This window comes from Callospermophilus lateralis, unplaced genomic scaffold (assembly GCF_048772815.1).
Source record: "Callospermophilus lateralis isolate mCalLat2 unplaced genomic scaffold, mCalLat2.hap1 Scaffold_386, whole genome shotgun sequence".
Taxonomy (NCBI): Eukaryota; Metazoa; Chordata; class Mammalia; order Rodentia; family Sciuridae; genus Callospermophilus; species Callospermophilus lateralis.
In genome coordinates this window covers 753,917-826,005 of record NW_027514285.1, presented here as the reverse complement: position 1 = coordinate 826,005, position 72,089 = coordinate 753,917, and positions in this window count along the sequence as shown.

The following is a 72,089-nucleotide window of genomic DNA, read 5'->3' as shown; positions in this document are numbered from 1 at the left end:
AGTGTCATATCCATCCTTCTCTTGGCTATATATTTATAAGGTCCAGCCAGCTTCCTTAGATGTTTTTAAGCCCATGAAAAGTCCAAAAAAAAAAATCTGAAAGAAGAGTTTCAAGAATTTTCAACAAATACTAGTCTAGAAATGCTGACATGAAAACCAACTAAAGTTTTCAACTCCTTCTTTTTAGGAACCTTAGCTGTGCCGTGCTTTTCAAAAATGACTTGTCATAACTGATTTGTGCCCATGTTGGCAACTCTTCTGAAATTACTTTGAAAGTAGACTAATGTGAGAGTTTCTCTTTAGAGAAAATTCAAATTACTATCGTAGGAAGTGGCAGCAGGTCTGGGGATGTTGTAGCAGCTCACTGGCAGTGACCTTGCCTAGCTTGGGGCTGGCCTGCCATGGATTTTCACCCCAAACACTTGCAAGAAAAAAAAAAAGACGGAAGGGAGAGAGAGAGTTGGAAGGGAGGGAGGCAAAGTTGGAGGGATGGAGGGAGGTAGAAAAGAAGGAAGAAGAAAAGGAGAAAAACCAGGAAGGGAGGAAGAAAGCAAGGAAGGAGGAAATAGGGAGAGTACAAGGGCAGGGAAAGGACTGAGTCACTAAAACAAAAGGCCAAAAAAAAAACCAAAAAATAAAATAAAATAAAATAAAACAAAAGGCGAGCGACACAAAGACCAATATAGGCCATGAAAGCTGCTTGAACAGTTTAGACAGCTTTAGAATTTGAGTGACAACAAAATGAATGTTATGATGACTGGATGGAATCTTCCTACTAAGCCCGCCTTGGCCTGGCCTAAACCAAATCAAGGGGTGGGTGGCATGGAGAGGAATTCTCTCTGGTGGAGTGGGAGGGACCTAAACCTGTGGCACTTGAGGATGCACTGGGTAGGGAAGGGGACAAGACTCCCCTGATGGGCAGTTGAGCACAACAAGGCTCCTGGGAGCCCTTGCTCATGGCTCCCACTGCCATACGCCCACCACCCGCCATACGCTCACACCCTGAAGGGGATCGCAGTGGTCTGCTCCGTTGCCTGGTGCAGGTTGGAGTTCCTGACCAAACACCTGAGTGTCCACAGCCTGCGTTGGCCTGCCTGGGCAGGCTGTGGTTGTGGTGGCAAGAGCCAAAGCCGTCTTGGTGTGATGGAGGAGCCAAGGGCTGCCTCTCAGCCATACTAGTGAGTGGTTCTGGAAGAAGCACCAAGGGTTGTGGCAGCATTGTCCGAAGACATGAAGCCAGGCCATCTTCCTTATGGCTTTCCTTGGGAGTTGGTGATGTGTACAGCTCTTAGATTTTTGGCTGTTCTCTCACTTTTCTGGAGATGTTCTCAGTCGGTTAGTAGCAGGCTTTACGTGGGAAGAGAAAAAAAGCTGGCTCTAAATCTTGCGGGACTTATTGAAAAAAGTGTGGACTTCTTGAAAAAGTGAGCCTTGTTGAAAAAAAACATGAAGGCTTAGCCTCATCTTTAAAGGATTGCAGGTTTGAGAAGGGTTCAAGGGAAGCACAACATCTGGAGGCAACCTACGAAAAGCTGCATTGGTCCGAATCCAGCCATGGCGTTGAAATGCTCTTTCTAGAAGAAGAGCTCAAAGCACAGAAGGCTAAACATGGTCAACAGGATGAAACGATGGCGCATCTATCAAGAAGGATACGGTCCCTCCAAGGTGAATCTGAAACCCTCAGATCACAAATAGCTGAAGCTAAAACAAACTGGAGACTCTTTCAAGTGAATGAGGAAGAACTGAAGCTGGCAATCAAAGAGGTGCCTTGTTTCCAGTTGACCCAAGGAGTCAGTTCATGAGAAGAGGTCCTTTTTTTTCCTCCACCTCTCCGAGGAAACTTGTATGGGAACCTGGAGATTATTTTCCACCTGGCCCGCCACCCACTCCATTTCCAATGCGAAGTGTCTTTGCAGGGAGAGGGTTTTCCTCTCAATCTTCCCCCAAGAGCTGGAATTCAGCCCTCTACACCTGCATTCTGAAAGTACAAGTGAGTTCCCTGAAGGGTTCCTTCCACCTGCCAATGAGCCTGTTACTCAACATCCAGAACCAATCAAGAAACCTCATACTGTTGCTCTCTCTTCAAATGTAATTTGACTTTTCTCTCATTTTTAGTTTTTAAGTAACTGCTTTTACTTCAGTAATTGACTATACTTTGGCTCCAATTGAATCTCAATGAAACTATAATTCTTAAGATAGTATTTTGTAAATAAAGATGGTTTACTTAGGAAGTTTATGAGTAAATTATTCCTATTTTGTTTTATTCCAGAGTACAGCATTTAATCTGATGAAGCCACTATTACATAAACAAGAATGGGAGTTCTAGGTACTTGTAATCTAGCTGATGGAAACATATTTGAAACTCCCAACAAAGAAGTGTATTTAGTATGACTGTAGCAAATGTGAAGTGACTTTAGGCTTAATGAAAAATTGTCACTGATTTTCAGACTGGTTGGGCATATCAGCTAGTTTCTCCATATCAGAATAACTAGAACATGGGAGGACTAAAGGAGAGAACACAACTAAACATGTCACGGAAACAGGAGATCTCAACTACAAAGAAAAATGAAGACCTCTTTTTTATATTCGTTGCTGAAAACATTACATAGCTCTTGAGATATCATATTTCCTACATTAGATTCAAGTGAGCTATGAACTCCCATTTTTACCCCATATACAGGTTGCACAATCACATTGTTTACACATCCACATTTTTACAAAATGCCATATTAGTAACTGTTGTATTCTGCTACCTTTTCTATCCTCTACTATCCCCCCTCTCCTGCCCTCCCATCTTCTCTCTCTATCCCATCTGCTGTAATTGAACGTTTGGGAATTGGAAACCACACTTTAAACTCACTCTGCTCCCCTATTTCCCTTCTGTCAAATTACTCATCATCTTCTTCTATTTCTCCTCCTCCTCCTCCTCTTCCTCCTCCTCCTTATACCTTTAATTCATTCATCATACGCTCATGCATTGGTTCATTCATTCCTTTCACCTATGGTGTTGGGGATCCAACTCAAGACCTTTGAAAGTGCACAGCCAGCACTCTAGTGCTCAGCCAAAACCCCAGCACCTGTCTTTTTGATTTTATGACTCTTTATATGAAATTCAGAATTGCATTCTGCTATGGTTCACTGATATGTGGATTGACTCAGTCCTTGTTTTCTGGGAGACTTTAGGAAAATATATATGAATTATTAGGAGATTGAAATGAAAAAACAAAGAGGAAATTCCCCAATTTCTTATTCTTAGATTCCATACTCTGACTCTGCCTACCTACTATAAAAACTTTTAAACTCTTAATCCCCATTTCTATATCATTGCCAACAAGTGAACATTCACTGCCCTACAACAAACCAGAAAACTCACATTGAACAATGTTTCCCCAGTAGAGACCAAGACACAATACTTATTAAAAAAATACCCTAGTTATGATTTAGTAGTTAAAGCTTTATTTGAGTGTTAAATGTGCTCTAATTACGTGTCTGTGTGTGTGTGTGTGTGTGTGTGTGTGTGTGTGTGTGTGTGTGCTCTTGTGTAAAACATGCACTGAGGAGTAAAATAAATGCAGGATTGCAACAGCCTTCTTAAAAGTAAGAAGCAGCTTTATCACATTTGAAGCCCAGTGAAGAATCTGCCTGATACTTGACCTACAATTAATTGAAATGTGAAAAATTCAGGCCTAGAAAAACAAAGCCAACATACATAATAAATCTAATCAGTCTGTCTCACCTGTTTTCAAATCAGTCCTTTAAATAAACCTAAATTGCCAGCATAAAACATCAGTTGCTCTAAACGAGTGGACGGATGTCCCCTGCCATGGGCTGTGTAAAATACATCGAGGATCCCGCCCTGATTGGTATCTAGAATGACTTCTGCCTGAACTACTACTGGAGAATAGTTGCTGATATACTGCGGTTCTTATACCAGTAAACTGGAATGAAGGTAATTTCAGGCTGCAAAGGAATAAATTGATTTTACTAACTGGTTTTTGGAAAACACTGCCATGAAAAATTATCAATATGTTCATAAAGGCATCTACATGTCTCTCCACAGGGGTTTTACTTAATGGGGGAGGGGGTGAGGTCTGGATATAACTTAACTGTCCATTAGTAGGTAGAACAATATAATGGGAATCACAGTGCCCATACCGGTTTGAACTCAATCTAGGTAACATGGATTCATCTCTGTGTAATAGGCCTGCTTCTGAAAAACACAAAGTCGGGCTCCAAAAGCAGAACGATATTTTCAGAATACCATGTTATGTTTGTAAATAGATAGACAGATAGATATACAGAAATCAAAAATCTGAAAACGGTCTGCAAGTGCACATTTCAATAACTTACAATGTCAGTAGTGGGGGATCAATAGCAGATCAAGAAGACTGTATCTGCATGTGAAATGTTTCAATTTTCAAAGAGTTTTTTAAAGGGCAATGGACAAAAAATTCAAAGGGTTACAGTAAGTGTTGAGGAGTGACTTGGTAAAAGGAGCACAGAGGTGAGAAAGAATTAAGTAGAGTTCAATAGAACCAGGTATACTATCTGTACACATGACTTCATGAAAGGGCACACTTAAAGAAATCATAAGGCCTAAGGAGAGATCAGGATTAGGGGGGCTTGTAGGAAGAGCTGAAAAAAAAACAAAAGCATGCAATGGGCAGAAAATGTGGAATAAAAGGCCTCACAGTGGTAAACTGATCCATCTCTCCCTGGTAGTTCAACTGTATGAATAACAGAGAGGCCGGCTAAGTGGGAAAGTACTTGGAAACTCTATTCATACAGACAACAGAAAGTGCCACCAGAGTGAAAAAAGTAAACCTAGTAAGGCAGCTTAGCCCCATCCCCTTGGTGTTTTATGCCAGCTATCTTTCTTACTGTGCCTCTGTTCATCTACACTGGTACGTGTTAGGTCCAAAGGCAGTGACAAACATTGTTACATGTATTGATGAATCCTGCCAATTCCACAAAGCACAGCCATTTTACTTAGTGTTCTCAATACCTTCTTTTCGACTCTCATCTCGTTTGAAGAAACACTTTCAGAGGAAAGAAGTTCTCCCTAAGCCACATGTGTCCTTAAGTAAACTATGAATTGAGTGCTATTTCAAGGTGTTTGGGCTGATTCCTCCACATGGCCCGTAAAACCTAGAAAAGTGTCATGCACCAGCAGGCAGTACATCTTCACTGAGTCCTGTTCTTTGCACACCAGGGTCATCTTATTGTCCATTTAATGGTCAGAAAAACAGTGTTACAGTGAGTATCCTTCTTAGTAGTAGGACTAAAGTGTTTTGGACACGCATGTTCAGATACGGAAAAGGCTCAGGGAAGTCCACTTGAAAGCTGGTCATTCGATACAGGTGCTGGAGAGGAAAACAAGCGACTCTCATTTGGCAACTTTTAAACAGTGATACAGCTCTGGCCGTGTAAGTGTAAATAACAACAGGTCTAATCATGCATGGTGGCCTATGAGCTGGGAACTTGCATGCTTACAAAACCAGTGATTACTTGTGCATCTTCTCCTTCGAACCTCATATGTGACTCATCAACAAGTCAAGTGTAACTTGGGAGGAAAACAATATGTTGGGATGTCCTTTTTGTACATCAAGCCATGACTTCTTTGTCTTAACATCAACAATATAATTCATGTTCAGGAGTTACATCCATTTCAGAGTGTCATATCCATCCTTCTCTTGGCTATATATTTATAAGGTCCAGCCAGCTTCCTTAGATGTTTTTAAGCCCATGAAAAGTCCAAAAAAAAAAATCTGAAAGAAGAGTTTCAAGAATTTTCAACAAATACTAGTCTAGAAATGCTGACATGAAAACCAACTAAAGTTTTCAACTCCTTCTTTTTAGGAACCTTAGCTGTGCCGTGCTTTTCAAAAATGACTTGTCATAACTGATTTGTGCCCATGTTGGCAACTCTTCTGAAATTACTTTGAAAGTAGACTAATGTGAGAGTTTCTCTTTAGAGAAAATTCAAATTACTTGCGTAGGAAGTGGCAGCAGGTCTGGGGATGTTGTAGCAGCTCACTGGCAGTGACCTTGCCTAGCTTGGGGCTGGCCTGCCATGGATTTTCACCCCAAACACTTGCAAGAAAAAAAAAAAGACAGAAGGGAGAGAGAAAGTTGGAAGGGAGGGAGGCAAAGTTGGAGGGATGGAGGGAGGTAGAAAAGAAGGAAGAAGAAAAGGAGAAAAACCAGGAAGGGAGGAAGAAAGCAAGGAAGGAGGAAATAGGGAGAGTACAAGGGCAGGGAAAGGACTGAGTCACTAAAACAAAAGGCCAAAAAAAAAACCAAAAAGTAAAGTAAAACAAAATAAAACAAACGGCAAGCGACACAAAGACCAATATAGGCCATGAAAGCTGTTTGAACAGTTTAGACAGCTTTAGAATTTGAGTGACAACAAAATGAATGTTATGATGACTGGATGGAATCTTCCTACTAAGCCCCGCCTTGGCCTGGCCTAAACCAAATCAAGGGGTGGGTGGCATGGAGAGGAATTCTCTCTGGCTGGAGTGGGAGGGACCTAAACCTGTGGCACTTGAGGATGCACTGGGTAGGGAAGGGGACAAGACTCCCCTGATGGGCAGTTGAGCACAACAAGGCTCCTGGGAGCCCTTGATCATGGCTCCCACTGCCATACGCCCACCACCCGCCATACGCTCACACCCTGAAGGGGATCGCAGTGGTCTGCTCCGTTGCCTGGTGCAGGTTGGAGTTCCTGACCAAACACCTGAGTGTCCACAGCCTGCGTTGGCCTGCCTGGGCAGGCTGTGGTTGTGGTGGCAAGAGCCAAAGCCGTCTTGGTGTGATGGAGGAGCCAAGGGCTGCCTCTCAGCCATACTAGTGAGTGGTTCTGGAAGAAGCACCAAGGGTTGTGGCAGCATTGTCCGAAGACATGAAGCCAGGCCATCTTCCTTATGGCTTTCCTTGGGAGTTGGTGATGTGTACAGCTCTTAGATTTTTGGCTGTTCTCTCACTTTTCTGGAGATGTTCTCAGTCGGTTAGTAGCAGGCTTTACGTGGGAAGAGAAAAAAAGCTGGCTCTAAATCTTGCGGGACTTATTGAAAAAAAGTGTGGACTTCTTGAAAAAGTGAGCCTTGTTGAAAAAAAACATGAAGGCTTAGCCTCATCTTTAAAGGATTGCAGGTTTGAGAAGGGTTCAAGGGAAGCACAACATCTGGAGGCAACCTACGAAAAGCTGCATTGGTCCGAATCCAGCCATGGCGTTGAAATGCTCTTTCTAGAAGAAGAGCTCAAAGCACAGAAGGCTAAACATGGTCAACAGGATGAAACGATGGCGCATCTATCAAGAAGGATACGGTCCCTCCAAGGTGAATCTGAAACCCTCAGATCACAAATAGCTGAAGCTAAAACAAACTGGAGACTCTTTCAAGTGAATGAGGAACAACTGAAGCTGGCAATCAAAGAGGTGCCTTGTTTCCAGTTGACCCAAGGAGTCAGTTCATGAGAAGAGGTCCTTTTTTTTCCTCCACCTCTCCGAGGAAACTTGTATGGGAACCTGGAGATTATTTTCCACCTGGCCCGCCACCCACTCCATTTCCAATGCGAAGTGTCTTTGCAGGGAGAGGGTTTTCCTCTCAATCTTCCCCCAAGAGCTGGAATTCAGCCCTCTACACCTGCATTCTGAAAGTACAAGTGAGTTCCCTGAAGGGTTCCTTCCACCTGCCAATGAGCCTGTTACTCAACATCCAGAACCAATCAAGAAACCTCATACTGTTGCTCTCTCTTCAAATGTAATTTGACTTTTCTCTCATTTTTAGTTTTTAAGTAACTGCTTTTACTTCAGTAATTGACTATACTTTGGCTCCAATTGAATCTCAATGAAACTATAATTCTTAAGATAGTATTTTGTAAATAAAGATGGTTTACATAGGAAGTTTATGAGTAAATTATTCCTATTTTGTTTTATTCCAGAGTACAGCATTTAATCTGATGAAGCCACTATTACATAAACAAGAATGGGAGTTCTAGGTACTTGTAATCTAGCTGATGGAAACATATTTGAAACTCCCAACAAAGAAGTGTATTTAGTATGACTGTAGCAAATGTGAAGTGACTTTAGGCTTAATGAAAAATTGTCACTGATTTTCAGACTGGTTGGGCATATCAGCTAGTTTCTCCATATCAGAATAACTAGAGCATGGGAGGACTAAAGGAGAGAACACAACTAAACATGTCACGGAAACAGGAGATCTCAACTACAAAGAAAAATGAAGACCTCTTTTTTATATTCGTTGCTGAAAACATTACATAGCTCTTGAGATATCATATTTCCTACATTAGATTCAAGTGAGCTATGAACTCCCATTTTTACCCCATATACAGGTTGCACAATCACATTGTTTACACATCCACATTTTTACAAAATGCCATATTAGTAACTGTTGTATTCTGCTACCTTTTCTATCCTCTACTATCCCCCCTCTCCTGCCCTCCCATCTTCTCTCTCTATCCCATCTGCTGTAATTTAACGTTTGGGAATTGGAAACCACACTTTAAACTCACTCTGCTCCCCTATTTCCCTTCTGTCAAATTACTCATCATCTTCTTCTATTTCTCCTCCTCCTCCTCCTCTTCCTCCTCCTCCTTATACCTTTAATTCATTCATCATACGCTCATGCATTGGTTCATTCATTCCTTTCACCTATGGTGTTGGGGATCCAACTCAAGACCTTTGAAAGTGCACAGCCAGCACTCTAGTGCTCAGCCAAAACCCCAGCACCTGTCTTTTTGATTTTATGACTCTTTATATGAAATTCAGAATTGCATTCTGCTATGGTTCACTGATATGTGGATTGACTCAGTCCTTGTTTTCTGGGAGACTTTAGGAAAATATATATGAATTATTAGGAGATTGAAATGAAAAAACAAAGAGGAAATTCCCCAATTTCTTATTCTTAGATTCCATACTCTGACTCTGCCTACCTACTATAAAAACTTTTAAACTCTTAATCCCCATTTCTATATCATTGCCAACAAGTGAACATTCACTGCCCTACAACAAACCAGAAAACTCACATTGAACAATGTTTCCCCAGTAGAGACCAAGACACAATACTTATTAAAAAAATACCCTAGTTATGATTTAGTAGTTAAAGCTTTATTTGAGTGTTAAATGTGCTCTAATTACGTGTCTGTGTGTGTGTGTGTGTGTGTGTGTGTGTGTGTGCTCTTGTGTAAAACATGCACTGAGGAGTAAAATAAATGCAGGATTGCAACAGCCTTCTTAAAAGTAAGAAGCAGCTTTATCACATTTGAAGCCCAGTGAAGAATCTGCCTGATACTTGACCTACAATTAATTGAAATGTGAAAAATTCAGGCCTAGAAAAACAAAGCCAACATACATAATAAATCTAATCAGTCTGTCTCACCTGTTTTCAAATCAGTCCTTTAAATAAACCTAAATTGCCAGCATAAAACATCAGTTGCTCTAAACGAGTGGACGGATGTCCCCTGCCATGGGCTGTGTATAATACATGGAGGATCCCGCCCTGATTGGTATCTAGAATGACTTCTGCCTGAACTACTACTGGAGAATAGTTGCTGATATACTGCGGTTCTTATACCAGTAAACTGGAATGAAGGTAATTTCAGGCTGCAAAGGAATAAATTGATTTTACTAACTGGTTTTTGGAAAACACTGCCATGAAAAATTATCAATATGTTCATAAAGGCATCTACATGTCTCTCCACAGGGGTTTTACTTAATGGGGGAGGGGGTGAGGTCTGGATATAACTTAACTGTCCATTAGTAGGTAGAACAATATAATGGGAATCACAGTGCCCATACCGGTTTGAACTCAATCTAGGTAACATGGATTCATCTCTGTGTAATAGGCCTGCTTCTGAAAAACACAAAGTCGGGCTCCAAAAGCAGAACGATGTTTTCAGAATACCATGTTATGTTTGTAAATAGATAGACAGATAGATATACAGAAATCAAAAATCTGAAAACGGTCTGCAAGTGCACATTTCAATAACTTACAATGTCAGTAGTGGGGGATCAATAGCAGATCAAGAAGACTGTATCTGCATGCGAAATGTTTCAATTTTCAAAGAGTTTTTTAAAGGGCAATGGACAAAAAATTCAAAGGGTTACAGTAAGTGTTGAGGAGTGACTTGGTAAAAGGAGCACAGAGGTGAGAAAGAATTAAGTAGAGTTCAATAGAACCAGGTATACTATCTGTACACATGACTTCATGAAAGGGCACACTTAAAGAAATCATAAGGCCTAAGGAGAGATCAGGATTAGGGGGGCTTGTAGGAAGAGCTGAAAAAAAACAAAAGCATGCAATGGGCAGAAAATGTGGAATAAAAGGCCTCACAGTGGTAAACTGATCCATCTCTCCCTGGTAGTTCAACTGTATGAATAACAGAGAGGCCGGCTAAGTGGGAAAGTACTTGGAAACTCTATTCATACAGACAACAGAAAGTGCCACCAGAGTGAAAAAAGTAAACCTAGTAAGGCAGCTTAGCCCCATCCCCTTGGTGTTTTATGCCAGCTATCTTTCTTACTGTGCCTCTGTTCATCTACACTGGTACGTGTTAGGTCCAAAGGCAGTGACAAACATTGTTACATGTATTGATGAATCCTGCCAATTCCACAAAGCACAGCCATTTTACTTAGTGTTCTCAATACCTTCTTTTCGACTCTCATCTCGTTTGAAGAAACACTTTCAGAGGAAAGAAGTTCTCCCTAAGCCACATGTGTCCTTAAGTAAACTATGAATTGAGTGCTATTTCAAGGTGTTTGGGCTGATTCCTCCACATGGCCCGTAAAACCTAGAAAAGTGTCATGCACCAGCAGGCAGTACATCTTCACTGAGTCCTGTTCTTTGCACACCAGGGTCATCTTATTGTCCATTTAATGGTCAGAAAAACAGTGTTACAGTGAGTATCCTTCTTAGTAGTAGGACTAAAGTGTTTTGGACTCGCATGTTCAGATACGGAAAAGGCTCAGGGAAGTCCACTTGAAAGCTGGTCATTCGATACAGGTGCTGGAGAGGAAAACAAGCGACTCTCATTTGGCAACTTTTAAACTGTGATACAGCTCTGGCCGTGTAAGTGTAAATAACAACAGGTCTAATCATGCATGGTGGCCTATGAGCTGGGAACTTGCATGCTTACAAAACCAGTGATTACTTGTGCATCTTCTCCTTCGAACCTCATATGTGACTCATCAACAAGTCAAGTGTAACTTGGGAGGAAAACAATATGTTGGGATGTCCTTTTTGTACATCAAGCCATGACTTCTTTGTCTTAACATCAACAATATAATTCATGTTCAGGAGTTACATCCATTTCAGAGTGTCATATCCATCCTTCTCTTGGCTATATATTTATAAGGTCCAGCCAGCTTCCTTAGATGTTTTTAAGCCCATGTAAAGTCCAAAAAAAAAAAAATCTGAAAGAAGAGTTTCAAGAATTTTCAACAAATACTAGTCTAGAAATGCTGACATGAAAACCAACTAAAGTTTTCAACTCCTTCTTTTTAGGAACCTTAGCTGTGCCGTGCTTTTCAAAAATGACTTGTCATAACTGATTTGTGCCCATGTTGGCAACTCTTCTGAAATTACTTTGAAAGTAGACTAATGTGAGAGTTTCTCTTTAGAGAAAATTCAAATTACTTGCGTAGGAAGTGGCAGCAGGTCTGGGGATGTTGTAGCAGCTCACTGGCAGTGACCTTGCCTAGCTTGGGGCTGGCCTGCCATGGATTTTCACCCCAAACACTTGCAAGAAAAAAAAAAAAGACAGAAGGGAGAGAGAAAGTTGGAAGGGAGGGAGGCAAAGTTGGAGGGATGGAGGGAGGTAGAAAAGAAGGAAGAAGAAAAGGAGAAAAACCAGGAAGGGAGGAAGAAAGCAAGGAAGGAGGAAATAGGGAGAGTACAAGGGCAGGGAAAGGACTGAGTCACTAAAACAAAAGGCCAAAAAAAAAAACCAAAAAGTAAAGTAAAACAAAATAAAACAAACGGCAAGTGACACAAAGACCAATATAGGCCATGAAAGCTGTTTGAACAGTTTAGACAGCTTTAGAATTTGAGTGACAACAAAATGAATGTTATGATGACTGGATGGAATCTTCCTACTAAGCCCCGCCTTGGCCTGGCCTAAACCAAATCAAGGGGTGGGTGGCATGGAGAGGAATTCTCTCTGGCTGGAGTGGGAGGGACCTAAACCTGTGGCACTTGAGGATGCACTGGGTAGGGAAGGGGACAAGACTCCCCTGATGGGCAGTTGAGCACAACAAGGCTCCTGGGAGCCCTTGATCATGGCTCCCACCGCCATACGCCCACCACCCGCCATACGCTCACACCCTGAAGGGGATCGCAGTGGTCTGCTCCGTTGCCTGGTGCAGGTTGGAGTTCCTGACCAAACACCTGAGTGTCCACAGCCTGCGTTGGCCTGCCTGGGCAGGCTGTGGTTGTGGTGGCAAGAGCCAAAGCCGTCTTGGTGTGATGGAGGAGCCAAGGGCTGCCTCTCAGCCATACTAGTGAGTGGTTCTGGAAGAAGCACCAAGGGTTGTGGCAGCATTGTCCGAAGACATGAAGCCAGGCCATCTTCCTTATGGCTTTCCTTGGGAGTTGGTGATGTGTACAGCTCTTAGATTTTTGGCTGTTCTCTCACTTTTCTGGAGATGTTCTCAGTCGGTTAGTAGCAGGCTTTACGTGGGAAGAGAAAAAAAGCTGGCTCTAAATCTTGCGGGACTTATTGAAAACAAGTGTGGACTTCTTGAAAAAGTGAGCCTTGTTGAAAAAAAACATGAAGGCTTAGCCTCATCTTTAAAGGATTGCAGGTTTGAGAAGGGTTCAAGGGAAGCACAACATCTGGAGGCAACCTACGAAAAGCTGCATTGGTCCGAATCCAGCCATGGCGTTGAAATGCTCTTTCTAGAAGAAGAGCTCAAAGCACAGAAGGCTAAACATGGTCAACAGGATGAAACGATGGCGCATCTATCAAGAAGGATACGGTCCCTCCAAGGTGAATCTGAAACCCTCAGATCACAAATAGCTGAAGCTAAAACAAACTGGAGACTCTTTCAAGTGAATGAGGAACAACTGAAGCTGGCAATCAAAGAGGTGCCTTGTTTCCAGTTGACCCAAGGAGTCAGTTCATGAGAAGAGGTCCTTTTTTTTCCTCCACCTCTCCGAGGAAACTTGTATGGGAACCTGGAGATTATTTTCCACCTGGCCCGCCACCCACTCCATTTCCAATGCGAAGTGTCTTTGCAGGGAGAGGGTTTTCCTCTCAATCTTCCCCCAAGAGCTGGAATTCAGCCCTCTACACCTGCATTCTGAAAGTACAAGTGAGTTCCCTGAAGGGTTCCTTCCACCTGCCAATGAGCCTGTTACTCAACATCCAGAACCAATCAAGAAACCTCATACTGTTGCTCTCTCTTCAAATGTAATTTGACTTTTCTCTCATTTTTAGTTTTTAAGTAACTGCTTTTACTTCAGTAATTGACTATACTTTGGCTCCAATTGAATCTCAATGAAACTATAATTCTTAAGATAGTATTTTGTAAATAAAGATGGTTTACATAGGAAGTTTATGAGTAAATTATTCCTATTTTGTTTTATTCCAGAGTACAGCATTTAATCTGATGAAGCCACTATTACATAAACAAGAATGGGAGTTCTAGGTACTTGTAATCTAGCTGATGGAAACATATTTGAAACTCCCAACAAAGAAGTGTATTTAGTATGACTGTAGCAAATGTGAAGTGACTTTAGGCTTAATGAAAAATTGTCACTGATTTTCAGACTGGTTGGGCATATCAGCTAGTTTCTCCATATCTGAATAACTATGAGCATGGGAGGACTAAAGGAGAGAACACAACTAAACATGTCACGGAAACAGGAGATCTCAACTACAAAGAAAAATGAAGACCTCTTTTTTATATTCGTTGCTGAAAACATTACATAGCTCTTGAGATATCATATTTCCTACATTAGATTCAAGTGAGCTATGAACTCCCATTTTTACCCCATATACAGGTTGCACAATCACATTGTTTACACATCCACATTTTTACAAAATGCCATATTAGTAACTGTTGTATTCTGCTACCTTTTCTATCCTCTACTATCCCCCCTCTCCTGCCCTCCCATCTTCTCTCTCTATCCCATCTGCTGTAATTGAACGTTTGGGAATTGGAAACCACACTTTAAACTCACTCTGCTCCCCTATTTCCCTTCTGTCAAATTACTCATCATCTTCTTCTATTTCTCCTCCTACTCCTCCTCCTCTTCCTCCTCCTCCTTATACCTTTAATTCATTCATCATACGCTCATGCATTGGTTCATTCATTCCTTTCACCTATGGTGTTGGGGATCCAACTCAAGACCTTTGAAAGTGCACAGCCAGCACTCTAGTGCTCAGCCAAAACCCCAGCACCTGTCTTTTTGATTTTATGACTCTTTATATGAAATTCAGAATTGCATTCTGCTATGGTTCACTGATATGTGGATTGACTCAGTCCTTGTTTTCTGGGAGACTTTAGGAAAATATATATGAATTATTAGGAGATTGAAATGAAAAAACAAAGAGGAAATTAACCAATTTCTTATTCTTAGATTCCATACTCTGACTCTGCCTACCTACTATAAAAACTTTTAAACTCTTAATCCCCATTTCTATATCATTGCCAACAAGTGAACATTCACTGCCCTACAACAAACCAGAAAACTCACATTGAACAATGTTTCCCCAGTAGAGACCAAGACACAATACTTATTAAAAAAATACCCTAGTTATGTGTAAAACATGCACTGAGGAGTAAAATAAATGCAGGATTGCAACAGCCTTCTTAAAAGTAAGAAGCAGCTTTATCACATTTGAAGCCCAGTGAAGAATCTGCCTGATACTTGACCTACAATTAATTGAAATGTGAAAAATTCAGGCCTAGAAAAACAAAGCCAACATACATAATAAATCTAATCAGTCTGTCTCACCTGTTTTCAAATCAGTCCTTTAAATAAACCTAAATTGCCAGCATAAAACATCAGTTGCTCTAAACGAGTGGACGGATGTCCCCTGCCATGGGCTGTGTATAATACATGGAGGATCCCGCCCTGATTGGTATCTAGAATGACTTCTGCCTGAACTACTACTGGAGAATAGTTGCTGATATACTGCGGTTCTTATCCCAGTAAACTGGAATGAAGGTAATTTCAGGCTGCAAAGGAATAAATTGATTTTACTAACTGGTTTTTGGAAAACACTGCCATGAAAAATTATCAATATGTTCATAAAGGCATCTACATGTCTCTCCACAGGGGTTTTACTTAATGGGGGAGGGGGTGAGGTCTGGATATAACTTAACTGTCCATTAGTAGGTAGAACAATATAATGGGAATCACAGTGCCCATACCGGTTTGAACTCATCTAGGTAACATGGATTCATCTCTGTGTAATAGGCCTGCTTCTGAAAAACACAAAGTCGGGCTCCAAAAGCAGAACGATATTTTCAGAATACCATGTTATGTTTGTAAATAGATAGACAGATAGATATACAGAAATCAAAAATCTGAAAACGGTCTGCAAGTGCACATTTCAATAACTTACAATGTCAGTAGTGGGGGATCAATAGCAGATCAAGGAGACTGTATCTGCATGTGAAATGTTTCAATTTTCAAAGAGTTTTTTAAAGGGCAATGGACAAAAAATTCAAAGGGTTACAGTAAGTGTTGAGGAGTGACTTGGTAAAAGGAGCACAGAGGTGAGAAAGAATTAAGTAGAGTTCAATAGAACCAGGTATACTATCTGTACACATGACTTCATGAAAGGGCACACTTAAAGAAATCATAAGGCCTAAGGAGAGATCAGGATTAGGGGGGCTTGTAGGAAGAGCTGAAAAAAAAACAAAAGCAGGCAATGGGCAGAAAATGTGGAATAAAAGGCCTCACAGTGGTAAACTGATCCATCTCTCCCTGGTAGTTCAACTGTATGAATAACAGAGAGGCCGGCTAAGTGGGAAAGTACTTGGAAACTCTATTCATACAGACAACAGAAAGTGCCACCAGAGTGAAAAAAGTAAACCTAGTAAGGCAGCTTAGCCCCATCCCCTTGGTGTTTTATGCCAGCTATCTTTCTTACTGTGCCTCTGTTCATCTACACTGGTACGTGTTAGGTCCAAAGGCAGTGACAAACATTGTTACATGTATTGATGAATCCTGCCAATTCCACAAAGCACAGCCATTTTACTTAGTGTTCTCAATACCTTCTTTTCGACTCTCATCTCGTTTGAAGAAACACTTTCAGAGGAAAGAAGTTCTCCCTAAGCCACATGTGTCCTTAAGTAAACTATGAATTGAGTGCTATTTCAAGGTGTTTGGGCTGATTCCTCCACATGGCCCGTAAAACCTAGAAAAGTGTCATGCACCAGCAGGCAGTACATCTTCACTGAGTCTTGTTCTTTGCACACCAGGGTCATCTTATTGTCCATTTAATGGTCAGAAAAACAGTGTTACAGTGAGTATCCTTCTTAGTAGTAGGACTAAAGTGTTTTGGACTCGCATGTTCAGATACGGAAAAGGCTCAGGGAAGTCCACTTGAAAGCTGGTCATTCGATACAGGTGCTGGAGAGGAAAACAAGCGACTCTCATTTGGCAACTTTTAAACAGTGATACAGCTCTGGCCGTGTAAGTGTAAATAACAACAGGTCTAATCATGCATGGTGGCCTATGAGCTGGGAACTTGCATGCTTACAAAACCAGTGATTACTTGTGCATCTTCTCCTTCGAACCTCATATGTGACTCATCAACAAGTCAAGTGTAACTTGGGAGGAAAACAATATGTTGGGATGTCCTTTTTGTACATCAAGCCATGACTTCTTTGTCTTAACATCAACAATATAATTCATGTTCAGGAGTTACATCCATTTCAGAGTGTCATATCCATCCTTCTCTTGGCTATATATTTATAAGGTCCAGCCAGCTTCCTTAGATGTTTTTAAGCCCATGTAAAGTCCAAAAAAAAAAATCTGAAAGAAGAGTTTCAAGAATTTTCAACAAATACTAGTCTAGAAATGCTGACATGAAAACCAACTAAAGTTTTCAACTCCTTCTTTTTAGGAACCTTAGCTGTGCCGTGCTTTTCAAAAATGACTTGTCATAACTGATTTGTGCCCATGTTGGCAACTCTTCTGAAATTACTTTGAAAGTAGACTAATGTGAGAGTTTCTCTTTAGAGAAAATTCAAATTACTTGCGTAGGAAGTGGCAGCAGGTCTGGGGATGTTGTAGCAGCTCACTGGCAGTGACCTTGCCTAGCTTGGGGCTGGCCTGCCATGGATTTTCACCCCAAACACTTGCAAGAAAAAAAAAAAAGACAGAAGTAAGAGAGAAAGTTGGAAGGGAGGGAGGCAAAGTTGGAGGGATGGAGGGAGGTAGAAAAGAAGGAAGAAGAAAAGGAGAAAAACCAGGAAGGGAGGAAGAAAGCAAGGAAGGAGGAAATAGGGAGAGTACAAGGGCAGGGAAAGGACTGAGTCACTAAAACAAAAGGCCAAAAAAAAAAACCAAAAAGTAAAGTAAAACAAAATAAAACAAACGGCAAGCGACACAAAGACCAATATAGGCCATGAAAGCTGTTTGAACAGTTTAGACAGCTTTAGAATTTGAGTGACAACAAAATGAATGTTATGATGACTGGATGGAATCTTCCTACTAAGCCCCGCCTTGGCCTGGCCTAAACCAAATCAAGGGGTGGGTGGCATGGAGAGGAATTCTCTCTGGCTGGAGTGGGAGGGACCTAAACCTGTGGCACTTGAGGATGCACTGGGTAGGGAAGGGGACAAGACTCCCCTGATGGGCAGTTGAGCACAACAAGGCTCCTGGGAGCCCTTGATCATGGCTCCCACCGCCATACGCCCACCACCCGCCATACGCTCACACCCTGAAGGGGATCGCAGTGGTCTGCTCCGTTGCCTGGTGCAGGTTGGAGTTCCTGACCAAACACCTGAGTGTCCACAGCCTGCGTTGGCCTGCCTGGGCAGGCTGTGGTTGTGGTGGCAAGAGCCAAAGCCGTCTTGGTGTGATGGAGGAGCCAAGGGCTGCCTCTCAGCCATACTAGTGAGTGGTTCTGGAAGAAGCACCAAGGGTTGTGGCAGCATTGTCCGAAGACATGAAGCCAGGCCATCTTCCTTATGGCTTTCCTTGGGAGTTGGTGATGTGTACAGCTCTTAGATTTTTGGCTGTTCTCTCACTTTTCTGGAGATGTTCTCAGTCGGTTAGTAGCAGGCTTTACGTGGGAAGAGAAAAAAAGCTGGCTCTAAATCTTGCGGGACTTATTGAAAAAAAGTGTGGACTTCTTGAAAAAGTGAGCCTTGTTGAAAAAAAACATGAAGGCTTAGCCTCATCTTTAAAGGATTGCAGGTTTGAGAAGGGTTCAAGGGAAGCACAACATCTGGAGGCAACCTACGAAAAGCTGCATTGGTCCGAATCCAGCCATGGCGTTGAAATGCTCTTTCTAGAAGAAGAGCTCAAAGCACAGAAGGCTAAACATGGTCAACAGGATGAAACGATGGCGCATCTATCAAGAAGGATACGGTCCCTCCAAGGTGAATCTGAAACCCTCAGATCACAAATAGCTGAAGCTAAAACAAACTGGAGACTCTTTCAAGTGAATGAGGAAGAACTGAAGCTGGCAATCAAAGAGGTGCCTTGTTTCCAGTTGACCCAAGGAGTCAGTTCATGAGAAGAGGTCCTTTTTTTTCCTCCACCTCTCCGAGGAAACTTGTATGGGAACCTGGAGATTATTTTCCACCTGGCCCGCCACCCACTCCATTTCCAATGCGAAGTGTCTTTGCAGGGAGAGGGTTTTCCTCTCAATCTTCCCCCAAGAGCTGGAATTCAGCCCTCTACACCTGCATTCTGAAAGTACAAGTGAGTTCCCTGAAGGGTTCCTTCCACCTGCCAATGAGCCTGTTACTCAACATCCAGAACCAATCAAGAAACCTCATACTGTTGCTCTCTCTTCAAATGTAATTTGACTTTTCTCTCATTTTTAGTTTTTAAGTAACTGCTTTTACTTCAGTAATTGACTATACTTTGGCTCCAATTGAATCTCAATGAAACTATAATTCTTAAGATAGTATTTTGTAAATAAAGATGGTTTACATAGGAAGTTTATGAGTAAATTATTCCTATTTTGTTTTATTCCAGAGTACAGCATTTAATCTGATGAAGCCACTATTACATAAACAAGAATGGGAGTTCTAGGTACTTGTAATCTAGCTGATGGAAACATATTTGAAACTCCCAACAAAGAAGTGTATTTAGTATGACTGTAGCAAATGTGAAGTGACTTTAGGCTTAATGAAAAATTGTCACTGATTTTCAGACTGGTTGGGCATATCAGCTAGTTTCTCCATATCAGAATAACTAGAGCATGGGAGGACTAAAGGAGAGAACACAACTAAACATGTCACGGAAACAGGAGATCTCAACTACAAAGAAAAATGAAGACCTCTTTTTTATATTCGTTGCTGAAAACATTACATAGCTCTTGAGATATCATATTTCCTACATTAGATTCAAGTGAGCTATGAACTCCCATTTTTACCCCATATACAGGTTGCACAATCACATTGTTTACACATCCACATTTTTACAAAATGCCATATTAGTAACTGTTGTATTCTGCTACCTTTTCTATCCTCTACTATCCCCCCTCTCCTGCCCTCCCATCTTCTCTCTCTATCCCATCTGCTGTAATTGAACGTTTGGGAATTGGAAACCACACTTTAAACTCACTCTGCTCCCCTATTTCCCTTCTGTCAAATTACTCATCATCTTCTTCTATTTCTCCTCCTCCTCCTCCTCTTCCTCCTCCTCCTTATACCTTTAATTCATTCATCATACGCTCATGCATTGGTTCATTCATTCCTTTCACCTATGGTGTTGGGGATCCAACTCAAGACCTTTGAAAGTGCACAGCCAGCACTCTAGTGCTCAGCCAAAACCCCAGCACCTGTCTTTTTGATTTTATGACTCTTTATATGAAATTCAGAATTGCATTCTGCTATGGTTCACTGATATGTGGATTGACTCAGTCCTTGTTTTCTGGGAGACTTTAGGAAAATATATATGAATTATTAGGAGATTGAAATGAAAAAACAAAGAGGAAATTCCCCAATTTCTTATTCTTAGATTCCATACTCTGACTCTGCCTACCTACTATAAAAACTTTTAAACTCTTAATCCCCATTTCTATATCATTGCCAACAAGTGAACATTCACTGCCCTACAACAAACCAGAAAACTCACATTGAACAATGTTTCCCCAGTAGAGACCAAGACACAATACTTATTAAAAAAATACCCTAGTTATGATTTAGTAGTTAAAGCTTTATTTGAGTGTTAAATGTGCTCTAATTACGTGTCTGTGTGTGTGTGTGTGTGTGTGTGTGTGTGTGTGTGTGCTCTTGTGTAAAACATGCACTGAGGAGTAAAATAAATGCAGGATTGCAACAGCCTTCTTAAAAGTAAGAAGCAGCTTTATCACATTTGAAGCCCAGTGAAGAATCTGCCTGATACTTGACCTACAATTAATTGAAATGTGAAAAATTCAGGCCTAGAAAAACAAAGCCAACATACATAATAAATCTAATCAGTCTGTCTCACCTGTTTTCAAATCAGTCCTTTAAATAAACCTAAATTGCCAGCATAAAACATCAGTTGCTCTAAACGAGTGGACGGATGTCCCCTGCCATGGGCTGTGTAAAATACATCGAGGATCCCGCCCTGATTGGTATCTAGAATGACTTCTGCCTGAACTACTACTGGAGAATAGTTGCTGATATACTGCGGTTCTTATACCAGTAAACTGGAATGAAGGTAATTTCAGGCTGCAAAGGAATAAATTGATTTTACTAACTGGTTTTTGGAAAACACTGCCATGAAAAATTATCAATATGTTCATAAAGGCATCTACATGTCTCTCCACAGGGGTTTTACTTAATGGGGGAGGGGGTGAGGTCTGGATATAACTTAACTGTCCATTAGTAGGTAGAACAATATAATGGGAATCACAGTGCCCATACCGGTTTGAACTCAATCTAGGTAACATGGATTCATCTCTGTGTAATAGGCCTGCTTCTGAAAAACACAAAGTCGGGCTCCAAAAGCAGAACGATGTTTTCAGAATACCATGTTATGTTTGTAAATAGATAGACAGATAGATATACAGAAATCAAAAATCTGAAAACGGTCTGCAAGTGCATATTTCAATAACTTACAATGTCAGTAGTGGGGGATCAATAGCAGATCAAGAAGACTGTATCTGCATGCGAAATGTTTCAATTTTCAAAGAGTTTTTTAAAGGGCAATGGACAAAAAATTCAAAGGGTTACAGTAAGTGTTGAGGAGTGACTTGGTAAAAGGAGCACAGAGGTGAGAAAGAATTAAGTAGAGTTCAATAGAACCAGGTATACTATCTGTACACATGACTTCATGAAAGGGCACACTTAAAGAAATCATAAGGCCTAAGGAGAGATCAGGATTAGGGGGGCTTGTAGGAAGAGCTGAAAAAAAACAAAAGCATGCAATGGGCAGAAAATGTGGAATAAAAGGCCTCACAGTGGTAAACTGATCCATCTCTCCCTGGTAGTTCAACTGTATGAATAACAGAGAGGCCGGCTAAGTGGGAAAGTACTTGGAAACTCTATTCATACAGACAACAGAAAGTGCCACCAGAGTGAAAAAAGTAAACCTAGTAAGGCAGCTTAGCCCCATCCCCTTGGTGTTTTATGCCAGCTATCTTTCTTACTGTGCCTCTGTTCATCTACACTGGTACGTGTTAGGTCCAAAGGCAGTGACAAACATTGTTACATGTATTGATGAATCCTGCCAATTCCACAAAGCACAGCCATTTTACTTAGTGTTCTCAATACCTTCTTTTCGACTCTCATCTCGTTTGAAGAAACACTTTCAGAGGAAAGAAGTTCTCCCTAAGCCACATGTGTCCTTAAGTAAACTATGAATTGAGTGCTATTTCAAGGTGTTTGGGCTGATTCCTCCACATGGCCCGTAAAACCTAGAAAAGTGTCATGCACCAGCAGGCAGTACATCTTCACTGAGTCCTGTTCTTTGCACACCAGGGTCATCTTATTGTCCATTTAATGGTCAGAAAAACAGTGTTACAGTGAGTATCCTTCTTAGTAGTAGGACTAAAGTGTTTTGGACTCGCATGTTCAGATACGGAAAAGGCTCAGGGAAGTCCACTTGAAAGCTGGTCATTCGATACAGGTGCTGGAGAGGAAAACAAGCGACTCTCATTTGGCAACTTTTAAACAGTGATACAGCTCTGGCCGTGTAAGTGTAAATAACAACAGGTCTAATCATGCATGGTGGCCTATGAGCTGGGAACTTGCATGCTTACAAAACCAGTGATTACTTGTGCATCTTCTCCTTCGAACCTCATATGTGACTCATCAACAAGTCAAGTGTAACTTGGGAGGAAAACAATATGTTGGGATGTCCTTTTTGTACATCAAGCCATGACTTCTTTGTCTTAACATCAACAATATAATTCATGTTCAGGAGTTACATCCATTTCAGAGTGTCATATCCATCCTTCTCTTGGCTATATATTTATAAGGTCCAGCCAGCTTCCTTAGATGTTTTTAAGCCCATGTAAAGTCCAAAAAAAAAAAATCTGAAAGAAGAGTTTCAAGAATTTTCAACAAATACTAGTCTAGAAATGCTGACATGAAAACCAACTAAAGTTTTCAACTCCTTCTTTTTAGGAACCTTAGCTGTGCCGTGCTTTTCAAAAATGACTTGTCATAACTGATTTGTGCCCATGTTGGCAACTCTTCTGAAATTACTTTGAAAGTAGACTAATGTGAGAGTTTCTCTTTAGAGAAAATTCAAATTACTTGCGTAGGAAGTGGCAGCAGGTCTGGGGATGTTGTAGCAGCTCACTGGCAGTGACCTTGCCTAGCTTGGGGCTGGCCTGCCATGGATTTTCACCCCAAACACTTGCAAGAAAAAAAAAAAAAGACAGAAGGGAGAGAGAAAGTTGGAAGGGAGGGAGGCAAAGTTGGAGGGATGGAGGGAGGTAGAAAAGAAGGAAGAAGAAAAGGAGAAAAACCAGGAAGGGAGGAAGAAAGCAAGGAAGGAGGAAATAGGGAGAGTACAAGGGCAGGGAAAGGACTGAGTCACTAAAACAAAAGGCCAAAAAAAAAAAACCAAAAAGTAAAGTAAAACAAAATAAAACAAACGGCAAGTGACACAAAGACCAATATAGGCCATGAAAGCTGTTTGAACAGTTTAGACAGCTTTAGAATTTGAGTGACAACAAAATGAATGTTATGATGACTGGATGGAATCTTCCTACTAAGCCCCGCCTTGGCCTGGCCTAAACCAAATCAAGGGGTGGGTGGCATGGAGAGGAATTCTCTCTGGCTGGAGTGGGAGGGACCTAAACCTGTGGCACTTGAGGATGCACTGGGTAGGGAAGGGGACAAGACTCCCCTGATGGGCAGTTGAGCACAACAAGGCTCCTGGGAGCCCTTGATCATGGCTCCCACCGCCATACGCCCACCACCCGCCATACGCTCACACCCTGAAGGGGATCGCAGTGGTCTGCTCCGTTGCCTGGTGCAGGTTGGAGTTCCTGACCAAACACCTGAGTGTCCACAGCCTGCGTTGGCCTGCCTGGGCAGGCTGTGGTTGTGGTGGCAAGAGCCAAAGCCGTCTTGGTGTGATGGAGGAGCCAAGGGCTGCCTCTCAGCCATACTAGTGAGTGGTTCTGGAAGAAGCACCAAGGGTTGTGGCAGCATTGTCCGAAGACATGAAGCCAGGCCATCTTCCTTATGGCTTTCCTTGGGAGTTGGTGATGTGTACAGCTCTTAGATTTTTGGCTGTTCTCTCACTTTTCTGGAGATGTTCTCAGTCGGTTAGTAGCAGGCTTTACGTGGGAAGAGAAAAAAAGCTGGCTCTAAATCTTGCGGGACTTATTGAAAAAAAGTGTGGACTTCTTGAAAAAGTGAGCCTTGTTGAAAAAAAACATGAAGGCTTAGCCTCATCTTTAAAGGATTGCAGGTTTGAGAAGGGTTCAAGGGAAGCACAACATCTGGAGGCAACCTACGAAAAGCTGCATTGGTCCGAATCCAGCCATGGCGTTGAAATGCTCTTTCTAGAAGAAGAGCTCAAAGCACAGAAGGCTAAACATGGTCAACAGGATGAAACGATGGCGCATCTATCAAGAAGGATACGGTCCCTCCAAGGTGAATCTGAAACCCTCAGATCACAAATAGCTGAAGCTAAAACAAACTGGAGACTCTTTCAAGTGAATGAGGAAGAACTGAAGCTGGCAATCAAAGAGGTGCCTTGTTTCCAGTTGACCCAAGGAGTCAGTTCATGAGAAGAGGTCCTTTTTTTTCCTCCACCTCTCCGAGGAAACTTGTATGGGAACCTGGAGATTATTTTCCACCTGGCCCGCCACCCACTCCATTTCCAATGCGAAGTGTCTTTGCAGGGAGAGGGTTTTCCTCTCAATCTTCCCCCAAGAGCTGGAATTCAGCCCTCTACACCTGCATTCTGAAAGTACAAGTGAGTTCCCTGAAGGGTTCCTTCCACCTGCCAATGAGCCTGTTACTCAACATCCAGAACCAATCAAGAAACCTCATACTGTTGCTCTCTCTTCAAATGTAATTTGACTTTTCTCTCATTTTTAGTTTTTAAGTAACTGCTTTTACTTCAGTAATTGACTATACTTTGGCTCCAATTGAATCTCAATGAAACTATAATTCTTAAGATAGTATTTTGTAAATAAAGATGGTTTACTTAGGAAGTTTATGAGTAAATTATTCCTATTTTGTTTTATTCCAGAGTACAGCATTTAATCTGATGAAGCCACTATTACATAAACAAGAATGGGAGTTCTAGGTACTTGTAATCTAGCTGATGGAAACATATTTGAAACTCCCAACAAAGAAGTGTATTTAGTATGACTGTAGCAAATGTGAAGTGACTTTAGGCTTAATGAAAAATTGTCACTGATTTTCAGACTGGTTGGGCATATCAGCTAGTTTCTCCATATCAGAATAACTAGAACATGGGAGGACTAAAGGAGAGAACACAACTAAACATGTCACGGAAACAGGAGATCTCAACTACAAAGAAAAATGAAGACCTCTTTTTTATATTCGTTGCTGAAAACATTACATAGCTCTTGAGATATCATATTTCCTACATTAGATTCAAGTGAGCTATGAACTCCCATTTTTACCCCATATACAGGTTGCACAATCACATTGTTTACACATCCACATTTTTACAAAATGCCATATTAGTAACTGTTGTATTCTGCTACCTTTTCTATCCTCTACTATCCCCCCTCTCCTGCCCTCCCATCTTCTCTCTCTATCCCATCTGCTGTAATTGAACGTTTGGGAATTGGAAACCACACTTTAAACTCACTCTGCTCCCCTATTTCCCTTCTGTCAAATTACTCATCATCTTCTTCTATTTCTCCTCCTCCTCCTCCTCTTCCTCCTCCTCCTTATACCTTTAATTCATTCATCATACGCTCATGCATTGGTTCATTCATTCCTTTCACCTATGGTGTTGGGGATCCAACTCAAGACCTTTGAAAGTGCACAGCCAGCACTCTAGTGCTCAGCCAAAACCCCAGCACCTGTCTTTTTGATTTTATGACTCTTTATATGAAATTCAGAATTGCATTCTGCTATGGTTCACTGATATGTGGATTGACTCAGTCCTTGTTTTCTGGGAGACTTTAGGAAAATATATATGAATTATTAGGAGATTGAAATGAAAAAACAAAGAGGAAATTCCCCAATTTCTTATTCTTAGATTCCATACTCTGACTCTGCCTACCTACTATAAAAACTTTTAAACTCTTAATCCCCATTTCTATATCATTGCCAACAAGTGAACATTCACTGCCCTACAACAAACCAGAAAACTCACATTGAACAATGTTTCCCCAGTAGAGACCAAGACACAATACTTATTAAAAAAATACCCTAGTTATGATTTAGTAGTTAAAGCTTTATTTGAGTGTTAAATGTGCTCTAATTACGTGTTTGTGTGTGTGTGTGTGTGTGTGTGTGTGTGTGTGTGTGTGTGTGTGCTCTTGTGTAAAACATGCACTGAGGAGTAAAATAAATGCAGGATTGCAACAGCCTTCTTAAAAGTAAGAAGCAGCTTTATCACATTTGAAGCCCAGTGAAGAATCTGCCTGATACTTGACCTACAATTAATTGAAATGTGAAAAATTCAGGCCTAGAAAAACAAAGCCAACATACATAATAAATCTAATCAGTCTGTCTCACCTGTTTTCAAATCAGTCCTTTAAATAAACCTAAATTGCCAGCATAAAACATCAGTTGCTCTAAACGAGTGGACGGATGTCCCCTGCCATGGGCTGTGTAAAATACATCGAGGATCCCGCCCTGATTGGTATCTAGAATGACTTCTGCCTGAACTACTACTGGAGAATAGTTGCTGATATACTGCGGTTCTTATACCAGTAAACTGGAATGAAGGTAATTTCAGGCTGCAAAGGAATAAATTGATTTTACTAACTGGTTTTTGGAAAACACTGCCATGAAAAATTATCAATATGTTCATAAAGGCATCTACATGTATCTCCACAGGGGTTTTACTTAATGGGGGAGGGGGTGAGGTCTGGATATAACTTAACTGTCCATTAGTAGGTAGAACAATATAATGGGAATCACAGTGCCCATACCGGTTTGAACTCAATCTAGGTAACATGGATTCATCTCTGTGTAATAGGCCTGCTTCTGAAAAACACAAAGTCGGGCTCCAAAAGCAGAACGATGTTTTCAGAATACCATGTTATGTTTGTAAATAGATAGACAGATAGATATACAGAAATCAAAAATCTGAAAACGGTCTGCAAGTGCATATTTCAATAACTTACAATGTCAGTAGTGGGGGATCAATAGCAGATCAAGAAGACTGTATCTGCATGCGAAATGTTTCAATTTTCAAAGAGTTTTTTAAAGGGCAATGGACAAAAAATTCAAAGGGTTACAGTAAGTGTTGAGGAGTGACTTGGTAAAAGGAGCACAGAGGTGAGAAAGAATTAAGTAGAGTTCAATAGAACCAGGTATACTATCTGTACACATGACTTCATGAAAGGGCACACTTAAAGAAATCATAAGGCCTAAGGAGAGATCAGGATTAGGGGGGCTTGTAGGAAGAGCTGAAAAAAAACAAAAGCATGCAATGGGCAGAAAATGTGGAATAAAAGGCCTCACAGTGGTAAACTGATCCATCTCTCCCTGGTAGTTCAACTGTATGAATAACAGAGAGGCCGGCTAAGTGGGAAAGTACTTGGAAACTCTATTCATACAGACAACAGAAAGTGCCACCAGAGTGAAAAAAGTAAACCTAGTAAGGCAGCTTAGCCCCATCCCCTTGGTGTTTTATGCCAGCTATCTTTCTTACTGTGCCTCTGTTCATCTACACTGGTACGTGTTAGGTCCAAAGGCAGTGACAAACATTGTTACATGTATTGATGAATCCTGCCAATTCCACAAAGCACAGCCATTTTACTTAGTGTTCTCAATACCTTCTTTTCGACTCTCATCTCGTTTGAAGAAACACTTTCAGAGGAAAGAAGTTCTCCCTAAGCCACATGTGTCCTTAAGTAAACTATGAATTGAGTGCTATTTCAAGGTGTTTGGGCTGATTCCTCCACATGGCCCGTAAAACCTAGAAAAGTGTCATGCACCAGCAGGCAGTACATCTTCACTGAGTCCTGTTCTTTGCACACCAGGGTCATCTTATTGTCCATTTAATGGTCAGAAAAACAGTGTTACAGTGAGTATCCTTCTTAGTAGTAGGACTAAAGTGTTTTGGACTCGCATGTTCAGATACGGAGAAGGCTCAGGGAAGTCCACTTGAAAGCTGGTCATTCGATACAGGTGCTGGAGAGGAAAACAAGCGACTCTCATTTGGCAACTTTTAAACAGTGATACAGCTCTGGCCGTGTAAGTGTAAATAACAACAGGTCTAATCATGCATGGTGGCCTATGAGCTGGGAACTTGCATGCTTACAAAACCAGTGATTACTTGTGCATCTTCTCCTTCGAACCTCATATGTGACTCATCAACAAGTCAAGTGTAACTTGGGAGGAAAACAATATGTTGGGATGTCCTTTTTGTACATCAAGCCATGACTTCTTTGTCTTAACATCAACAATATAATTCATGTTCAGGAGTTACATCCATTTCAGAGTGTCATATCCATCCTTCTCTTGGCTATATATTTATAAGGTCCAGCCAGCTTCCTTAGATGTTTTTAAGCCCATGAAAAGTCCAAAAAAAAATCTGAAAGAAGAGTTTCAAGAATTTTCAACAAATACTAGTCTAGAAATGCTGACATGAAAACCAACTAAAGTTTTCAACTCCTTCTTTTTAGGAACCTTAGCTGTGCCGTGCTTTTCAAAAATGACTTGTCATAACTGATTTGTGCCCATGTTGGCAACTCTTCTGAAATTACTTTGAAAGTAGACTAATGTGAGAGTTTCTCTTTAGAGAAAATTCAAATTACTTGCGTAGGAAGTGGCAGCAGGTCTGGGGATGTTGTAGCAGCTCACTGGCAGTGACCTTGCCTAGCTTGGGGCTGGCCTGCCATGGATTTTCACCCCAAACACTTGCAAGAAAAAAAAAAAGACAGAAGGGAGAGAGAAAGTTGGAAGGGAGGGAGGCAAAGTTGGAGGGATGGAGGGAGGTAGAAAAGAAGGAAGAAGAAAAGGAGAAAAACCAGGAAGGGAGGAAGAAAGCAAGGAAGGAGGAAATAGGGAGAGTACAAGGGCAGGGAAAGGACTGAGTCACTAAAACAAAAGGCCAAAAAAAAAAACCAAAAAGTAAAGTAAAACAAAATAAAACAAACGGCAAGCAACACAAAGACCAATATAGGCCATGAAAGCTGTTTGAACAGTTTAGACAGCTTTAGAATTTGAGTGACAACAAAATGAATGTTATGATGACTGGATGGAATCTTCCTACTAAGCCCCGCCTTGGCCTGGCCTAAACCAAATCAAGGGGTGGGTGGCATGGAGAGGAATTCTCTCTGGCTGGAGTGGGAGGGACCTAAACCTGTGGCACTTGAGGATGCACTGGGTAGGGAAGGGGACAAGACTCCCCTGATGGGCAGTTGAGCACAACAAGGCTCCTGGGAGCCCTTGATCATGGCTCCCACCGCCATACGCCCACCACCCGCCATACGCTCACACCCTGAAGGGGATCGCAGTGGTCTGCTCCGTTGCCTGGTGCAGGTTGGAGTTCCTGACCAAACACCTGAGTGTCCACAGCCTGCGTTGGCCTGCCTGGGCAGGCTGTGGTTGTGGTGGCAAGAGCCAAAGCCGTCTTGGTGTGATGGAGGAGCCAAGGGCTGCCTCTCAGCCATACTAGTGAGTGGTTCTGGAAGAAGCACCAAGGGTTGTGGCAGCATTGTCCGAAGACATGAAGCCAGGCCATCTTCCTTATGGCTTTCCTTGGGAGTTGGTGATGTGTACAGCTCTTAGATTTTTGGCTGTTCTCTCACTTTTCTGGAGATGTTCTCAGTCGGTTAGTAGCAGGCTTTACGTGGGAAGAGAAAAAAAGCTGGCTCTAAATCTTGCGGGACTTATTGAAAAAAAGTGTGGACTTCTTGAAAAAGTGAGCCTTGTTGAAAAAAAACATGAAGGCTTAGCCTCATCTTTAAAGGATTGCAGGTTTGAGAAGGGTTCAAGGGAAGCACAACATCTGGAGGCAACCTACGAAAAGCTGCATTGGTCCGAATCCAGCCATGGCGTTGAAATGCTCTTTCTAGAAGAAGAGCTCAAAGCACAGAAGGCTAAACATGGTCAACAGGATGAAACGATGGCGCATCTATCAAGAAGGATACGGTCCCTCCAAGGTGAATCTGAAACCCTCAGATCACAAATAGCTGAAGCTAAAACAAACTGGAGACTCTTTCAAGTGAATGAGGAAGAACTGAAGCTGGCAATCAAAGAGGTGCCTTGTTTCCAGTTGACCCAAGGAGTCAGTTCATGAGAAGAGGTCCTTTTTTTTCCTCCACCTCTCCGAGGAAACTTGTATGGGAACCTGGAGATTATTTTCCACCTGGCCCGCCACCCACTCCATTTCCAATGCGAAGTGTCTTTGCAGGGAGAGGGTTTTCCTCTCAATCTTCCCCCAAGAGCTGGAATTCAGCCCTCTACACCTGCATTCTGAAAGTACAAGTGAGTTCCCTGAAGGGTTCCTTCCACCTGCCAATGAGCCTGTTACTCAACATCCAGAACCAATCAAGAAACCTCATACTGTTGCTCTCTCTTCAAATGTAATTTGACTTTTCTCTCATTTTTAGTTTTTAAGTAACTGCTTTTACTTCAGTAATTGACTATACTTTGGCTCCAATTGAATCTCAATGAAACTATAATTCTTAAGATAGTATTTTGTAAATAAAGATGGTTTACATAGGAAGTTTATGAGTAAATTATTCCTATTTTGTTTTATTCCAGAGTACAGCATTTAATCTGATGAAGCCACTATTACATAAACAAGAATGGGAGTTCTAGGTACTTGTAATCTAGCTGATGGAAACATATTTGAAACTCCCAACAAAGAAGTGTATTTAGTATGACTGTAGCAAATGTGAAGTGACTTTAGGCTTAATGAAAAATTGTCACTGATTTTCAGACTGGTTGGGCATATCAGCTAGTTTCTCCATATCTGAATAACTATGAGCATGGGAGGACTAAAGGAGAGAACACAACTAAACATGTCACGGAAACAGGAGATCTCAACTACAAAGAAAAATGAAGACCTCTTTTTTATATTCGTTGCTGAAAACATTACATAGCTCTTGAGATATCATATTTCCTACATTAGATTCAAGTGAGCTATGAACTCCCATTTTTACCCCATATACAGGTTGCACAATCACATTGTTTACACATCCACATTTTTACAAAATGCCATATTAGTAACTGTTGTATTCTGCTACCTTTTCTATCCTCTACTATCCCCCCTCTCCTGCCCTCCCATCTTCTCTCTCTATCCCATCTGCTGTAATTGAACGTTTGGGAATTGGAAACCACACTTTAAACTCACTCTGCTCCCCTATTTCCCTTCTGTCAAATTACTCATCATCTTCTTCTATTTCTCCTCCTCCTCCTCCTCTTCCTCCTCCTCCTTATACCTTTAATTCATTCATCATACGCTCATGCATTGGTTCATTCATTCCTTTCACCTATGGTGTTGGGGATCCAACTCAAGACCTTTGAAAGTGCACAGCCAGCACTCTAGTGCTCAGCCAAAACCCCAGCACCTGTCTTTTTGATTTTATGACTCTTTATATGAAATTCAGAATTGCATTCTGCTATGGTTCACTGATATGTGGATTGACTCAGTCCTTGTTTTCTGGGAGACTTTAGGAAAATATATATGAATTATTAGGAGATTGAAATGAAAAAACAAAGAGGAAATTCCCCAATTTCTTATTCTTAGATTCCATACTCTGACTCTGCCTACCTACTATAAAAACTTTTAAACTCTTAATCCCCATTTCTATATCATTGCCAACAAGTGAACATTCACTGCCCTACAACAAACCAGAAAACTCACATTGAACAATGTTTCCCCAGTAGAGACCAAGACACAATACTTATTAAAAAAATACCCTAGTTATGATTTAGTAGTTAAAGCTTTATTTGAGTGTTAAATGTGCTCTAATTACGTGTCTGTGTGTGTGTGTGTGTGTGTGTGTGTGTGTGTGCTCTTGTGTAAAACATGCACTGAGGAGTAAAATAAATGCAGGATTGCAACAGCCTTCTTAAAAGTAAGAAGCAGCTTTATCACATTTGAAGCCCAGTGAAGAATCTGCCTGATACTTGACCTACAATTAATTGAAATGTGAAAATTCAGGCCTAGAAAAACAAAGCCAACATACATAATAAATCTAATCAGTCTGTCTCACCTGTTTTCAAATCAGTCCTTTAAATAAACCTAAATTGCCAGCATAAAACATCAGTTGCTCTAAACGAGTGGACGGATGTCCCCTGCCATGGGCTGTGTAAAATACATCGAGGATCCCGCCCTGATTGGTATCTAGAATGACTTCTGCCTGAACTACTACTGGAGAATAGTTGCTGATATACTGCGGTTCTTATACCAGTAAACTGGAATGAAGGTAATTTCAGGCTGCAAAGGAATAAATTTGATTTTACTAACTGGTTTTTGGAAAACACTGCCATGAAAAATTATCAATATGTTCATAAAGGCATCTACATGTCTCTCCACAGGGGTTTTACTTAATGGGGGAGGGGGTGAGGTCTGGATATAACTTAACTGTCCATTAGTGGTAGAACAATATAATGGGAATCACAGTGCCCATACCGGTTTGAACTCAATCTAGGTAACATGGATTCATCTCTGTGTAATAGGCCTGCTTCTGAAAAACACAAAGTCGGGCTCCAAAAGCAGAACGATATTTTCAGAATACCATGTTATGTTTGTAAATAGATAGACAGATAGATATACAGAAATCAAAAATCTGAAAACGGTCTGCAAGTGCACATTTCAATAACTTACAATGTCAGTAGTGGGGGATCAATAGCAGATCAAGAAGACTGTATCTGCATGTGAAATGTTTCAATTTTCAAAGAGTTTTTTAAAGGGCAATGGACAAAAAATTCAAAGGGTTACAGTAAGTGTTGAGGAGTGACTTGGTAAAAGGAGCACAGAGGTGAGAAAGAATTAAGTAGAGTTCAATAGAACCAGGTATACTATCTGTACACATGACTTCATGAAAGGGCACACTTAAAGAAATCATAAGGCCTAAGGAGAGATCAGGATTAGGGGGGCTTGTAGGAAGAGCTGAAAAAAAAACAAAAGCATGCAATGGGCAGAAAATGTGGAATAAAAGGCCTCACAGTGGTAAACTGATCCATCTCTCCCTGGTAGTTCAACTGTATGAATAACAGAGAGGCCGGCTAAGTGGGAAAGTACTTGGAAACTCTATTCATACAGACAACAGAAAGTGCCACCAGAGTGAAAAAAATAAACCTAGTAAGGCAGCTTAGCCCCATCCCCTTGGTGTTTTATGCCAGCTATCTTTCTTACTGTGCCTCTGTTCATCTACACTGGTACGTGTTAGGTCCAAAGGCAGTGACAAACATTGTTACATGTATTGATGAATCCTGCCAATTCCACAAAGCACAGCCATTTTACTTAGTGTTCTCAATACCTTCTTTTCGACTCTCATCTCGTTTGAAGAAACACTTTCAGAGGAAAGAAGTTCTCCCTAAGCCACATGTGTCCTTAAGTAAACTATGAATTGAGTGCTATTTCAAGGTGTTTGGGCTGATTCCTCCACATGGCCCGTAAAACCTAGAAAAGTGTCATGCACCAGCAGGCAGTACATCTTCACTGAGTCCTGTTCTTTGCACACCAGGGTCATCTTATTGTCCATTTAATGGTCAGAAAAACAGTGTTACAGTGAGTATCCTTCTTAGTAGTAGGACTAAAGTGTTTTGGACTCGCATGTTCAGATACGGAAAAGGCTCAGGGAAGTCCACTTGAAAGCTGGTCATTCGATACAGGTGCTGGAGAGGAAAACAAGCGACTCTCATTTGGCAACTTTTAAACAGTGATACAGCTCTGGCCGTGTAAGTGTAAATAACAACAGGTCTAATCATGCATGGTGGCCTATGAGCTGGGAACTTGCATGCTTACAAAACCAGTGATTACTTGTGCATCTTCTCCTTCGAACCTCATATGTGACTCATCAACAAGTCAAGTGTAACTTGGGAGGAAAACAATATGTTGGGATGTCCTTTTTGTACATCAAGCCATGACCTCTTTGTCTTAACATCAACAATATAATTCATGTTCAGGAGTTACATCCATTTCAGAGTGTCATATCCATCCTTCTCTTGGCTATATATTTATAAGGTCCAGCCAGCTTCCTTAGATGTTTTTAAGCCCATGAAAAGTCCAAAAAAAAAAAATCTGAAAGAAGAGTTTCAAGAATTTTCAACAAATACTAGTCTAGAAATGCTGACATGAAAACCAACTAAAGTTTTCAACTCCTTCTTTTTTGGAACCTTAGCTGTGCCGTGCTTTTCAAAAATGACTTGTCATAACTGATTTGTGCCCATGTTGGCAACTCTTCTGAAATTACTTTGAAAGTAGACTAATGTGAGAGTTTCTCTTTAGAGAAAATTCAAATTACTTGCGTAGGAAGTGGCAGCAGGTCTGGGGATGTTGTAGCAGCTCACTGGCAGTGACCTTGCCTAGCTTGGGGCTGGCCTGCCATGGATTTTCACCCCAAACACTTGCAAGAAAAAAAAAAAGACGGAAGGGAGAGAGAAAGTTGGAAGGGAGGGAGGCAAAGTTGGAGGGATGGAGGGAGGTAGAAAAGAAGGAAGAAGAAAAGGAGAAAAACCAGGAAGGGAGGAAGAAAGCAAGGAAGGAGGAAATAGGGAGAGTACAAGGGCAGGGAAAGGACTGAGTCACTAAAACAAAAGGCCAAAAAAAAAACCAAAAAGTAAAGTAAAACAAAATAAAACAAACGGCAAGCAACACAAAGACCAATATAGGCCATGAAAGCTGTTTGAACAGTTTAGACAGCTTTAGAATTTGAGTGACAACAAAATGAATGTTATGATGACTGGATGGAATCTTCCTACTAAGCCCCGCCTTGGCCTGGCCAAAACCAAATCAAGGGGTGGGTGGCATGGAGAGGAATTCTCTCTGGCTGGAGTGGGAGGGACCTAAACCTGTGGCACTTGAGGATGCACTGGGTAGGGAAGGGGACAAGACTCCCCTGATGGGCAGTTGAGCACAACAAGGCTCCTGGGAGCCCTTGATCATGGCTCCCACCGCCATACGCCCACCACCCGCCATACGCTCACACCCTGAAGGGGATCGCAGTGGTCTGCTCCGTTGCCTGGTGCAGGTTGGAGTTCCTGACCAAACACCTGAGTGTCCACAGCCTGCGTTGGCCTGCCTGGGCAGGCTGTGGTTGTGGTGGCAAGAGCCAAAGCCGTCTTGGTGTGATGGAGGAGCCAAGGGCTGCCTCTCAGCCATACTAGTGAGTGGTTCTGGAAGAAGCACCAAGGGTTGTGGCAGCATTGTCCGAAGACATGAAGCCAGGCCATCTTCCTTATGGCTTTCCTTGGGAGTTGGTGATGTGTACAGCTCTTAGATTTTTGGCTGTTCTCTCACTTTTCTGGAGATGTTCTCAGTCGGTTAGTAGCAGGCTTTACGTGGGAAGAGAAAAAAAGCTGGCTCTAAATCTTGCGGGACTTATTGAAAAAAAGTGTGGACTTCTTGAAAAAGTGAGCCTTGTTGAAAAAAAACATGAAGGCTTAGCCTCATCTTTAAAGGATTGCAGGTTTGAGAAGGGTTCAAGGGAAGCACAACATCTGGAGGCAACCTACGAAAAGCTGCATTGGTCCGAATCCAGCCATGGCGTTGAAATGCTCTTTCTAGAAGAAGAGCTCAAAGCACAGAAGGCTAAACATGGTCAACAGGATGAAACAATGGCGCATCTATCAAGAAGGATACGGTCCCTCCAAGGTGAATCTGAAACCCTCAGATCACAAATAGCTGAAGCTAAAACAAACTGGAGACTCTTTCAAGTGAATGAGGAAGAACTGAAGCTGGCAATCAAAGAGGTGCCTTGTTTCCAGTTGACCCAAGGAGTCAGTTCATGAGAAGAGGTCCTTTTTTTCCTCCACCTCTCCGAGGAAACTTGTATGGGAACCTGGAGATTATTTTCCACCTGGCCCGCCACCCACTCCATTTCCAATGCGAAGTGTCTTTGCAGGGAGAGGGTTTTCCTCTCAATCTTCCCCCAAGAGCTGGAATTCAGCCCTCTACACCTGCATTCTGAAAGTACAAGTGAGTTCCCTGAAGGGTTCCTTCCACCTGCCAATGAGCCTGTTACTCAACATCCAGAACCAATCAAGAAACCTCATACTGTTGCTCTCTCTTCAAATGTAATTTGACTTTTCTCTCATTTTTAGTTTTTAAGTAACTGCTTTTACTTCAGTAATTGACTATACTTTGGCTCCAATTGAATCTCAATGAAACTATAATTCTTAAGATAGTATTTTGTAAATAAAGATGGTTTACATAGGAAGTTTATGAGTAAATTATTCCTATTTTGTTTTATTCCAGAGTACAGCATTTAATCTGATGAAGCCACTATTACATAAACAAGAATGGGAGTTCTAGGTACTTGTAATCTAGCTGATGGAAACATATTTGAAACTCCCAACAAAGAAGTGTATTTAGTATGACTGTAGCAAATGTGAAGTGACTTTAGGCTTAATGAAAAATTGTCACTGATTTTCAGACTGGTTGGGCATATCAGCTAGTTTCTCCATATCAGAATAACTAGAGCATGGGAGGACTAAAGGAGAGAACACAACTAAACATGTCACGGAAACAGGAGATCTCAACTACAAAGAAAAATGAAGACCTCTTTTTTATATTCGTTGCTGAAAACATTACATAGCTCTTGAGATATCATATTTCCTACATTAGATTCAAGTGAGCTATGAACTCCCATTTTTACCCCATATACAGGTTGCACAATCACATTGTTTACACATCCACATTTTTACAAAATGCCATATTAGTAACTGTTGTATTCTGCTACCTTTTCTATCCTCTACTATCCCCCCTCTCCTGCCCTCCCATCTTCTCTCTCTATCCCATCTGCTGTAATTTAACGTTTGGGAATTGGAAACCACACTTTAAACTCACTCTGCTCCCCTATTTCCCTTCTGTCAAATTACTCATCATCTTCTTCTATTTCTCCTCCTCCTCCTCCTCTTCCTCCTCCTCCTTATACCTTTAATTCATTCATCATACGCTCATGCATTGGTTCATTCATTCCTTTCACCTATGGTGTTGGGGATCCAACTCAAGACCTTTGAAAGTGCACAGCCAGCACTCTAGTGCTCAGCCAAAACCCCAGCACCTGTCTTTTTGATTTTATGACTCTTTATATGAAATTCAGAATTGCATTCTGCTATGGTTCACTGATATGTGGATTGACTCAGTCCTTGTTTTCTGGGAGACTTTAGGAAAATATATATGAATTATTAGGAGATTGAAATGAAAAAACAAAGAGGAAATTCCCCAATTTCTTATTCTTAGATTCCATACTCTGACTCTGTTTACCTACCATAAAAACTTTTAAACTCTTAATCCCCATTTCTATATCATTGCCAACAAGTGAACATTCACTGCCCTACAACAAACCAGAAAACTCACATTGAACAATGTTTCCCCAGTAGAGACCAAGACACAATACTTATTAAAAAAATACCCTAGTTATGATTTAGTAGTTAAAGCTTTATTTGAGTGTTAAATGTGCTCTAATTACGTGTTTGTGTGTGTGTGTGTGTGTGTGTGTGTGTGTGCTCTTGTGTAAAACATGCACTGAGGAGTAAAATAAATGCAGGATTGCAACAGCCTTCTTAAAAGTAAGAAGCAGCTTTATCACATTTGAAGCCCAGTGAAGAATCTGCCTGATACTTGACCTACAATTAATTGAAATGTGAAAAATTCAGGCCTAGAAAAACAAAGCCAACATACATAATAAATCTAATCAGTCTGTCTCACCTGTTTTCAAATCAGTCCTTTAAATAAACCTAAATTGCCAGCATAAAACATCAGTTGCTCTAAACGAGTGGACGGATGTCCCCTGCCATGGGCTGTGTATAATACATGGAGGATCCCGCCCTGATTGGTATCTAGAATGACTTCTGCCTGAACTACTACTGGAGAATAGTTGCTGATATACTGCGGTTCTTATACCAGTAAACTGGAATGAAGGTAATTTCAGGCTGCAAAGGAATAAATTGATTTTACTAACTGGTTTTTGGAAAACACTGCCATGAAAAATTATCAATATGTTCATAAAGGCATCTACATGTCTCTCCACAGGGGTTTTACTTAATGGGGGAGGGGGTGAGGTCTGGATATAACTTAACTGTCCATTAGTAGGTAGAACAATATAATGGGAATCACAGTGCCCATACCGGTTTGAACTCAATCTAGGTAAAATGGATTCATCTCTGTGTAATAGGCCTGCTTCTGAAAAACACAAAGTCGGGCTCCAAAAGCAGAATGATATTTTCAGAATACCATGTTATGTTTGTAAATAGATAGACAGATAGATATACAGAAATCAAAAATCTGAAAACGGTCTGCAAGTGCACATTTCAATAACTTACAATGTCAGTAGTGGGGGATTAATAGCAGATCAAGAAGACTGTATCTGCATGCGAAATGGTTCAATTTTCAAAGAGTTTTTTAAAGGACAATGGACAAAAAATTCAAAGGGTTACAGTAAGTGTTGAGGAGTGACTTGGTAAAAGGAGCACAGAGGTGAGAAAGAATTAATTAGAGTTCAATAGAACCAGGTATAATATCTGTACACATGACTTCATGAAAGGGGACACTTAAAGAAATCATAAGGCCTAAGGAGAGATCAGGATTAGGGGGGCTTGTAGGAAGAGCTGAAAAAAAACAAAAGCATGCAATGGGCAGAAAATGTGGAATAAAAGGCCTCACAGGTGGTAAACTGATCCATCTCTCCCTGGTAGTTCAACTGTATGAATAACAGAGAGGCCGGCTAAGTGGGAAAGTACTTGGAAACTCTATTCATACAGACAACAGAAAGTGCCACCAGAGTGAAAAAAATAAACCTAGTAAGGCAGCTTAGCCCCATCCCCTTGGTGTTTTATGCCAGCTATCTTTCTTACTGTGCCTCTGTTCATCTACACTGGTACGTGTTAGGTCCAAAGGCAGTGACAAACATTGTTACATGTATTGATGAATCCTGCCAATTCCACAAAGCACAGCCATTTTACTTAGTGTTCTCAATACCTTCTTTTCGACTCTCATCTCGTTTGAAGAAACACTTTCAGAGGAAAGAAGTTCTCCCTAAGCCACATGTGTCCTTAAGTAAACTATGAATTGAGTGCTATTTCAAGGTGTTTGGGCTGATTCCTCCACATGGCCCGTAAAACCTAGAAAAGTGTCATGCACCAGCAGGCAGTACATCTTCACTGAGTCCTGTTCTTTGCACACCAGGGTCATCTTATTGTCCATTTAATGGTCAGAAAAACAGTGTTACAGTGAGTATCCTTCTTAGTAGTAGGACTAAAGTGTTTTGGACTCGCATGTTCAGATACGGAAAAGGCTCAGGGAAGTCCACTTGAAAGCTGGTCATTCGATACAGGTGCTGGAGAGGAAAACAAGCGACTCTCATTTGGCAACTTTTAAACAGTGATACAGCTCTGGCCGTGTAAGTGTAAATAACAACAGGTCTAATCATGCATGGTGGCCTATGAGCTGGGAACTTGCATGCTTACAAAACCAGTGATTACTTGTGCATCTTCTCCTTCGAACCTCATATGTGACTCATCAACAAGTCAAGTGTAACTTGGGAGGAAAACAATATGTTGGGATGTCCTTTTTGTACATCAAGCCATGACCTCTTTGTCTTAACATCAACAATATAATTCATGTTCAGGAGTTACATCCATTTCAGAGTGTCATATCCATCCTTCTCTTGGCTATATATTTATAAGGTCCAGCCAGCTTCCTTAGATGTTTTTAAGCCCATGAAAAGTCCAAAAAAAAAAAATCTGAAAGAAGAGTTTCAAGAATTTTCAACAAATACTAGTCTAGAAATGCTGACATGAAAACCAACTAAAGTTTTCAACTCCTTCTTTTTAGGAACCTTAGCTGTGCCGTGCTTTTCAAAAATGACTTGTCATAACTGATTTGTGCCCATGTTGGCAACTCTTCTGAAATTAGTTTGAAAGTAGACTAATGTGAGAGTTTCTCTTTAGAGAAAATTCAAATTACTTGCGTAGGAAGTGGCAGCAGGTCTGGGGATGTTGTAGCAGCTCACTGGCAGTGACCTTGCCTAGCTTGGGGCTGGCCTGCCATGGATTTTCACCCCAAACACTTGCAAGAAAAAAAAAAAGACGGAAGGGAGAGAGAAAGTTGGAAGGGAGGGAGGCAAAGTTGGAGGGATGGAGGGAGGTAGAAAAGAAGGAAGAAGAAAAGGAGAAAAACCAGGAAGGGAGGAAGAAAGCAAGGAAGGAGGAAATAGGGAGAGTACAAGGGCAGGGAAAGGACTGAGTCACTAAAACAAAAGGCCAAAAAAAAAACCAAAAAGTAAAGTAAAACTAAATAAAACAAACGGCAAGCAACACAAAGACCAATATAGGCCATGAAAGCTGTTTGAACAGTTTAGACAGCTTTAGAATTTGAGTGACAACAAAATGAATGTTATGATGACTGGATGGAATCTTCCTACTAAGCCCCGCCTTGGCCTGGCCAAAACCAAATCAAGGGGTGGGTGGCATGGAGAGGAATTCTCTCTGGCTGGAGTGGGAGGGACCTAAACCTGTGGCACTTGAGGATGCACTGGGTAGGGAAGGGGACAAGACTCCCCTGATGGGCAGTTGAGCACAACAAGGCTCCTGGGAGCCCTTGATCATGGCTCCCACCGCCATACGCCCACCACCCGCCATACGCTCACACCCTGAAGGGGATCGCAGTGGTCTGCTCCGTTGCCTGGTGCAGGTTGGAGTTCCTGACCAAACACCTGAGTGTCCACAGCCTGCGTTGGCCTGCCTGGGCAGGCTGTGGTTGTGGTGGCAAGAGCCAAAGCCGTCTTGGTGTGATGGAGGAGCCAAGGGCTGCCTCTCAGCCATACTAGTGAGTGGTTCTGGAAGAAGCACCAAGGGTTGTGGCAGCATTGTCCGAAGACATGAAGCCAGGCCATCTTCCTTATGGCTTTCCTTGGGAGTTGGTGATGTGTACAGCTCTTAGATTTTTGGCTGTTCTCTCACTTTTCTGGAGATGTTCTCAGTCGGTTAGTAGCAGGCTTTACGTGGGAAGAGAAAAAAAGCTGGCTCTAAATCTTGCGGGACTTATTGAAAAAAAGTGTGGACTTCTTGAAAAAGTGAGCCTTGTTGAAAAAAAACATGAAGGCTTAGCCTCATCTTTAAAGGATTGCAGGTTTGAGAAGGGTTCAAGGGAAGCACAACATCTGGAGGCAACCTACGAAAAGCTGCATTGGTCCGAATCCAGCCATGGCGTTGAAATGCTCTTTCTAGAAGAAGAGCTCAAAGCACAGAAGGCTAAACATGGTCAACAGGATGAAACGATGGCGCATCTATCAAGAAGGATACGGTCCCTCCAAGGTGAATCTGAAACCCTCAGATCACAAATAGCTGAAGCTAAAACAAACTGGAGACTCTTTCAAGTGAATGAGGAAGAACTGAAGCTGGCAATCAAAGAGGTGCCTTGTTTCCAGTTGACCCAAGGAGTCAGTTCATGAGAAGAGGTCCTTTTTTTTCCTCCACCTCTCCGAGGAAACTTGTATGGGAACCTGGAGATTATTTTCCACCTGGCCCGCCACCCACTCCATTTCCAATGCGAAGTGTCTTTGCAGGGAGAGGGTTTTCCTCTCAATCTTCCCCCAAGAGCTGGAATTCAGCCCTCTACACCTGCATTCTGAAAGTACAAGTGAGTTCCCTGAAGGGTTCCTTCCACCTGCCAATGAGCCTGTTACTCAACATCCAGAACCAATCAAGAAACCTCATACTGTTGCTCTCTCTTCAAATGTAATTTGACTTTTCTCTCATTTTTTAGTTTTTAAGTAACTGCTTTTACTTCAGTAATTGACTATACTTTGGCTCCAATTGAATCTCAATGAAACTATAATTCTTAAGATAGTATTTTGTAAATAAAGATGGTTTACATAGGAAGTTTATGAGTAAATTATTCCTATTTTGTTTTATTCCAGAGTACAGCATTTAATCTGATGAAGCCACTATTACATAAACAAGAATGGGAGTTCTAGGTACTTGTAATCTAGCTGATGGAAACATATTTGAAACTCCCAACAAAGAAGTGTATTTAGTATGACTGTAGCAAATGTGAAGTGACTTTAGGCTTAATGAAAAATTGTCACTGATTTTCAGACTGGTTGGGCATATCAGCTAGTTTCTCCATATCTGAATAACTATGAGCATGGGAGGACTAAAGGAGAGAACACAACTAAACATGTCACGGAAACAGGAGATCTCAACTACAAAGAAAAATGAAGACCTCTTTTTTATATTCGTTGCTGAAAACATTATATAGCTCTTGAGATATCATATTTCCTACATTAGATTCAAGTGAGCTATGAACTCCCATTTTTACCCCATATACAGGTTGCACAATCACATTGTTTACACATCCACATTTTTACAAAATGCCATATTAGTAACTGTTGTATTCTGCTACCTTTTCTATCCTCTACTATCCCCCCTCTCCTGCCCTCCCATCTTCTCTCTCTATCCCATCTGCTGTAATTTAACGTTTGGGAATTGGAAACCACACTTTAAACTCACTCTGCTCCCCTATTTCCCTTCTGTCAAATTACTCATCATCTTCTTCTATTTCTCCTCCTCCTCCTCCTCTTCCTCCTCCTCCTTATACCTTTAATTCATTCATCATACGCTCATGCATTGGTTCATTCATTCCTTTCACCTATGGTGTTGGGGATCCAACTCAAGACCTTTGAAAGTGCACAGCCAGCACTCTAGTGCTCAGCCAAAACCCCAGCACCTGTCTTTTTGATTTTATGACTCTTTATATGAAATTCAGAATTGCATTCTGCTATGGTTCACTGATATGTGGATTGACTCAGTCCTTGTTTTCTGGGAGACTTTAGGAAAATATATATGAATTATTAGGAGATTGAAATGAAAAAACAAAGAGGAAATTCCCCAATTTCTTATTCTTAGATTCCATACTCTGACTCTGCCTACCTACTATAAAAACTTTTAAACTCTTAATCCCCATTTCTATATCATTGCCAACAAGTGAACATTCACTGCCCTACAACAAACCAGAAAACTCACATTGAACAATGTTTCCCCAGTAGAGACCAAGACACAATACTTATTAAAAAAATACCCTAGTTATGATTTAGTAGTTAAAGCTTTATTTGAGTGTTAAATGTGCTCTAATTACGTGTTTGTGTGTGTGTGTGTGTGTGTGTGTGTGTGTGTGTGTGTGTGCTCTTGTGTAAAACATGCACTGAGGAGTAAAATAAATGCAGGATTGCAACAGCCTTCTTAAAAGTAAGAAGCAGCTTTATCACATTTGAAGCCCAGTGAAGAATCTGCCTGATACTTGACCTACAATTAATTGAAATGTGAAAAATTCAGGCCTAGAAAAACAAAGCCAACATACATAATAAATCTAATCAGTCTGTCTCACCTGTTTTCAAATCAGTCCTTTAAATAAACCTAAATTGCCAGCATAAAACATCAGTTGCTCTAAAGAAGTGGACGGATGTCCCCTGCCATGGGCTGTGTAAAATACATCGAGGATCCCGCCCTGATTGGTATCTAGAATGACTTCTGCCTGAACTACTACTGGAGAATAGTTGCTGATATACTGCGGTTCTTATCCCAGTAAACTGGAATGAAGGTAATTTCAGGCTGCAAAGGAATAAATTGATTTTACTAACTGGTTTTTGGAAAACACTGCCATGAAAAATTATCAATATGTTCATAAAGGCATCTACATGTCTCTCCACAGGGGTTTTACTTAATGGGGGAGGGGGTGAGGTCTGGATATAACTTAACTGTCCATTAGTAGGTAGAACAATATAATGGGAATCACAGTGCCCATACCGGTTTGAACTCAATCTAGGTAACATGGATTCATCTCTGTGTAATAGGCCTGCTTCTGAAAAACACAAAGTCGGGCTCCAAAAGCAGAACGATGTTTTCAGAATACCATGTTATGTTTGTAAATAGATAGACAGATAGATATACAGAAATCAAAAATCTGAAAACGGTCTGCAAGTGCACATTTCAATAACTTACAATGTCAGTAGTGGGGGATCAATAGCAGATCAAGAAGACTGTATCTGCATGCGAAATGTTTCAATTTTCAAAGAGTTTTTTAAAGGGCAATGGACAAAAAATTCAAAGGGTTACAGTAAGTGTTGAGGAGTGACTTGGTAAAAGGAGCACAGAGGTGAGAAAGAATTAAGTAGAGTTCAATAGAACCAGGTATACTATCTGTACACATGACTTCATGAAAGGGCACACTTAAAGAAATCATAAGGCCTAAGGAGAGATCAGGATTAGGGGGGCTTGTAGGAAGAGCTGAAAAAAAACAAAAGCATGCAATGGGCAGAAAATGTGGAATAAAAGGCCTCACAGTGGTAAACTGATCCATCTCTCCCTGGTAGTTCAACTGTATGAATAACAGAGAGGCCGGCTAAGTGGGAAAGTACTTGGAAACTCTATTCATACAGACAACAGAAAGTGCCACCAGAGTGAAAAAAGTAAACCTAGTAAGGCAGCTTAGCCCCATCCCCTTGGTGTTTTATGCCAGCTATCTTTCTTACTGTGCCTCTGTTCATCTACACTGATACGTGTTAGGTCCAAAGGCAGTGACAAACATTGTTACATGTATTGATGAATCCTGCCAATTCCACAAAGCACAGCCATTTTACTTAGTGTTCTCAATACCTTCTTTTCGACTCTCATCTCGTTTGAAGAAACACTTTCAGAGGAAAGAAGTTCTCCCTAAGCCACATGTGTCCTTAAGTAAACTATGAATTGAGTGCTATTTCAAGGTGTTTGGGCTGATTCCTCCACATGGCCCGTAAAACCTAGAAAAGTGTCATGCACCAGCAGGCAGTACATCTTCACTGAGTCCTGTTCTTTGCACACCAGGGTCATCTTATTGTCCATTTAATGGTCAGAAAAACAGTGTTACAGTGAGTATCCTTCTTAGTAGTAGGACTAAAGTGTTTTGGACTCGCATGTTCAGATACGGAAAAGGCTCAGGGAAGTCCACTTGAAAGCTGGTCATTCGATACAGGTGCTGGAGAGGAAAACAAGCGACTCTCATTTGGCAACTTTTAAACAGTGATACAGCTCTGGCCGTGTAAGGGTAAATAACAACAGGTCTAATCATGCATGGTGGCCTATGAGCTGGGAACTTGCATGCTTACAAAACCAGTGATTACTTGTGCATCTTCTCCTTCGAACCTCATATGTGACTCATCAACAAGTCAAGTGTAACTTGGGAGGAAAACAATATGTTGGGATGTCCTTTTTGTACATCAAGCCATGACCTCTTTGTCTTAACATCAACAATATAATTCATGTTCAGGAGTTACATCCATTTCAGAGTGTCATATACATCCTTCTCTTGGCTATATATTTATAAGGTCCAGCCAGCTTCCTTAGATGTTTTTAAGCCCATGAAAAGTCCAAAAAAAAAAATCTGAAAGAAGAGTTTCAAGAATTTTCAACAAATACTAGTCTAGAAATGCTGACATGAAAACCAACTAAAGTTTTCAACTCCTTCTTTTTAGGAACCTTAGCTGTGCCGTGCTTTTCAAAAATGACTTGTCATAACTGATTTGTGCCCATGTTGGCAACTCTTCTGAAATTACTTTGAAAGTAGACTAATGTGAGAGTTTCTCTTTAGAGAAAATTCAAATTACTTGCGTAGGAAGTGGCAGCAGGTCTGGGGATGTTGTAGCAGCTCACTGGCAGTGACCTTGCCTAGCTTGGGGCTGGCCTGCCATGGATTTTCACCCCAAACACTTGCAAGAAAAAAAAAAAAGACGGAAGGGAGAGAGAAAGTTGGAAGGGAGGGAGGCAAAGTTGGAGGGATGGAGGGAGGTAGAAAAGAAGGAAGAAGAAAAGGAGAAAAACCAGGAAGGGAGGAAGAAAGCAAGGAAGGAGGAAATAGGGAGAGTACAAGGGCAGGGAAAGGACTGAGTCACTAAAACAAAAGGCCAAAAAAAAAAACCAAAAAATAAAATAAAATAAAATAAAACAAAAGGCAAGCGACACAAAGACCAATATAGGCCATGAAAGCTGTTTGAACAGTTTAGACAGCTTTAGAATTTGAGTGACAACAAAATGAATGTTATGATGACTGGATGGAATCTTCCTACTAAGCCCCGCCTTGGCCTGGCCTAAACCAAATCAAGGGGTGGGTGGCATGGAGAGGAATTCTCTCTGGCTGGAGTGGGAGGGACCTAAACCTGTGGCACTTGAGGATGCACTGGGTAGGGAAGGGGACAAGACTCCCCTGATGGGCAGTTGAGCACAACAAGGCTCCTGGGAGCCCTTGATCATGGCTCCCACCGCCATACGCCCACCACCCGCCATACGCTCACACCCTGAAGGGGATCGCAGTGGTCTGCTCCGTTGCCTGGTGCAGGTTGGAGTTCCTGACCAAACACCTGAGTGTCCACAGCCTGCGTTGGCCTGCCTGGGCAGGCTGTGGTTGTGGTGGCAAGAGCCAAAGCCGTCTTGGTGTGATGGAGGAGCCAAGGGCTGCCTCTCAGCCATACTAGTGAGTGGTTCTGGAAGAAGCACCAAGGGTTGTGGCAGCATTGTCCGAAGACATGAAGCCAGGCCATCTTCCTTATGGCTTTCCTTGGGAGTTGGTGATGTGTACAGCTCTTAGATTTTTGGCTGTTCTCTCACTTTTCTGGAGATGTTCTCAGTCGGTTAGTAGCAGGCTTTACGTGGGAAGAGAAAAAAAGCTGGCTCTAAATCTTGCGGGACTTATTGAAAAAAAGTGTGGACTTCTTGAAAAAGTGAGCCTTGTTGAAAAAAAACATGAAGGCTTAGCCTCATCTTTAAAGGATTGCAGGTTTGAGAAGGGTTCAAGGGAAGCACAACATCTGGAGGCAACCTACGAAAAGCTGCATTGGTCCGAATCCAGCCATGGCGTTGAAATGCTCTTTCTAGAAGAAGAGCTCAAAGCACAGAAGGCTAAACATGGTCAACAGGATGAAACGATGGCGCATCTATCAAGAAGGATACGGTCCCTCCAAGGTGAATCTGAAACCCTCAGATCACAAATAGCTGAAGCTAAAACAAACTGGAGACTCTTTCAAGTGAATGAGGAAGAACTGAAGCTGGCAATCAAAGAGGTGCCTTGTTTCCAGTTGACCCAAGGAGTCAGTTCATGAGAAGAGGTCCTTTTTTTTCCTCCACCTCTCCGAGGAAACTTGTATGGGAACCTGGAGATTATTTTCCACCTGGCCCGCCACCCACTCCATTTCCAATGCGAAGTGTCTTTGCAGGGAGAGGGTTTTCCTCTCAATCTTCCCCCAAGAGCTGGAATTCAGCCCTCTACACCTGCATTCTGAAAGTACAAGTGAGTTCCCTGAAGGGTTCCTTCCACCTGCCAATGAGCCTGTTACTCAACATCCAGAACCAATCAAGAAACCTCATACTGTTGCTCTCTCTTCAAATGTAATTTGACTTTTCTCTCATTTTTAGTTTTTAAGTAACTGCTTTTACTTCAGTAATTGACTATACTTTGGCTCCAATTGAATCTCAATGAAACTATAATTCTTAAGATAGTATTTTGTAAATAAAGATGGTTTACATAGGAAGTTTATGAGTAAATTATTCCTATTTTGTTTTATTCCAGAGTACAGCATTTAATCTGATGAAGCCACTATTACATAAACAAGAATGGGAGTTCTAGGTACTTGTAATCTAGCTGATGGAAACATATTTGAAACTCCCAACAAAGAAGTGTATTTAGTATGACTGTAGCAAATGTGAAGTGACTTTAGGCTTAATGAAAAATTGTCACTGATTTTCAGACTGGTTGGGCATATCAGCTAGTTTCTCCATATCTGAATAACTATGAGCATGGGAGGACTAAAGGAGAGAACACAACTAAACATGTCACGGAAACAGGAGATCTCAACTACAAAGAAAAATGAAGACCTCTTTTTTATATTCGTTGCTGAAAACATTACATAGCTCTTGAGATATCATATTTCCTACATTAGATTCAAGTGAGCTATGAACTCCCATTTTTACCCCATATACAGGTTGCACAATCACATTGTTTACACATCCACATTTTTACAAAATGCCATATTAGTAACTGTTGTATTCTGCTACCTTTTCTATCCTCTACTATCCCCCCTCTCCTGCCCTCCCATCTTCTCTCTCTATCCCATCTGCTGTAATTTAACGTTTGGGAATTGGAAACCACACTTTAAACTCACTCTGCTCCCCTATTTCCCTTCTGTCAAATTACTCATCATCTTCTTCTATTTCTCCTCCTCCTCCTCCTCTTCCTCCTCCTCCTTATACCTTTAATTCATTCATCATACGCTCATGCATTGGTTCATTCATTCCTTTCACCTATGGTGTTGGGGATCCAACTCAAGACCTTTGAAAGTGCACAGCCAGCACTCTAGTGCTCAGCCAAAACCCCAGCACCTGTCTTTTTGATTTTATGACTCTTTATATGAAATTCAGAATTGCATTCTGCTATGGTTCACTGATATGTGGATTGACTCAGTCCTTGTTTTCTGGGAGACTTTAGGAAAATATATATGAATTATTAGGAGATTGAAATGAAAAAACAAAGAGGAAATTCCCCAATTTCTTATTCTTAGATTCCATACTCTGACTCTGCCTACCTACTATAAAAACTTTTAAACTCTTAATCCCCATTTCTATATCATTGCCAACAAGTGAACATTCACTGCCCTACAACAAACCAGAAAACTCACATTGAACAATGTTTCCCCAGTAGAGACCAAGACACAATACTTATTAAAAAAATACCCTAGTTATGATTTAGTAGTTAAAGCTTTATTTGAGTGTTAAATGTGCTCTAATTATGTGTTTGTGTGTGTGTGTGTGTGTGTGTGTGTGTGCTCTTGTGTAAAACATGCACTGAGGAGTAAAATAAATGCAGGATTGCAACAGCCTTCTTAAAAGTAAGAAGCAGCTTTATCACATTTGAAGCCCAGTGAAGAATCTGCCTGATACTTGACCTACAATTAATTGAAATGTGAAAAATTCAGGCCTAGAAAAACAAAGCCAACATACATAATAAATCTAATCAGTCTGTCTCACCTGTTTTCAAATCAGTCCTTTAAATAAACCTAAATTGCCAGCATAAAACATCAGTTGCTCTAAACGAGTGGACGGATGTCCCCTGCCATGGGCTGTGTATAATACATGGAGGATCCCGCACTGATTGGTATCTAGAATGACTTCTGCCTGAACTACTACTGGAGAATAGTTGCTGATATACTGCGGTTCTTATACCAGTAAACTGGAATGAAGGTAATTTCAGGCTGCAAAGGAATAAATTGATTTTACTAACTGGTTTTTGGAAAACACTGCCATGAAAAATTATCAATATGTTCATAAAGGCATCTACATGTCTCTCCACAGGGGTTTTACTTAATGGGGGAGGGGGTGAGGTCTGGATATAACTTAACTGTCCATGTTATGTTTGTAAATAGAGAGACAGATAGATATACAGAAATCAAAAATCTGAAAACGGTCTGGACGTGTACATTTCAATAACTTACAATGTCAGTAGTGGGGGATTAATAGCAGACCAAGAAGACTGTATCTGCATGCGAAATGGTTCAATTTTTAAAGAGTTTTTTAAATGACAATGGACAAAAAATTCAAACGGTTACAGTAAGTGTTGAGGAGTGACTTGGTAAAAGGAGCACAGAGGTGAGAAAGGATTAAGTAGAGTTCAATAGAACCAGGTATAATATCTGTACACAGGACTCCATGAACAGGGGTAAAGTTCTTGCGGAGCACATGTGAGGCACTGGATTCAATCCCTGGTACTACATAGAAAATAAAAATTAAATAATAATAATAAAGGTAATGGGTCTATCTACAACTAAAAAAAAAAAAATTTTTTTTAAACCAAAGTCTAGCCAGACTTGGTGACATACACCTGTAGTCCCAGTGGCTTGGGAGGCTGAAATAGGAGGATCCAAGTTCAATGCCAGCCTCAGCAACTTAGCAAAGCCATAAAAAACTCTGCAAGACCCTGTCTCAAAACAAAAAAATTTAAAAAAGGGCTGGAGATGTGGCTCACTGATTGAGTACCCCAGGGTTCAATCCCCTATTGAAAAAAAAAATTTAATTGCTCTACCTCAATCTGCTCCACAGAAAAAGGGGATGCTGGAATAGACAGGAAGGGAAGCTACTCAGAAATGCCTCCCAGTCTAGCACAGCTTTGGGAAGGTGTGGGGGATTAAAAGCAAGCATTGCAAGAATAGCAGACCTCTTCATATAACTCCCTTTAAGGTGGGCTCCATGCAAAGCATGCACATGCATCTGTCACTTAAGACCTAAAACAAGGGGCTAGGGATGTGGCTCAAGCGGTAGCGTACTCACCTGGCATACGTGAGGCCCGGGTTCAATCCTCACACCACATACAAACAAAGAAGTTGTGTCTGCCGAAAACTAAAAAATAAATATTAAAAAATTCTCACTCTCTCTCTCTTTAAAAGAAAAAAAAAGACCTAAAACAATTGTAGCTAAGCCTGGTAGCATATGCCTGTATTCCAGGTGACTCAGGAGGCTAAGGCAGGAGGTTCACAAGTTTGAGGCCAGACTCAGCAAATCAGCAAGCCCCTAAGCAACTTAGCAAGACCCTGTATCAAATTTAAAAGGACTGGGCTGAGGCTGTAGCCTAGCATGTGTGAGGCACTGGGTTTGAACCTTAGCACCACATAAAAATAAAGGCACATTCTGTCCATCCACAACTACAAAAAAAAGCCTATCAAATGTAAAAGGGCTGGGAAGTGGGGCTGGGGGGCTGGGGATGTGGCTCAGTGGTAGAGCGCTTGCTTAGCATGTGTGAGGCACTGGGTTCGATTCTCAGCACCACATAAAACTGAATAAATAAAAGTACTGTGTCCATCTACAACTAATAAATAAAAAAGTATTTGGGGGGAGGGGTTGGGGAATTTGACCCAGCAATTAAATCACTCCTGGGTTCGATCCCTATATTGTGGGGGGGGGGGACCTTGTAAGGTAGGCTTTATTAGTAAACCTGTTTCACATTTTCAGGAAGCTAAGGAACTTAAAGGTTAGGGAACTCTCCCAAAGATACAAGCTACTGAGAATCAGAGCACAACTGAAAAACTCAGGTCATCTGAGCTCCACTCCCTGGAGCCATTATCCTCTATTTCCCCTCTTAGAGTGTATTCATGAATATGTGAACAATAAATTTGCGAGTGAAAGGAAAACTTAAAATGTTGCTGTATTTCATTTTGAAAGGATAAAACTTTAGATGAGTTCCTAATAATGCACTTCCTACCATACTAACCCTCAGGTGAACATTTTTCAAGATAGGAAAACTCCTTCACACTAAAGAATAAATTGTAATTTCTAAACAAATACAAGAAGTCGAATAATTTCCATCCTCTCATATATTGGGAAACTAAAATATTAAATAACTAATTCACACTAGGGAAGAGAAAAGAAGAATGACCTTTTTTATCCCCCACATATTACAAATTAATTGGAAAATTAGTTACAAATGTAAACCTAATATTTTTTAAATAAACATCTCCTTTTTTAATGTGCTTTCACGTATCTAATATTTTAATACTTTTAGCAGTTAGCACAAATAAAAAACAATTTCCTGCTAGGTCAAATGATAGACTTTTTTCAGTTTGGGTTAATTCAGATTCAGCTGTAATTCAATTACTATAGTCCAGACCAACAATATTGAGTACTCTCAGGTAAAAAAACAACACAATTTAAATGTGTGAAAAACTTAACATATCAGCTGAGGGCTTAGTCTGCCAGTTTACATAAAACATGTGAACGACCTGCAAGTGAGCTTGGACTGGTAGCACTGCTGTTTCACACAGCTACAGGTCCATACTCAGGCAAGACTAGAATCATGGTGACTGCAGAGCCTAAATAAACACTTGCAAGCCAAAATCATGTATCAAGGTAAAACTGCACAGTGGGAAACATGAAGTCAACATAGGAGTAACACATTAGTAACATAATCCAAATCCAATTTAAAAGAAAACTCTCTGGCAGGACACAGTGGTGCAAATCTGTAATCATAGAGACTAATAAGCTTGGGGCCAGCCTTAGAAACATATCAAGGGGGCTGGGATTGTGGCTCATCAGTACAGCACTTGCCTAGCACGTGTGAGACGCTGGGTTTATGTATTTATTATAGTGTATTGTGTCCAACTACTAGTAAAAATATTTTAAAATATAAATAAAACTTAGCAAGGCCCTGTCTCAAAATTTAAAAAAATATTTTAAAGAAAATTGCTTTAAAAGGCTAGGGATGTGGCTCAGTGGTCAAGTGCCCCTAGGTTCAATGCCCAGTACCAAAAAAAAAAAAAAAAAAAAAACCCTGTGGAAACTGTTGTTCCATGTGATGAGCAGGAATTTTCCTCTTAGAAAATTTCTTATTATTGTCTCCATATTCTCTTACTGGCAAATTATCAATGTATTTAATGGTTGTTAAGACATCTTTCTGATAACAGTGATATGCTTAAATAACACAAGAGTAAACACTGAGGAAAAGGTAGAAAAATACAGTCAATCAAAAGAAAGAAACAGGGCTGCAATTGTGGCTCAGAGGTAGAGCGCATTCACCTAGCATGCATGAGGCACTGGGTCAATCCTCAGCACCACATAAAAAGAAAATAAAGGGGACTGGGGTTGTGGCTCAGGGGTAAAGAGCTCACCTTGCACATGAAAGACCCTGGGTTCGATCCTCAGCACCACATACAAAAATAAACAAATAAAAAAACAAGTGAAATAAAAGTGTTGTGTCCAACTACAACTAAAAAATAAATACTTTGGGAAAAAAAATCTTAAAGAAAGGAATTATGGAGTATAGCGACACACAACTACAGTTCCAGCTACTGGGTAAAAAAAGGAGTTGAGTTTGAAGCCAACTTGGCCAACACAGTGAGATACCTCAGTACCTAAAACGAAGTAAATCAGAGCCTTCTGGCCAACACCATGGCTTAAAATTTACTGGTACTATGATGAAAAGGTAGATGGAGAGATGAAAATGCAGGAGGGAGGAGAGAAGACTTAAATTGCACTAGGAAACATTTTAAATAACAGAAAACAAACATCTGCAGAAAAAGTTCTTTCACAGATTATAATCAAGCAATATTCCATCACATAGATCCCATGAAAAGCACAAAATACTATTCAGTGGAGAGCTAGTGAACCAGATATTCTATACGCAAATTTAAAAGCTAAGCTTCAAATTGCTTCTATAGAATGCCAACTCCCTAAGGCAAGAACAAAGGCAGAGGCCAGATTGGGCGTAGTCAGCAGCCTTCTAGGGGCTGGAGGAAATTTGAAAAAGTCAGAATTCTTCAGAAATTTGAAATCTTCTCGAATTGTTCCACCTAAAATATCTCAGGGTGTTGGTTTTTAAATTGTTCTATGCAATCTTTCTTAAAGAAAGCATTAAAGTGGCATTTCTTTTGGTTTCCAAACAAAGTACATTTCTAAATAGTTAAACAGCATAATTTTTGAATAAGATTAAAATTACCCATTTTAAACTGGTCAAATAAAGGCCTTCATTTTTGTAAAAACAAATGCTAAAGAACACACTCTTTATCTTAACTGTTAATCAAGAAAAGTAAAAGTTTAATATTTCAATCATGTATTCTGATTACCCTTCTTTAACACCAAGTAAGTCTCAAGAAATAGGGGCTGGGGATGTGGCTCAAGCAATAGCGCGCTCGCCTGGCATGAGTGCGGCCTGGGTTCGATCCTCAGCACCACGTACAAACAAGAATGTTATGTCCGCCGAAAACTAAAAAATAGATATTGAATTCTCTCTCTCTCTCTCTCTCTCTCTCTCTCTTTCTCTCTCTCTCATCTTAAAAAAGAAAAGAAAAGAAAAATAAATTTCACAAGTCCTAACCCAAACTGATTCTGCCCCCAAACTGCAAAAAAAAAAAAAAAAAAAAAAGACAATATCAGCTACTACACTGGTATGAACTGGGAGGCAAGAAATTTATTTTAACTATATATCCACTAGGAGCCATGGACTTCTCAATAACTGTGCAGCTGTTACAATACTAATGTGTAAAAAGATCAAATCTGGTTTTTACACATGGAGCATATATGGATAAAAGGAAGAGCCTTTTCAAAGAGAAAACAACTAGAGAATACCTTATGATAAAACATGACATCACAGTTCTTCACCCTAAATAACTGAGTTAATAAATATTTCTATAATCACAGATCTAACAAACAAGTTTATTTAATGGTATCAAAGCTCTAAAGTTACTATGTTAGCATATCAGAGTATATTAACATATTTAAGCAATTTTCAGAAGACATGAATATGAGAAAACTGAACTCAGTATTTTTAGTTAAGATGATCCTTTATATTTAGAAAAATATACGTAAGTGCATTAGTTACTCAAGCCCAAGTTACATTCGTTCCCAATGCGAGATATATTTCAGAACGATATTAAGACTTAAACTTTTACTAGTCACAAGTTTATTTCAAAATGGAAAAATGAACCACACAATACTGATGGCCTTCCAGGATTTAGCACATTCCATCAAAATCATTCAAGTGCTGACAAAGTTACTGTGAAACAAAAACAGGGAAGGCCTAGAAACAGTGTCTAAAACACAACTGAAACAATGACCTCACTATTTCAATAATAAAACCCCTTGTGAGTTCTATGGTTATGTATTCCATATAATACAATAACTAATATCACTAGGCACTTCCTAGAGGAGGTTCTGTTCTATGCACATTAATTCATTCACAACAAACCTAGGAGAAAATTTCTATTATTTAGCCCCATTCCAGAATGAAAAAATAGGAACGGGAAGGAAGGAAGGGAGAGAGGAAGGAAGGAAGGTAGGTCGATCAAGGGCTGGGGCTGTAGCTCAGTGGTAAGAGTGCATGCCTCGCATGTATGAGGCACTGGGTTCAATCCTCAGCACCACATAAAAAATAAATAAATAAAAGATATTTTAAAAAAAAGAAAGAAAGAAAAGTCAAAAAAATTTCAGGATGTTATTTAAAGCTAGGTACTCTAACCCCAGAGCCCATATTGAACCACAATATTTTACTGTATTTACATAAAGTACTGATTCTAAATAAAATTATATTTAAAGCAAGATTTTATCTTGCTTAATGAAAAAAATTTTAAAAACAACATACTGATTTTGAACCTTAAGAGACTTAAATAAGCAAACATGTCAAGATAAGGGAAACAAGGCATCAGGTATCAAAGATATTAACAGAGAGACAGCGAGAGGACAAGGTTTCTCTAAGTGGTTTAGGGTCTCACTAAATTGCTGAGGCTGCCCTCAAAGTTGTAATCCTCCTGCCTCAGCCTCCCAAGTTGTTGTGATTCTAAGAGTGTACTACCATGCTCAAAGAAAAATTATTCTAAAAAAATAATTTTAAATGCTGTCTACGAAACTAAACAAAAATTTGGAATAAAATGGGGTCTTCTGGTACTTATAAACAAAAAGAACAACACATGATAAAGCAGTTTAATGAAATATTACAGAATCTAGATGGTAGGTATATATTAAATCACAGTACCCTTATAAAATAAGGCACATAAATATCATTTCTGTGCTCTAAACCCTCTAATGGTTTTCTACCTCACTCAAGATAAAACCCAAAATGGCTTATCATTTTCTACAAGACCTACATGAACCTGCCCCTGACTACTTCTGTGACCTTATGCTGACAACACCTGGCCTTCTTGTACTGCCTCTTACAGTGTCTGAGGACAGATTCAGACTCTTGATTTTCTCTTTCCTTTGCCTCACACATTCTGCACCAGATACTTAGATATCCCCTTAAATCTCCACCACTTTCATCTTTCACTGAAATTTCTTCTTTAAAAACTAGCCTTCATGCTGAGCAGAGTGGTGTATCTGGAATCCCAGCTACTTGGGAGGCAGGATCACAAGTTCCAGGCCAGCCTGGACAAATTAAGGAGACCCTGTCTCAAAAAGGGCTGGGGATGTAGCTCAATGGTATAGTGCCCTGGGTTCAATCCCCTGTACTGGGATGGGGATGAGGGGTACGCCTTCCTTGATCACAATACATAAAGTAACAAATTGCTCCAACTTCTAATCATTCTCTGGGGCACCATTCCAATCTAACTCTGCATTATTTTTCTACCCAGCACTTATCCCCTCTGATACTATGTGTTTGGATACTATCCTTCACCTCCAGTACAAGTTTTGTAAGAAAAGGGCTTGTTCACATACCATTTTACACTCTTAGCTCTTAATACAATATGTGGGCCAGGCATGGTGCAGGTTGCATTACACCTCACGCCTGTAATCGCAGCATCTCAGGAGACTGAAGCAGGATCATCACAAGTTCAATACCACTCTCAGAAACTTACCAAGGCCCTAGGCAACTTAAAAAGGGCTTAGAAATGGTACTCAGTGAATTCCCAGTATGAAAACAAAAGCAACATTTGTTGAATAAATGAACAAATGAATAAATTCCTTAACCCCACCTATGCATAAAGCCTTCCTGGACTCCCAGCAATATTATGTTAATGGACTGTTCTGAAGGTCTCTGGGATGTTTGGAACAGCAATCATCTCAAAAACATTCTGCTCTACAGCTAGGTTTTCACTGTACTACCACCAGACACAACATGCCTTCCTCACTGGCTTCCTCACTTCTAGGCTTTCTCAACACTAAGAAGCTACTACAGGCTTATAAACTGACCTAATTTCAATATTGTTGTGTCTCAAGGAATAGGGAGGGCTGAAGAGAGGGAGAGAGAATGGGGAACAGCAGGTTAATGAAGTAGTCAGAACATACACATTTATCAGTTAAATTCACCATTTTGTACAGTCAATTATAATAACAAAGACCACTGACCACAGACCACCATAACAGATAAAATAATAATGAAAAAATATGAAATATTAAAAGAATGACCAAATGTGACATAGTATGAGAGCATATGCTGTTGGAAAATATACACCAACAGATCTGCTCGACAGAAGCTTGCAATAAACCTTGGATTTAGGAAAATGCAGTATCTGCAACACATAACAAAATGAAACATAATAAAGCAAGGTACAAGACATATATGTTCAAGATAGATTATCTTATGTGTTACATAATGCACTCCACTATTTAAAATGTACTCACAGGGGCTGCTGGTGGTAAGAGTAAAAACTTTATATGCACACGGCCCTGACACCAAAAAAAATAAAAGACACTCATGAAAAAGAATTTATTGCCTGTTAAGGTGAAGACAATTTGCTAAGACTGTTCAGAAGAGATAGGAGAGCTCCCCCTTCCCCCATAACCCAGCTTAAAAAAAAAAGAATTTATTAAAAGTCTGGACACTGACTTTGCTTTGATCATTATAAAATTCAGATCCAGGGCTGGGGTTGTGGATCAGTGGTAGAAAACTTCCCAAGCACCTGTGAGGCACTGGGGTCAATCATCAGCACCACATACAAAAACTAAAAAGAACAATTAAAAAAAAACTTTTAGAAAAAAATCAGATCCAAAACTTCAATTCATGTGCAGAAATCATCCCAGGCTTTTGGAATTCATTTATACAGAATACTCACGAACTACCTGGTTGGGTTTTTATTTTTATTATTTCTCTTTTACTTGAGGTCAAATCATTTTATTGAGGGTCTTGGGGAAGGGAATTGAAGAAGAACTGAAAAGAACAATGAAATCTGGTCCTCTCAGAAGGGCCCTTTCTATCTGTTCTCAGAGAGCCAAAAGCTGCCTGGTTATGTTTTAATCCCTGTTATTTTTTTCCTGTTGCCTTGATTTCCTAATCTAGCATAATTTTTTAACCTAGTATTTCAAATATTTTTATAATCTTTCTTGAAATTATTACAACTTTATGAGTCCTCCTGGGAATAAAGGCTGACATAGATTAATTTAATTAATTCTACACGTTATTACTAGATATTTCTGTTTAAGATACAAAAGTTGCAAAGAACACTATAACCCATTTTAAAAGGTGAAAAGGCCACATAACATAAAACATTCCAACATTTCTTCAGTCCATCAGAGAGCTGAAGTTGCAAGGAAACCAAACTAACTGAATTCCAAAGAGGGACAAGGTCTCCCAATAAAGGACAGAACATATACCATACATAAGAGATCATGAGAAAAACAGAGTGGTAATACAACAATAAGAAGAATATATGCTTAAAGTTTAATACATACCTAAAAGCTAAGTGTGAGCTTTCAGTTTCCCAAACAAGTGCCCCAGACACATCAGGAATTCTACCTTCACTTGCAAGCTCTTTAATAGGTCTTTAGCAAAAGAAGGAAGAGAGTCCCACTGGATTGAACAGGAGCGCAGGAGGTAATCAGCTACAATTGGGAACAGGCACAAGGCCCCCCAGGACTCCTCAGCTCCTTTTCTTCTATGACGCAACAGTCTTAAGGCCACAGGAGAAAGGGCAGCAAACTTTTTCTCGCCTAAGACATCAGCTCAAATCTGTTGCCAGAATAAGATAACAAACGCTTCTACCCCTGTTAAGTCAGGACACTACACTGATATAACACACACATGTCTCGAACCACTGGGCAAGGGATAGGAAACTTCCAACCAAAACAATCACAAATACAAGATAATCAGTGACTGCAACAGGGAGGAGAGGTGGGAACACTGACAAAACCACACTTCTGGGGCCCCTACTTCTGAAGATAGGATCTGCATAAGATGGGGGCTGAATCAGGAAAACTTCCTCCTTCACCATCTTCGCACCAAGTAGCAAGCTACACTATTCTCTCACTGGAGTAAAGAGCAGCCACCAGAAAGACTCCGAAGCTTGTGATGTACTACAGGTTATGATAACAAAACACAAAACTAGCTCACTTGATCATGACTGGATACCCTACACTAATGACCCAAAAGAACTGGGCTCATCTCTAAGCCCACAATACTATTTAAAGTTCCCTATGCTATGTTCAACATTTAATCTAAACTTAGCAGACACAAAAAGAGAACAATCTGAGTTGAAAGGAAAAAAATAATCAATAAAAGTAGACTTTATATAACCCACATGCTAGAACGACCAAGACAAGGATTTTAATTTTTTTCTTTTGTGTAGTACTGGAAATTGAATGCAGGTGTCCTTTACCACTGGGCTACATTTCTAGCCCCCCCTTTTTTTTGAGACAGGATCTTGCTAAGTAGCTGAGGGTGGGCTTAAACTGGAGATTCTTCTGCTTCAGCCTCCAGAGTCAAGGGGGATCAATGGCATGCACCACCACACCCAGCAAGGAACTTCAATTATGATTAATATGTTAATGGACGTCAGGAAAAAGATGGCCAACATATATGAATAGATGGGTAATTTCATCAAGAAGATGGAAAATATTCTAAAAGTTATATACAAAGGCTAGAAATAAAAAAAAATACAATGTAAACAGACTAAGAATCAATGAACCTAAAGACACATGAAGATAGAATTTATCCAATGTGAAACCGGAGAAAAAAGAAAAGAGGGAGAGGGGAATCCACTGACACTGCAAAGTAACAATGGTCTAAATGAAGAAAAAAACTGAAAGGAAGGTGCAGGAGGAAGAAAAATGGCTAAGTCAAAAATACTGGAAAGAGGACTGGGGATGTGGGTCAAGCAGTAGCATGCTAGTCTGGCATGCATGTGGCCCAGGTTCGATCCTTAGCACCACGTACAAACAAAGATGTTGTGTCCACCGAGAACTAAAAAATAAATATTAAAAAAAATTCTCCCTCTCTCTCTCTCTCTCTCTCTCTCTCTCTCTCTCTCTCTCTCTCTCTCTCTTTCTCTCTCCCACACACACTCTCTCTCTTAAAAAAATTTAAAAAAATACTGTAAAGATAATGGCCTGGAGTTTAATAGAAGTAATGAAAGATATCAAATCATGGATCCACAAAGCTTAGAGAAATTCCTAGCAGGATAAATATAAAACCAACCAACAAACACAACTTGACACATCAAAGTCAAAGCAGCCAGGGGGAAAGTATTACATATACAAAGTACAAATATAAGAACTGTCAGACGCTAAGCAAGCCAGAAGACAATCCTTTTTTTCAGTGCTTCAAAATAGTGAAAGAAAAAAAGCTGTCAACCTAGAATTTTAAGTGCAGGAAAAAGGAAGGCAACATAAGATTACTAACATTAACTGTTCTCCATGCCAAACTGAATATTGTTATCTTCAAAACTAACTCAACAAAACTAACTCAATAAACACAGTAAAAAGTGATTTTATCCTGAAAAAAAAAAAGTTAAATGCTGAGCAGTCCAAACATTTTACTTAATATCCAAAATCCTTCTAAAACCTTAGAAGGGGACATAGCTCAGACGCTAAGCAAGCCAGAAGACAATCCTTTTTTTCAGTGCTTCAAAATAGTGAAAGAAAAAAAAGCTGTCAGCCTAGAATTTTATGTGCAGGAAAAAGGAAGGCAACATAAGATTACTAACATTAACTGTTCTCCATGCCAAACTGAATATTAATTGTTATCTTCAAAACTAACTCAACAAAACTAACTCAATAAACACAGTAAAAAGTGATTTTATCCTGAAAAAAAAAGTTAAATGCTGAGCAGTCCAAACATTTTACTTAATATTCAAAATCCTTCTAAAACCTTAGAAGGGGACATAGCTCAGTTGGTAGAGTGATTGCCTTGCATGCATAAGACCCTGGGTTCAATCCCTAGCACTACCAAAAACAAAAAACAAAACAAAGCAAAACCCTTCTAAAAACCTTCCTGATTCTTCTTGTCCCATCTATAGCTTCAAATACTATAGAACTGAAGCAAATAAAAGAAAATGAGAGGTGGGGATGTAGCTTTCTGGGAAAGTACTTGCGCATGGATAAGGCCCTAGATTTCATCCTCAGCACCAAAAAAACAGGAGAGTGCGCAAGCCAGAGGAAAGGGAAAGCAGAGCCCAGGACAAACTCCTTACTACCACAAAGGTTCCTTCTGAATAATGAAATTATAGCTGATCTTTTCCCCACCACTTTTAAAGTTTTCAAATATTCTACTACAAACATCTTGTCAAATTTTCCATGTTTAAATTCTTTTTAAAAATCCTATTAAAGCAAAACTGACAATGTACCAGAGTTAAATAACATTACATTTTACAGACAGGACTGTGATTGATTTCAAATTCTCACTTTCTTTTTTTTAGTTGCAGTTGGACACAATACTTTTATTTCACTTATTTATTTTTATGTGGTGCTGAGGATCGAACCCAGGGTCTCACACATGTGAGACGAGTGCTCTACCACTGAGCCACAACCGCAGCCCCTCAAATTTTCATTCTTATTGGCTGATGTCATGTCACACTAGAATTTCGCTGCTACTTATATAAAAGTGAAGTGATCAAGAAGGAAACACAGAAACCAAGCATGATGGCACCTGCCTATAATCTTAGTCACTCAGTTGGCTGAGGCTGAAGGATCACTAAATTCAGAGCCATTCTGGGGAACTTAGTCAGACTCACCTCAAAAAATAAGAAGAAAACAGTTTTACCTTCTACCATAGTTCCATCTATCAATGTGTCAAAATATAAAAGCAGCAGCTTCTGACTTACCTGTTCCACTTACTGCTACCACCTCCAACAATTAAAAAGTAGTTACTAACAGACAAGACTTTCTTTCAGGCAGCCTTTAAATCCAAAGATCACAAACACTAAAGACTGAAAAATATCTGCTTGCTGAAGATAAAGCACCCAGACTGGTTCACGGCACTGCATATATTCTAGCCCTCTTCATTATCCTATTAACAAAGATTGCTATTCTCATTTATAATTTAGAAAGTAGAGATATTAGGGTTCAGTCCTTCAATTGTATTACCAGATTTCCACTGTGGATATCGATGTCATTAGCTTCTTCTACTTAGACCCACTAACAATGAACAGACCATATTTAATAAAAATGCCAACCCTGATAATATTTACTAACCTTGGTTTATATATTCATACATACGTATTTAAATACAACTGTACATATTTAATAAAATATCACAAAAAATTTATTTCATTGAGTAAAATAATTTAAAATGGTTGTGTCCCTAAACTTCAGAAGATTAAAATCTTAACAGTTCAAAATATTGAGCATTCACAATCAAATCTGCTCTTTCAAATTACAAGTTCCTAGTTATCAGTCAATAATAAGACTTAAAAACTCTATTAAGAAAAATAGTGTTGCAGGGGCTGGGGTTATGGTTCAGTGGTACACACTTGCCTCGCATATGTGAGGCACTGGGTTCAATTCTCAGCACCACATATAAACAAGTAAACAAATAAAGGTCCATCAATAACTAATAAAATATTTTTTAAAGAAAAGAAAGATAGTGTTGAAGCTCAGGAGACTGAGGCAAGAGGATCACAAGTTCAAAGCCAGCCTCAGCAACTCAGTGAGGTCCTAAGCAACATTGCAAGAGTCTGTCTAAAAAAATAAAAAGGGCTAGGGATATGTCTCAGTGATTAAGCACCCCTGGGTTTAATCTCTGGTACCCAAAAATAAAATAAAATGGCTGGGTGCAGTGGCACATTCCTATAATCCCAACATCTTGGGAAGCAGAAACAAGAGGATCCAGAATACAAAGCCAGCCTCAGCAATTTAGCGAGGCACTAAGCAACTAACTCAGTGAGACCTGGGTCTCACAAAATAGGGCTGGGGATGTGACTCAGTGGTAGAGTGCCCCTCAGTTCAATCCCTGGTACGAAAAAAAAAAAAAAAAAAGGTTTGGTGGTTCAATCCATAATACAAAAGAAAAAAAAGCATGTTAATGGACTGGGAGTGTAGCTCAGTGGTAAAGCACTTGCCTAGCTAGCATGCACAGTTTCCTGGGTTTGATCCCCAGCCCTGCAAAAAGAAAAAGGAGGGGGAAAAATATAGCATTGGAAGTTAAGTTCAGAAAATACCTTACAAGCTGGAAAAAATATACATGTGTCAATTGAGATTTAATAATTCTAATGATTTCTTCTTCAGCTAAAGTAATAATAAAGAGATTTGGAAATCTATAATGTACATTTGTAGCAGTACAGAAAAATACATACTGGGTTAATAAATCCCAACTTCAGTATAAGTCAGTATAAGTCACTTCCAGTTTTCACTAGAGTAGAACAAGGAGATAAGGAGAATACATGTGAAAGATATTTGCAAAGCTAACTGATAGATACTTGGTTTTACTGTATTTTAGTGTAAAAGATGGGAAAAGGGACATGGGGCTATTTCTGCACTAATCATGGGCTAATAAAAACATAAGGTCAACCAGACATAGTGGAGCAGGAGTATCACAAATTTGAGGCTAGTTCCAGTAACTTAGTGAAACCTTGTTTCAAAATAAAAATTAAAAAGAGTGGGGGACATAGCTCTCAGTGGTGGAACACTCCTGAGTTCAATCCCTAGTACCAAAATAAATAAATTAATTAAATGAAAATTAAAAACTATGAGGTCAAAAAGAACCTAGAAGTTTGTGTAGTCTGTTTAACAGATTTACAGAGGAAGAGTCTGAGCACAAGGAAGTAAAATTATCCCAAAGAAAATATCAGATGTTAGCAGCAAATCAAGCAGGTAAAGGGAAAGGCAGAGTACAAAGAAAGCCAGGAAAAGTTTAGTGTTTTTTCCAAGGATTATGGAATCTTACCAAAAATATCAAAAAAAGCCTACACTTAAAAGGGAATGATGAGCATCTGCAAAAGGCCAAATTTGCCTTACAAATCCTATTACTTAAGCACTGGTTTGGCAATTTAGTTTCTCCTTCCATAACATAATCATTTATTTATCACCTCTAGTCAAAGTTTATTTAATCCCATTGGTCAGAATTACCTCTCAATTAGGCCTCCAAAATGCATGACTAAAACTACAAACTATTTACTACTCACAATAGAAGAAAAACTTCAATGACAAGGTTAGAACATAAACACCAGAAGTAGAAATAACAGGAGAGAAATATTTTGCTAAGAATGAAATCATTGCTGTCATTCATTATTCGAATACAAACTAATGTAGAAGTGTGATTTTTTTTTTTTTTTGGTACTGTGAATTGAACCTAGAAGTGCTTAACCACAGAGCTCAGGTAAACTTTTGACCTTCCTCTCAGCCACCAGATTCACTGGGATTACAGGTGTGCAGCCCAGCCACCATTAAAATATTTTTAAACAGACAAAAGACTGATAAAGAGGTATTGTCTTGACGTGGTACTCATGCACATTTGGGTGCCCTGGAGCACCAAGTTATTAAGTAAATGCTATATTTTGTCATTAAAAGAGCACAAAATGTCTCCTTTGTAAGTTTTTAATACATTTTATTTCTTACATCTGAAGCTGTAAGAAAGCTTTAAAATCTGATCCATACAAAAGAATATACCAAGCCCATAATTGAATCTTCTTTCAATGAAATATGCCAAATGAAATGAGAATTTTATGACAGTATAAAAGAGAAATCTCTCTCTCATTTAAGAAGAAGGATCTGGCTGTTACCCAGGCTAGTCTCATATGATCCTCCTTTCTCAGCCCCTGCATGTTATAGGCCCAGCAATCACCGTTTTTTTTTACTTTTTTTTTTTTTTGGTGATGATGGGAATCAAACCCAGAGCCTCCAGCATGCTAAGTAGGTAATCTACACTAATATCCTCCCCAAACTCTATACCATGTTCATTTCTATAATTCATTTCAATATGCATATCTAGTATTTTAAATACTGAAAAATCATGTTTCAAAAACACTAAATTTTTAAAAATTCAAACCATAAGTAAAATAATTTTACTGAACTTGGGTGTAGGGATAGGGGAAGCAAACAAGCTGAAAAATCTCTTGGGAAAATTTATACAACATGCTTTCACTCTCTTAAGTTCATGACTAGAGATTTCAATATTCTCTGACACATTTAGGGGCTGGGGATGTGGCTCAAGTGGTAGCGCACTCGCCTGGCATGCGTGCGGCTCGGGTTCGATTCTCAGCACCACATATAAAAAAAGATGTTGTGTCTGCCGAAAACTAAAAAATAAATATTAAAATTCTCTCTCTCTCTCACTCTCTCTTTAAAAAAAAATTCTCTCTCTCTCTCCCTCTCTAAAAAAAATATTCTCTGACACATTTAACAAAGACTTTATTGGTGAATTACTGAGTATCATAAAGTTGAATAAAAGATACAATTAAAACATAATTCTATTATTTGGATTACGATTCAATTACACTGTTTAAAATTCTTTTATATGTGGGTGTGAGAGCTGGTATAAGAAGCATTTAGCCCAGACTGAATATCTCAAGAAACCTATTTCATTCAAAATCTTCCTTTTCAACACTCAGCAAACATACAACAGGCTTTTTTTATTTTAGTTTAATAAATGGGTGTTTAATTATTTCATATAAATATCTACCCAAAAAGAGTAAAGCTAATTTGTAAATCAGCAGTGTATCTAAACAGATATATTTGAGCCAGGTGTGCTAGCACACACCTAAAATCCCAGTGGCTTCAGAGGCTGAGGCAGGAGGTTGGCAAGTTCAAATCTAGCCTCAATAATTTAGCAAGGCCCTGAGCAACTTAGCAAGATCCTGTCTCAAAATTAAAAATTAAAAAATGAAGGATGGGGCTGGGGATATGGCTCAGTTATTAAGTTCCTCCAGGGTTCAATTCTTAGTAGTAAATAAATAACTAAATAAGCAAGCAAATTTGTCACCAGTTTTCCTTAAAGCTCCAGAGTGAAGATAGTCAAGCAAAGAACTAGGCAAAGAGCAGATACTCAAAGGTCTTACAAAATAAATAAATTATATATATATATATATATATATATATATATATATATATATATATATATATATATAATTTTAGCTGTCAACGAATTATTTATTTATTTATATGTGGTGCTGAGGATCAAACCCAGGGCATCACACATGCCAGGCAAGTGCTCTATCACTGAGCCACAATTCCAGCCCAGCACTTGCTCTAAAACATGAATTACCACTGACTAAGCACTTATTATGAGTTCATCATTCCACTGGGTACATACTCATAAAAATCCTATATTCTATACACTGCTAGTTGCCCTCCAACTTTTGCTTCCTTTCTTGATAAAAAGTATAATTAGCATATGACTCCTTTCTGACAGGTGCTCTCTAAAACAGAAGGCATCTCTCCATCTTCCTCATTTTTGTTACTAAAATGCAAACCTATTATCTGGGCCTGAAATAGTCCTGGCCAACAGAGGGCATGCTCAAAAAACAAAGCTAGGCCACCTGGCACCTCTGAGTGCCACAATGGCTCAGGGTTTGGTAATATAACTAGTGGAAGAATCTACATTAAAATCAAGAAGTGCAGGCATGGTGGCCCATATCTGTAATCCCAGGGGCTCGAGAGCCTGAGGAAGGAGGATCATGAGTTCAAAGCCAGCCTCAGCAAAAGAAAGGCACTAAGCAACTCAGTGAGACCCTGTCTTTAAATAAAATACAAAATGGGATGTGGCTCAGTGGTGGAGTGTCACTGAGTTCAATTATCTGTACAAAAGAGAGAGACAGAGAGAGAGAGAGAGAGAGAGAGAGAGAGAGAGAGAGAAAATAAAATTCTGACAGCAGTTTTCCCTTATCCTCAGGGCATAGGTTCCACCACACACAGGGCATGCCTGAAACCTCAGATAGTATTCCAAACCCTCTACATGTTTAATATATATAAAATATTAATAATAAACAATAAATTAACAACATACTATAATAAAAATTATTTAAAACTTGAGAAGAATTGTTTATTTCTAGAATTTCCCATTTACTACTTTTGGACTACTGTAGATCACAGGCAACTGAAATCATAAAATGCAAAACCACTGATAAGGCGAGACTACCACAAGAAAAAACACTATGAAGCAGACAATCCAATTTTAGTTAAAATTTAAAAATGTTAAAATAGGTACAGAAAGGGCTGGGATTGTAGCTCAATGGTAGAGGGCTTGCCTACCACATGTGAGGCCCTGGGTCCAATCCTCAGCACCACATAAAAATGAAATGAAGATACTGTGTCATCCTACAACTAAACATATATATATATATATATATATATATATATATATATATATATATATATATATATATGATAAATATTAAAAAAAACAGGTACAGAAAATATTCTGGAGAAAGACATCAGACAGTTAACTGAGAAGAAATGAACTATAGGGAATTCCACTTATTAATGCATTTCTGTAATGTACAATAAAATACATCTATTGGTTTTTCTTAGCACAACATAAATAAAATTCATTATAACAAACACTTACTGAACATACAAGATATTTTAAGAAAGCAAACACACAATAAATCAATTTCAGGTGGCCAGGAGGGGAGGATTTAAAATTTTTAAAAATAAATAAGAAAGCAATTTCATGTTTTAAGAGATGATTCTGAGTAGGGCACAGTGGCACACACCTGTAATCCCGCCTACTTGAGAGATCGAGGCAGGTGGATTGAAAGTTTGAAGTCAAATTGGGCAATTTAGGGAGACCTTGTCACAAAAATAAAATTTAAAAAAAAATTGTGGTATAGTGAAGTGTTAAAGCACCTACCTAACATGCATGAGGCTCCAGGTTCAACCTACATTATCCTCCAAAACAAAGACATGATTCTGATATTTGAGACAAAGCTCCAAAAATTAACCTCAAGAATCCATGAGTAATCTTTTAGAGATAACATCTCTCCCCTAACAATTAACAGTATGCACTTCAGTCACTTTTAGATGAAACAGAACAAGACTCAAACACCTTAGTATAGCTAGGGTAATAAAAGGTTCAGCAATGAAACTGAGATTCAATTTGGCCTAACTGTAAAAAGAGCCACAAAGCAAATCTTGATGAGAAAACAGATTATAATAAATGAGTCCTTACATAACAAAGAATGGGTCCCAATGGGCAAGGCAATCCCCAGCACCACCAAAAAAAAATAAAGAAGATGGGGATCCAGGTGCGGTGGCCCATGCCTGTAATCCCAGCAGCTCAGGAGGCTGAGGCAGGAGGATCATGAGTTCAAAACCAGCCTCAGCAAATTAGCAAGGCCCTAAGAAACTCCGAGAACCTGTCTCTAAATAAAAATATTTTAAAAAATGGCTGGGAATATATTTAATATTTAAATATTTAAAAAATATTTTAAAAAATGGCTCAGCACCCTCAGGTTCAATCCCCAGTACAAAAAAAAAAGAGGCTGGAATGGGTAGGTCAGAGGCAAAGTAAGTACTTGCATGGGGGATTCAAATTCCCTAGCACTGCCAAAAAAAAAAAAAAAAAACAGGAAAAGAAAAAGAAAAAGAAATACAAATTAAAATATATATCATTTTCATCTATCAAATTAACAAAAATTTAATTAGAGGTCTAGCTCAGTGATGGAGTACTTACCTGGCATGTGAGGTTCCAGGTTTGATTCCCAACACCAAAAAATAAATAAATAAAATAAAAACTACACAAGTTAATGCTGGCAAGAATACACACAGCAATCACTAGAATACACACCAGCAAAGTAAAAATACATGTCTGCAGGTTGGTGGTATGAGTCATTGATAGAAAACTTGCCTGGCGAGTGCGAGGCCCTGTGTTCCATTCTCAGTGAACCAAGGAGAAGAGGGAAAAAGAAAAGATGTCAATATGTGTCAATTAACCTAAATGTTGACATCTGCTGACCCAGTAATTTTTACTTTTACTAATGTAATATCTGAAATATGGAAAAACATTATGAACAAAGATGTTAGTCTCAGAATTCCTAAGAGCAAAACTGTTAACTTAAAAATCCAGCAATAGGGGTTAGGCAGTGCGTGTCTATAATCCCAGCTATTCAAGAGGCTGGGGAATAAGAATCTCAAGATTGAGGCCAGTCTCAGAATCATAACAGCTTGTCTCAAAAAATAAAAATGATGGGCTGGGACTGTTGCTCAGTGGCAAAGCACTTGCCTAACATGCATGAGGCACTGGGTTCAATACTCAGGACTGTATAAAAATTAACAAATAAGATAAAGGCATTCTGTCCATCTATAACTACAAAAAATAAAAAGTAAAATAAAATAAAATAAAAATGAGGGCTGGGGTAGTAGCTCAGTGGTAAAGTGCTTGACTTGCATGCATGAGGCCCTGGGTTAGATCCTCAGGACCACATAAAAATAAAGAAATAAAAATAAAGAAATGTGCCCATCTACAACTAAAAAATAATAAATAAATAATACAAATAAAAATGAGGGCTAGATAATGTAATTCAGTTGTAGAGTGCCCGAGTTCAATACTGACATACCGACTACCCCAAAAAAAAGCCCTAAAAATGTTTACTGAATTTTAAATACCTCAATATATCAAAATAGAAAAAAATACATAAAGTTACATTTACAAAATTATTTGCAGCTATTCAAATATTGTGTATTTACATAAACACCTAAATGCCAACACATGTGTACAAATAATTCCTTGGAGGAAATTTTATCAAAATGTTTACAGTTCTCATTGAGTTGTGGAGTTATGACTGGGTATTTTTCTTTTCTGTGTTTTCTACCATGATCACATCATATATGGCCTTTCTGGGAAAGGGGCCTTTTTGGTTTGGTTTTTTGTTTTTAAGCAGAAAAGCTTTTTTCTCTTCATCACACTGAAAAAGAAACGAAGTAGTATGTTACTGTCCATCCAGATATACCATATCTTCCTGGTTGCTAAGCAACAGATCTTGGTGTTCTTACATCATGCCTATCTTCTAGTCACACACAGAAAGCACAAACACACCCCATAAAATGGCAGTGTATTCACTCTGGAAGTGGACAGAAGGGCACACAAAGCAACTTCAGTTTTCTACTCAAACCACATATCTCCCACCTTATCTACTTTTGATGTGGCACAGTATTCCTTCCCAGCTGCACATGGGGGAAGATCTTTGTAATTCTCCCACTCTATCCCTCAATGATGATTTACATTTCAGTAAATTCACCCACTAAGCCAGAAATCAGCATCATTCTCAACAATTCTTTTTCATCAACTGAGAGACACAGGTAAGCCCTACTGCATTCTGAAAATGGCCAATCCTGCTCAAGAATGACAGCATCTGCTAAGATTTCTTACTGCTGCAGAGAAAGGGTGGTTCCCCTGCTGAAGTTATAAATCCCAATACTCAGTGGCATCCCTCCCAACAGCAGCATCTGCAATACAGAAACTCTTCCACAAAAAAACCCTAATTCTTGGGGCAACATCGGGCAAAAGAAACCTGACCCAGGGTGTTCTCCCCAAGCTGCTACTCCTGCTTCATCACCGGAACCATTATGGCCCGCCCCTGCTGCAGTAGCAGCCATTTTTGGCTCAGCCCTGCTGCAGCCCCAGCTAAAAGCCATAACAGCAAGGACAAGATGGCAAAGGACTTTAAAGAAAAACTCCATAATAAATAAGATTCGGCATCATGAAAAATGCTGCACTAATCTGCCACATCATAAAAAATATGGCTTTTTTTAAATGATGCATATATTCAAAGTACTACTTTAAACTACTTGTCATGATGTCACTAGTTATTGGTTATTATGGCAAAACAAAACTTACCTTCATCATAATACTTAAGGAACACAATGCTTAACTAGTTATGTTTCTACTTAACTAAAACAAAACCATCCTTTTTCTCCCTTAATGTCTTGATGAAAAAAATCCATAAATGTTATTTCAAACTCTCTTCACTCTCTAAAAACAAAGTATAATAATTCAATCTGTTTGACAAATGAGGCCCTTGCAGAGAGGCAAATTTTAGCTACCTTCATTTTTCAAAATCCAAGTACCTGGGGGTGGGATTGTGGCTCAGTGGTAAAGCGCTTGCCTGGGATGTGTGAGGCACTGGGTTTGAATCTTAGCACCAATCAAAATAAATGAATAGGGGCTATAGCTCTGAGGTACAGTGCTTCCCTAGCACACATGAGGCACTGGATTTGATCCCAGCACTACATAAAAATAAATAAAACAAAGGCATGCTGTCCATCTACAGCTACAAAAATAAATAAATAAATAAAAGTATTGTGCCCACCTACAACTAAAAAATATTTTTAAAAAAATCCACATTCCACCGGGTACAGTGGTGCATGCCTATAATCCCAGTGGCTTGGAAGACTGAGGCAGGAAGATCACTAGTTCAAAGCCAGCCTCAGCAACAACAAGGTACTAAGCAACTCAGTGAGACCCTGTCTCTAAATAAAATACAAAATAGGGCTGGGGATGTGGCTCATTGGTCAAGTGCCCCTGAATTTAATTTCTGGCACACACAAAAAAAACAATTCAAGTACCTTTATTTTTCTAATTATGAAAGCAATGCTTACAAAAAGAAAATAAATCACCCAATCTTACCAGTAATCACCAGATAACCACATAAACACTGCTGTATTATCAAACACTTTATATACATATATGTTTTGGAGGAAGGTACTAGAGATTGAAAATTCAGTGGGCACTTACCCACTGAAGCCAAAGTAATCCTTGAATATATGTTAAAATATCCCACAAACAGTCTCTCTCAACCTATACCACTTAGGAAAAGAAATGCTCTGTCTCAGTCTACTGGCTTAGTAAAACAGACCAAATTCAGACAAAAGAAGACAGTAGCTAAGGGCAAACTGAAAGCAATTCCATGAAGTAAAGGTGATCCAGGAATCCAATTAAGTGACTCTGAGCTCTATCTTCAGACTAAAGGACAGAGGAATTTTAAGGTTCAGAAGAGGTTCCAAAACTCCCAGATCTATAACTGACAAGAAATCAAGCACCTAGAAAATTCAGTCAAGCTCAAAAGTACACTACACATCCCATCATAGATACTATTTACGTTAAAAAAAAAAGTATTTGAGAAAGCCAACTATTAATTAATCAAATTGCTAACATAAAGGAAAGGAACAAGAAATCAAGAAATCAAGCACCTAGAAAATTCAGTCAAGCTCAAAAGTACACTACACATCCCATCATAGATACTACTTACATTAAAAAAAAAGTATTTGAGAAAGCCAACTATTAATTAATCAAATTGCTAACATAAAGGAAAGGAACCAGAATAATAAAATACCCCCTCCTTTTCAGGGATTTCAACATGAAGCTCCCATTTATAAAGGTGAAATAAATTTCCTTCCAACCAACAGAATGGTTCCTAACACAATTCCAGCTACTGGTCAAAATTTCACCAAGTCACAGTGAGCTGGGATGCACCACCAAGACCTACAGATTTCCTAAATA